Source organism: Leptonychotes weddellii, chromosome 16, assembly GCF_054177405.1.
Source record: "Leptonychotes weddellii isolate Sample4059 chromosome 16, ASM5417740v2, whole genome shotgun sequence".
Lineage (NCBI taxonomy): Eukaryota > Metazoa > Chordata > Mammalia > Carnivora > Phocidae > Leptonychotes > Leptonychotes weddellii.
Window position 1 is genome coordinate 36,094,728 of NC_138384.1, and position 70,367 is coordinate 36,165,094.

The 70,367-nt window shown below is 53.6% G+C and overlaps 1 protein-coding gene and 2 long non-coding RNA genes across 4 annotated transcripts in view; 1 reads left to right on the forward strand and 2 right to left on the reverse strand.

Annotated features, from left to right (window-relative positions):
• Positions 1–9,041: 9,041 nt before the first annotated feature.
• On the reverse strand, positions 9,042–23,369 carry LOC102744648 (uncharacterized). 2 transcript variants are annotated; one of them, XR_014140887.1, is made up of 3 exons: positions 23,036–23,369; positions 17,777–17,883; positions 9,042–14,720 (listed from the first exon to the last, which is right to left on the reverse strand). It is a non-coding gene; the product is annotated as an uncharacterized LOC102744648 (long non-coding RNA). The 2 variants fall into 2 exon arrangements; XR_434423.2 differs by lacking the exon at positions 23,036–23,369 and adding an exon at positions 18,355–18,494.
• A 20,153-nt stretch (positions 23,370–43,522) lies between these two features.
• Positions 43,523–46,113, reverse strand: CEBPA (CCAAT enhancer binding protein alpha). Its single transcript, XM_006747516.3, has one exon. The coding sequence runs from the start codon at positions 45,971–45,973 to the stop codon at positions 44,903–44,905; it is 1,071 nt and encodes a 356-aa protein (XP_006747579.2). The 5' UTR covers positions 45,974–46,113; the 3' UTR covers positions 43,523–44,902.
• Positions 46,114–69,488: 23,375 nt separating this feature from the next.
• LOC145717569 (uncharacterized) overlaps positions 69,489–70,367 on the forward strand; it is a 36,998-nt gene continuing 36,119 nt past the window's right edge. The window contains exon 1 of the long non-coding RNA XR_014140888.1: positions 69,489–69,594. This is a non-coding gene — a long non-coding RNA (uncharacterized LOC145717569). The remainder of the gene's footprint in view (positions 69,595–70,367) is intronic.

The window sequence follows — 70,367 nt, forward strand, 5'->3', positions numbered from 1 at the left end:
TCGTTAAGCGTCTGCCTTCGGCTCAGGTCACGATCCCAGCGTCCTGGGATCTAGCCCCGCATCGGGCTCCCTGCTCAGCGGGAAGCCTGCTTCTCCCTCTCCCACTCCCCCTGCTTGTGTTCCCTCTCTCGCTGTGTCTCTCCCTATCCAATAAATAAATAGAATCTTAAAAAATAAATAAATAAAAGAAGATCTGGCTCCTGTACCCTCATAAACAGACTCCTAGAGCTGAGAGGGCAAAACTTGGCCTGGGGATTTAAAAATATTTGGGGGGAAATGTGTTCAAAAGCCCAATACTTAAAAACAGTGCTCTTTTGAGGAGGAAGATGAGGCAGCATCAACTTCTGGGAGTCCTTGAAGGGACCTGAAGGGATCCCCGGGGGTTCTGGGGAGCATGGATTGAGAACCATAGATATCAACCTCCTGCTCATTGCAGGGGCAGGGGACAACACTGTAGCGAAGGGTGCCCTTTTCCCTGACAAGGGCTTGAGAAGCCAGTCTGCACTACCTGATGTTCCCAGGAAGGGTCACTGCTGGGAGCTCCACACCCCAGGGGGCCACGTGCCTCTGCCTCGGTGCCAGTGACCTCTAGCCCCGGTCTGCTCTGTGCCAGGGGCCACCGCATGCCTTCCCAGTGGACAGAGTTGCCCTCTGGCCACGCAGCCCTCAGCTCTAGGACAGCCGCCAGGGCTGGGGCCACGGGGACGGGTAAGGGTTTCTGGCGAAGCCCAGATCCAGCCATTCCAAGGGACAGCTGGAGTGTCTCTCCAGTCCGCGCCTGGAAGGGGGCCAGCCCAGCCTCGGGCTCAGGCCAAGCACATGTGAGTGCACTCACTCACACACACACAGAATGTGCCCACGTGTGCGCGGAATCCACAGTCCACACAACTGCGTGTTCACACATGTACGTGGTACATACAAACACACACACACAGAATGTGCCCACGTGTGCATGGAATCCACAGTCCACACAACTGCGTGTTCACACACGTACGTGGTACATACAAACACACACACACACAGAATGTGCCCACGTGTGCGCGGAATCCACAGTCCACACGTGCACACAACTGCATGTTCACACACGTACGTGGTGCATATAAACACACACGCACACGTGCAGATCACACACTCACCAGAGCGTGGGTGTGCCCACATGCAGACACACGCCCCGGTGCCTGGGCAATCACTCCCCACTCTCCCTCCCCAGGCGGGCACAGAGGACCACACCTTTGGGGTGAGCTCCATTGGGGGAGGTGGACCTTCTCCCTCTAAGTCGTGGCAGCTTCTCGCCTCCAGGCCAGACTTGTCCCAGCCTGGCCCTCCGGGTGGATGTGTGTGGGAGGAGTGAGGGGCAGCTGGAGCGTCTGGCCCCTTCAGTGACATCTCTCTGGGATTGTGCCTGCCTCCCCTGGAAGTGAGCCGGCCACAGGGCCTGAGGCGGGGGGCAGCCTGACTCTGGGGGGCTATGGTCACTGTCGTGTCGGAAGCATCCAGGCCGATTACCTGGGGCAGGGAAGATGGAGGAGGCTTCGCGGTTCACTGCAGCTGTAACCCCCTCCCTCAGGAAGTCAGCCCAGCCCTCAGCCTGCTGTCCTGTCCAAGGGGAGGCTGGGCTTATTGGCGGTCATCTCAAACCTCTGAGGGCTTTGGGGGCTGGGGCACAAGACCTCCTGGTCCCTTTTGTCCCCTGGCCACACAGGCCCAAGCAGGCTGGGCCATCAGCCCAAGAGTGATAACTGACGTCACCAGTGGTGTGACACCTGGGCCCCCTACCTGTCGAGGGACCTGGAGCCATGAGAGGGGCACCCTTGGAGCCCTGGAGCCTGCTCGGGGGTGGGTTCTGCTGCGTCGAGCTTGTTGACACCAGCCCATGCCCACAGCCCTCTGTCACCAACCCCCACAGGATCAATACCTGGGAGCCTGCTGTCAGCAAATCTTTGACCTCTGACCCGGCCACACACTGTGACCCCTGAACCGAGCTGTCTTTCCACCAATCCTTGCCCTGTTCTCCGGGGTGGCTGAGGCGAAGTGACCCCCAGCGGCAGCACAGGCTGTGAGGGGAAGGGAGTGTGGCTGTCAGCCTCCGTGGCCCAGCCTCTTCTCTTCACTCCACACTCAGGGCTGGAGTCAGCGGCCACCCCTGGGGCCTCCCTGGCAGGGGAACAGGCAGAGCCCTGGAGCTGAATATGCCAAACAGCCAAGGGCTGTGCATGAAGGATTTGGAGTCCCTTCTGGGTCTTTTCTGGGGCCCCGGGGGCCTTGGGAGGTCAGGGAAGGGATTCTGGGGGTCCTGTCACCTACCTGAGGCTGACAAAGGTGTCCCTCCTTATACCCCACAAACTGCTCTGCACCAGGCCAGGGGCTTGAGGCGCAGAACCCCCGCCCTTGGCATGGTCCTAGCTGAGAGGAAGCCCCAGGCTAGGGAGCGTGCAGCCAGGGATGGCATGGAGATCCCGCCGGCCCCACAGCCAGGGCACAAGCCCGTAAGCCTCTGGGGACCCTGTCCTCCTATTCCACGGGCTCCCTCCCTGCAGCCAGTTCCCCGGCCAATCATGGTCTCAGCAGCCCTGACCCAAGAATGAGAAAGAGGCTGCTCAGAGGCCCCCAAAGTGCTCCCGAGCCCCAGCCCCTCCAGCTCAGCCAGAAGGTCACTGCTCGGGCCTCCCTGGCCTGTCCCTCCAGCCTGCTCCAGCCCATCATCCCACTGAAATCCCCTGAACCGCCCTGGAATGCAATGTGCGGAGTCCTGGGCTCCTAGGCAGACACCGGTGTCCCGAGACTCCGGTCCCAGAGGGCCTGGCCAGGACGATAGGACCTGCCGGTCATGCACCATGTCATCCTTACCTGGGGGTCTTTCTTGGTACCTGGAGTATCTCTCCGCAGCCTCCTGCTTCTAAGAGGAGACCCCTCCCCGCCACAGGTGTTCTGAGAGCCATAGGGCCCAGCAGCCCTCTGTCCTGGGTCTGTCTGTCCAGGTCTGCAGGAGGGGGAGAGGCAATGGCCCAGAAGCTCCAGTGATGAGACACCCCGCCCGCCCCCCCTCACAGCCACCAAGGTGAGGAAGAAGGTGGGTGAGGGGAGAAGAACAGAGAAGCACGATGGACAGGGGCTGCCCCCTAAGATGGGAAGGCAGCCGAGGAGCACCTGGAGGTGTGGGGACACACCACAGACAGGAACCTGAGGCTCAGACAGGCACGAAAGGGGAGTAGCCAGGGTTGGGGAGTCCTCACTTCTCTCCTGACTCCATCGGCCTCCCCTTAGACCTCCAGGAGGTGTCCCCAGGGGGAATTCTGACCCCCCGCGGGGACCCTGGGCCATGCTCAGGAGCCAGGAGGGAGGGCCAGGCCTGAGGCGGAAGGCTGGTCGGGCTGGCCCAGGCCGCGTGGGTGTGTGGGCAGCAAGCCCTGAGGTCAGTGGGTGGGGTCAGGGCATCCGGAAGGCCCCAGCACAGCATTCTGAGGCCCTTGGCCAACCTGCTGCCACCCCCTTGACACACACACACCCCAGACAGTTTTCTGGGCTGTCTGGGGGCCTCGTTTCTTCTGTACTTGGGACCTGGGCCGGGCAGGTGGGAATAGCCTGGGGTGCAGGACTCAGGTTGGGAAAAACAAGAGTAGAGGTCCCCTGTGGTGAGCAACCCCTCCTTGCCTGCCTTGGGCTCAGCCTGCTTCCTGGTGACCCCACCCAGGCCCAGGGAATGAAGCCTCTGAGGAAGGAGTGACAGATCCCCGGGGAGATGGAGCTGGACTTGAACCCGAGGCTGGGAGTTGGAAATCCTGCCGAAAGAGCAGACTGAGCCATGAGGGTGGAGGGTCATGGGCTGGGACCTGGGTGTGAGCCATGCTCTTCTCCCTGCTCGGTGCCCAGGACTGGCCTGCGGAGGGGACACGTGTGGCTCGCTGGGCCCCTGGGGCTTTGGACAACATGAGGACAGAAGAAGAGTGGGTGCAGACAGGGCCAAGCCCTGGCCCCTGAGGTGTGCCCGTCCTGCCCTGCACCCCCATGAGGACGTAAGGATGGGGGACTCAGGGGCTGCATGGGGAACCTAAGCTCTTCCTCCTCCTAGCAAACACCCCTGGGGCCCCTGGTGCTCCCTGCGGAGTCCCCGTGTTGGTACAAGACACCCAGGCCAGATGGTCGACCCCGCGCTCTGCTGTGCGCACACACACACACGCACACAGCACATACCACATACACACATAGCATCACTGCCTGGCCCAGAGCCACCGCACAGGCACGCATCACACAGATCCACACAAAACACTGATGTAGTTGGCAGACGCATACAACCCACAGACCCCACGCCACACGTTGACACACTCACCACACACAGATACACACCACACGTTGACACACACACCACACACTGACATGCCCACCGCACACAGACCCCCACACATCACACACTGACGCATCCGACAGACGCCACTCAGCGCCCACATCACACGCACCACATTGACACAGACCACAGACACAGACGCGTGCTGCAATTACCAACATATACACCGCACACACACTCACACAACGCCATCACGACGTTGCCCCCAGACACCACACACGGACGCTCATGCACACACCGACACTCCATACCCTGACGCGGCCCCCAGACACACAGAGCCCAAGCTCTGACTGCCCACGTCCGTCACACAGCCTGAGACAGCCCAGTCACACTGCAGGAGCCCTGGGGCCACGCAGGCCTTCCCTCGGCCCGGAGGTTCCTCAGCCTCCACTTGGCCGAACCTGGAGCTCAGGGAGGACAGGGTGTCCTGAGCCGAAGCCCTGACAGGGGACATTCAGAGGGGAAGTGGGTGCTTCCGGGAAGTGGGTGCTGTCCTGCGGCGTGTGGAGGGGGGTTGTCACGGGCCTAGGGTGCACTTCGGGGGTAGACAGCTGGGTGCTGAGGCCTGGAACGAGGGGCTGTCCCTGTGTCCCCTGCATCCTTCGGAGGGGGGCTGTCACCTCCTTGGGACTGCCTTGAGGGGCCTCTTGCCCCCTCCAGGGCCAAATACCTCTCTCCACCCCACTGGGGGATGGGTAGGCACCAAAAAGGCCCCAATCTTTGATTCTCCACATACTTTCTCATGGCCGATCTGAGGTGGTCTCGAGGGCCACCACCCTGCTGACCTGGAGTGGAACATAGGAGTTCAGATGGAGGAGTCCCCACGTCTTGTGCTCAGAACAAGGGGTCTGGGCAAAGACCCACCCTCTGCTCCAGGACAGCAAGAGGGCCTTTCCCAGACCCCGTGGCCAAGCCAGCCTTGGGTCCCTGACCCTGAGCTGGTGGGGACAGCAGGGCCCCAGGGACCTCTGACCCACTGTCGCTGCCTGACATTCCACCACTGGAGCCAGATTCTTCTGCCTTAATTTACCCGAGGCTCCATTACAATGTGAATGCCTCAAAGGCCATATGTGAATGAGCTGAAGAGGCCGGGGTTGCTGAAGGCAAGTGGGGCTTGCTGTGGGCTGGTTCCCAGGAGCTGGTTTGCATTAGTCCCGTGGGGGTCGTCCCAGAGGTCAGGCATGGTGGGCAGTGGGGTTCTGAAGCATCGAGCCTGCTCTCCCCTCCTTGCCTGGGGCCCAGATTTACAAAGGGTGGAGCGGATGCCGGGCTTCAGCTAATGCCGTGTTTCTCGGGCTGGTCTCCCCGCCCACCTGGCAGAGCAGGGGATAAGCGATAGCAGTGGTGGTAGCCACTAGGTGCTTAGAGGAAGGAGCCGGACACACAAAGGTAGGCCTTCAGGGCTCCTGAGGGGAGCCCCCTGCCAGGTACAGAGTCCAGGAGGGGATGCAGCCCCAAGGGGTGCTGAAGGCGAGGGGCCCCTTCTCTTCGGAAGCCGCCATGCGTGGGTCAGATTGGCGCCAGGCCCCCCTCCTGGGCAGCTGCGAACCCCAAGCTTTGGCCCTTGTGGAGGTCAGCCTGTCTGCGCAGGAGTTACGTTCACAGCCAGGATGGGAGGCAAATAGGAAGTGGTCTCCAGGGCCAGGCGGGTGTGGGGGTGGCTGCTCCTGGAGGGCCTGAGTCACCCGCCAACAGCTGCTGGGAACCTTGCGTCCAGCCTCTGGGCAACACTGTGGGCTCTCTAGCTGGACCCCACAAGGCCCACTCAAAGGTCTGCACTCCAGCCTGGGGTCCCCGTCAGTCTGCAGCTGCCTCCTGACCCTCCCCACTTAAGGGGCCCCCTTAGGAACCTAACTCTGCCGAAGGCATCTGCTCTTTGTTCTAATTAATCTCCCCAGGATCCCTGCCAGGCAGGGCTAGGTTACAGATGAGGGAGCCAAGGCCCAGAGGTCTGCTCAGGGTCCTACAGCCAATCCCTGGCAGTGCCAAGATTTGAACTTAGGACTGTTTTAGCCAAGGAACCAATTGTAAGGAGGGTGAGGCCCAGCCCTGAGAGGTGATACTTGAGCCAAGACTCGAATGAGAGGAAGGAGCTGACCAAGTCCATGTAAGGGGGGGAAGTGCATATCAAGAGAGGGGATAGCCAGTGCAAAGGCCCTATGGCAGGGACACGTTTGCAGTGTCTGAGGACCAGACAGGAGCCAGGTAACAGTGGTTCCAAGATGTAGGCCACACCAACCAGAGGACCTGAGCCATCTGAGTCCCCAGATCTAAGTGGGGTGGGTGTCCGTCCTTAGGCCTATGTTGTCACTTCCAACTCCAGTCAGGAAAGGAGTGCTGGACCTTGCAGTGAATGGACGGTTTCTGCATCCAAGGATTGGTATGTTGTACAACTGGGACTTACCCCCCACATCTTCCCCGAGGACAGGCTGGGGACAATAGGAAGTGATGACAGCTGGCCTAGGCCACAGTGGGTGGCTGACCCATTACTCTCTGTCCTCCAGGGCAACCCAGAGGACCTTCTGACCCCATGTCTCAGGCACTGAGATGGGAGCTTCTCAGAGCGCTCCTGGGGTAGTTGTAGGCATTCTGGTTCTCTGGCTCCACGGAAGCTTTCCTCTGACCAAAGGCAGCTGGAGCGTGGCTGATCCTATGGACAGCCTCTGATACTGAACAGTGAGTGCACACTTCCTGCCGGCCCACCAGGAAAAGGGAGCCAGAGAAGCTTGTGTGGGGAGCACAGGTGAGTTTCCCAGGATCCAGGGTGGCAAAAGAGAACATAGCAAAAGAGAACATAGAAGTCCAGATGGATATTATCTAAGACAGTTCATAGGGGAGTTCACCGGGAGAGACAGTGTATCTGGTGAGGGGAAAACACACCAAAGAGGGTAGCATCTAAGTGGACCCATCTCAAGAATGGGTCACGTGGAGATGAGGGAAGGCGTGGCTATCCCTAGAAGCCAGCATGGCTCCATGCTGAAAAGGGTCACTCGTAGATTTTGACCCTACCCTCATGACCTTGCCAGATCTTGGGCTTCTCTTGCCACTTTATGTTGTTCTTCTCTGGACTAGATCTCAGTCTCTGACCTATCTAAGGAAATCGAAGCCACCCTCCAAAAAACCAGAATGACCCACCTTTCCCACTCTGCACCACCACCCATGACCTACCTGGTTTGAAGACCATCAGTCCTACTCCTGACCTAAGGAATGCAACCTTCTCACCACAGATCCTACCTCAAGCCCACTTCTTTGTATCTAATTCTTTATGCCATTCTAGTTTAGTGGAGTATAGGGTTCTTGGTGGAAAGTGATTTCCTTGAGCACCTGGAAAACATCGCTCTCTGGTTTGCTGACATCCATTATTGTGGATGAGAAGTCTGTTGTTGGTCTAAATGTCGTTCCTTTGGCATAATCCCTCATTTCTTCCTCATCCGCAAGCGTACCTCATTTTATTGTGCTTCACTTTACTGCACTTTGGAGATACTGTGTTGGTTTTTTTTTTTTTTTAATAAATTGAAGGTTTGTGGCAACCCTGTGTTGAGCGAGCCTGTCGGTGCCATTTTTCCAACAGCATTTGCTCACTTTGTGTCTATCTTTATGTCACACTTCGGTGATTTTTGTAATGTTTCAAACTTTTTCATTATTATTATGTTTGTTATGGTGATCAGTGATTACGACTTACTGAAAGCTCAGATGATAGTACACATTTTTTAGCAGTAAATTATTTTCTTAATTAAGATATGTCCATTTTTTTTAAAGATTTTATTTATTTATTTGACAGAGAGAGACACAGTGAGAGAGGGAACACAAGCAGGGGGTAGTGGGAGAGGGAGAAGCCGGCTTCCCGCCGAGCAGGGAGCCCGATGCGGGGCTCGATCCCAAGACCCTGAGAGCATGACCTGAACTGAAGGCAGACACCTAACAACTGAGCCACCCAGGTGCCCCTGAGATATGTACATTTTTAAAGACATAATACTGTTGCACACTTAACAGGCTGTAGTACAGTGTAAACATACTTTTATATGAATTGGGAAACCAAAAAAAGTCATTTGACTCACTCTATTGCAGTATTTGCTTTATTGCAATATACCACAATATCTCTGAGGTATGGCCTCTACTTTTAAGATTACCTTTTTGTTTTTAGTGTTCTGTAGTTTTACTCTGGTGTGAATTTATTTTTACTTCTCCTTCTTAGGGTCCAATGTGAAGATTCATTCCTTAGTTCTGGAAATTTCTCAATCATTACATCTTGAATTTTTCCTGTTTTCACCCTCTGGAATTCCTATTGTATGTATGTTGAACTTTTTTGAACCATTTGACTTTTTCCTCCAAGAGCCTTACAGTCTCATTTTCCTTTGTTTTTATGTCTCTGTGCTGCATTTCATGACATTTCCTCAGACGTACTGTCCCAGTTTTCCAATCCCCTCCCCCACCACAACTAGTTTGTGATGAATCCATCCACTGAGTTTTTATTTTACACTTCGATGACTATTTAATTTCCTTAGAAATCTAGCTGCCCTTTATTTTTAGGTAATACTTTTATTATGTTTCCTACTCCCTCTTCTGTCTCCTTGATAATTTAAAATATATGTATTACGTAGTCTTTTTCAAATTGTACTAATATCTTTAGATCTAAGATCTCCTGCTGACATAGCGATTTGCTTTTTTGGGTCATTCATGACTTCTTTTTATTGTGAGCTCATCTTTATTGGGACTAATTCCCCCCCCACCACCACCATGGTCATTTTCCTGGGCTGTGGAAGTGCCCATACAAAGTCAGTGGAAGTAAGTTTCTTTATGGTCCTACATCATTTTTTATGTTATTTTCTAGATTTGGGGTTCTAGAAGGCCTGGATTGCATGATTTGAATCCCACCTTTATTCATGGCTCTGGCTAGGGTTTTGGTTTCTCAAAAGTGACGACTTTTTCCCACCCCAGAGGATGGAAAGCTTCATTACACTTTCTTGGGTCAGCTTTGCAAGTCCCCTTTGCATGGGACAGTCTTTTCAGCCCTGGGCTTTATGGAAGGGGGTCAGCTCCAGCTCACCACCTCAGGGAGTCCAGGACACGTATCCTATCCTCGTCTCCTGCCCTGATTCTGAAGTCTCTCCCAGTCTTTCTGTCCTACCCTCTAAATGGCCCATGGCCCTGAGGCAACTCAGTTCATACCACCCCCCCCGTAGTACATCTTGACCTCCCCTTCAATGAAACCTCCCAGCTTCACCACCTCCTTTCCAGTCCCAGGGGCTCCCCTTTCCAGCCCCTGTTTCTTTGGCACGATTATGCCCAGAACCCCAGAGGGAGCCCTGAAGCACAGATTCCTCAGACACACCCTCCAGCTTCCAAGAACCCCAGACTCTGACCAGTTACTGTCGCTTCAGCCCATGACCTTCTAGCACAAAACTATAAGACAGGCCAGTTGAGCCCTGACACTTTCTACCCACGGGGCAGCCTGGGCCTTCCATTGTACCTAGATCAGTGGTTCTTGACGTGGGACAATTTTGTCCTCCCAGGGAATATTTGGCAACGTCCGAAGACAATTTTGATTATTGTGACCGGTGTTGGTGGTGGTGGCAGGGGAATATTCCTGCCATTTAGTGAATAGAGGCCGGTGTTGGCACTAAAGATTCTCTAATGCCTGGAGCAACCCTAACCACACCGAATCAGTTATCCAGCCTAGAACGTCAATAGTACTGCTGTTGAAGAAACTTGAAAGCTTCTTCCACCCTTTCTCACAAGTGGATCCCGAATCCTCGGGGGATGAGCCCTGTATTCGCTACGGGATGAAGGGGCAGGGGAGCAGCCTGAGACCCAGGGCCCAAGGTATTCCCAGCTGGGGGGACAGAGGAGCCCTAGGGCCCGCCACAGGCTGAGAATGCATCTGTGGAGGGGGTGGGTCTTATGGGACCTGAAGGGCACCAGAGGCCCAGACTGCTCCCAGCTCACACACAGACCTCCCCTGGACCTGGAGCTGGGGTCCATCACACACTGTGCCCTACCTGCCCCCGAGGCCTCCCGCTTGGCTCCCTCCTCCATGCAGCCTGCACGCGCTGGCCACACTTCCCAGTGTGATGTGGGGAGCAGGCCCCGTGTGATGTGGGGAGCAGGCGTGCGGTCGTTGGAGCAGGCCAGGCCCTCCTGGGGTGGGTAAGGATATATCTCTGGTGCCATCTTTCCTGTTCTGATAAATAACTGATCTGTGGTTGAGGCAAGAAGGTCACCTCTGCCCAGGGAAGCTCAGGAACAAACCACTTGTGACTGGTGGAAAGAGCCCCGGGGTGGGGGCAGCGGGAAGTCTGCCTTCCCTGGCCACCAGGCTGCTGGGGGCAGATTTCAGAAAAGGGAAGTGCTGAGCTGGGGCAGCACTTCCTGTGGTCGCTGCAGTCGGGGCATCAGGGCGGGCACGGCAAATCAGAGGGGTGGCTGCCCTACCCCGGGAGGAGGCGAGGTGAGCCTTCCCTGGGCCGTAGGCCCCGGGCAGGCGAGGAGGACCCGGGCGGGGGCACGGTCTGCTATTGTCCTTCACCCGTCTGGGCTGGGGGTCCTGGGGATGGAGGGACTTCCTGAAACACCATGGGATCGTGGACCCCCTGTTGGGGAGCCTCCCAGAGCTCCTTTCTGCCCACCGGGACTTGGTGATTTGCTCCCTGCCTCTCATTATCTCTAGACGCTGCCCGTCCTGTCCACACACCCATTCTTTCTGCCTGGCTCTAGATGCTGAGGGGAGGCCCACTGCCCCTTCTGCTCTGGGAAGCTGTCCGCCCCCGGTCTGGTGGCTCTGGGGGACCCCATCCTTCCCAGAAGGAAGGCCTGAGCCCAGGAGCCTGCTCTGTGGCCCTCGTGCCCCTCAAGTGGGCACTTGTCTGTACCTTCTGTCCCTTGTTAGGGAGGGGACTAGCACAGGGGCCGAGTTTCGAGAGACATGGCCAGGACTCCACAGTCCCTGGAGGCCACCTTCCTTCCTCTGAGCATTGCAGAGCATGAGCCCAGGTGCTGAGCCCAGAGGAGTGCCTGGTCTGGGAGGGGAACAGAGGGGCGACTGGCTTCCCACCAGGCTCAGCAAGGAGGGCTGCTAGTCCCCTGCTTGCTAGTCCCTGCCATCTTCCTCTGGATTGAGTCCCGTCCACCCCACCTTGACTTTCCAGCTTCACTCCGGACCCACCAGACCCCATCAGGATACAAATAAACGCTGGGCATGGGGGTTACCCTGTCCCTTTCATCCTGGCTGAGCCCCACAGACGGGAGCATAGCTTCATCAACTCCCCAGCTGTGCAGCCTACAGCCCCAGCATGCTCCTCCTCTCTTCCTGAGGGTCTCAGAGGACGGGGCTCCCTGGAAGGTGAGGGAGGGGATGTGGTGGGGTGTAGGGGAGAGAGCTACTGCTCCTGCCTCCCAGGTCCCAGCTGCGGCCTGTGCCTGGCAGGGTCAAGTCAGCAAGACCAGCACCCTGCCCTGCCCCACTGTGCTCAGGCCTGGGTTGTGCTCAGGGAGGGCCAGGTCAGCCCAGCTCTCCCCCCCCCAGCCCCCATGTTCTCGTTCTACCTTTGCCCCCTCCTTTTACTCTCCCCTTCTCTCTGGACCTTGGGTCACCTCTTCCCTGTTTCTCTGTCTCTCACACTGTCTCTTCTGTTTTTCTTTCTCTTCACTAAGTTCCTCCAGCCCCGGGACCCTCAACTCCTCTCTCTATATTTATACATCTGTCCGTCTGGCTGTTGCTGTCCGTGTTTCTCTCCCTCCTTATCTTTCTTCCTCATCACCCTACCCTGACCCCGGCTCTTCTGTATCTGTTTCTGTCTCCCTGTCTCCCTGTCTCTCCGGCTCTCCTGTCCCTCTGCCCTGTCTCCCCCCACGCTCACCCTGTCCCTGATCTTCCTGTCTTTGTGGTTCAGACCCCCCCACCCCCCCCACCCCCCGCAGGCGGCTGGGCTCCACGCTTGGCAGGACCCTGCTGGGGCATTTCTTAGCTGCCCATGGGCCCTCATCCTGTTATCAGTTGGAAATGAATCAGAGATTAGGAAACGGGGGAGTGGGGGTGTTATCACCCAGTACACACAGGGCTCTCAGCTAATCTCTGGTGGCCCTGGGTTCGAGAGGAAATGCAGTTGCAACACCGGGCCCTTCTTACCGTCACTGTCATGTCCGCTCCGCTATAAGGCTGTGGGGACACAGGCATGAGGCGAGGGCCTGGCCCTCAGCCCTCTGCAGGCGTGTGCACACTCACACTTGTGCACACACACTCACAGGCATGCACACACAGGGGAGCCTCTTGGACGCTGGCTCACATACCTCACCCATCACCAAGCTTTGTACCTCATCCTTGCCTTGCCTTTGCAAGCCCATCCCTGGGCACTGGTTGCTGTCACTCCTCACTGGGTGACTGCTCTGCTCGGGCCTCATCCCGGGCACCCTGCAGCCCTGTTCTCAGCAGACCAAGGGTCCCCGTTAAACAGCCACGGAACTGGCCATTTTCCTAACCAAGCCGTCTGGAGGTTCCGAGGACCGGCCCACCGTTGTCACTGTGGCCTCCAGGCCTGTGTGTCTAGCTCCTGCCACCGCCCCTCGGCCCCTCAGCTGTCATTATCCTGTGACCGAGGTCTCCTTACTACCCCTTATCGCTCCAGCTTCTGCACATGCTGTTCCCTCTGCCTGGAAAAATTTCTCCTGCCTCCCACCTGGCTGACACGCACACACCTCTGCTCATCCAGCTTTCATGTTACCTCCTCAGAGCATCGAGGGTCCCCCATCAGGTCCCTTGTCTCCGGGGCCCTGGCCCCTCATGCTCTGCCCTCACCGCTCAGGTTTTCCTGTCCCCGCAGAGACTACACTCTTCCGGGAGGGACTCCGTGCTCCCCGGCCAGCTCCCTCCAGACTGTGGGCAATGAGGCTGAAACCACGGCCTCCGCCACCTGTCCAGTATCTGGCCTGGACCTGGCCACGCTAGACACACTCAGAGACATGGACACCCAGGTGTGCACACAGAAACACACAAACCTATCTGCAGACCATGCACAGAAACTCTCACATAGACGCTCAGGCAGACTCACAGACAGGAAGATGTGCGCACACACACACGCACACACACACACGCACGCACACCTGCTGTCTCCCGGGTACCTCACCAGCTGGTGGGCGCCCACCCCTGGCCCTCAGGTAGGATCCACTGTCAGTGCTGGCCTCCCGGCCTCGGTTGCCCTGGCCTTGGCCTCGGAGAACTAGTCCCAGCTCCCAGGCTCCCGGGCAGGATTCTCCAGCGGGAAGTGGCTTCCGGGCCCAACACCGGGTGCCACGGACAGCAGCAGCTCGCACGAGGCCGGGCACAGCGGTGCCGCGTCCGACACCCCTTGTATGACATTTGAAAGAAACGCGATAGCTCAGGGGACGGGCCGGACGAGCAGGCACCATAAAGCCGGCTGTCTTTCCCAGCAACCTCTGGCTTCTGGAATCGCCGCCAAAGTGAATGTGAGTCAGGGTTTCTGTCCCAGCCACAGAGAGGTTCCGGCTGGGCACAGGCAGCCATGGTGGCTGACGAGGGCGAGGAGCAGGGCCTGGGGAGGGTGAGGACAGCGGGCTCTGGAGAGGACAGGCCCTCAGGCAGAGTGGCTGGTGAGGACGGGAGGCAGGCGGGCGGCGGGGCAGGGCCCACGGGCGGCACACGGAGGGGCCTCACCTGGCTCCATCCGGGGGCAGGTGGACGGGCGTCCGGCCGGGCAAGACAGGCGAGGTGGCCTGCTTTTCTGGCAGCGGGAATGGGGCTCGGAAGCTTTGAGGCAGCTTGTCATCCCAAGCACCTGCCAACAGCTTCTCTTTTTCTAAGATGGTTTTTATTGTCATTACCACCCAGCTGAGAAAAGCAGGGAGTCCCTCCTTGGGGTTCTGTTCATCTCTGGGGGTCCCCTGACCAGTGTTCGCTTGGCAAGAGCCTGCTTTTCTGCTCTCACTGGCCCCCGGACGAGGAGAACCAGGGCCCGGTGCGCCCGCTGTCCGCCAGGCACCAGGGGGAAGACATGAGGGGACGCCTCTGTGACCTTTTTTGAAACTGAAGGGCGTTTGCCCAGTTCCCTGGCTTCTGACCCTCCACCAGCCAGGTACTGTCTTCCCCTGTGAAAGGTGTTCTCGAATATTCCTTCCAAGGCAGCCCTAGCAGCTTCTAGGGTCCCTCTGTCCTGATTTCCAGCTTTTGTGATCAGGCCCACGCCTTGCCCTTTCCCCGGACCCCACGTTTACAGACACCCTGGTGAGCGCCGCGTGCTTCCCGTGAACGTGGGAGGGGTTTCCATGGCGCTCAAGTCTCCTTGCACCATTTTCTTGTCCCCCCACAGGGGGCTGGCGACTGGCCGGGCGTCTCTTGGATGGAAATGCTGAAGAGTCCTCGGCTGATCTGAGAAACGTGAGAACAGGGCTGGGAAAATCGGCCGTTTTTGTGGTTTGGGGGTTTGAAGCAAGTTTCACAACTGATCTCCCAAGAACATGGTCCAGTCAGATGCGCTCCCCGCCTGGGGGCCCAGTTCCCTGCTGGATCTGGTGCTGACCGCCTGCCTGGCCGGGTCCAGAGGGGAGGGCTGAGGCAGAGGCAAGGGGCTTCATCCGCCTGCCCCACCTGCTCCCCACTTTCCTTCTGTGAGGGATGAGCTCAAGGAGCTCGAAGATGAGCCATGTTGGGGGATTCTTGTGGTTTCTGCCTCAGGCTGTGGCATCTGATGAGGTAGCCACTTGGCCTCTCTCACTCCCATTCTGGACATGTTTCTCAGATGCCCCTGGGGCAGCGGTACCCTTAAAGCCTTCCTTTGTGGGGACAAAAAGGCCAAGAAATTCTTCTGCTGCCATACTCTTAGGCTGGAGCTGACTAGCAGCAGTACTCTGGGGGTTCAGGGAGAGAGGAGGGACCCGAGGGGGGCACACCCTGCCCACCAGGGATCCCTAGAACTTCCGATGCCTCCCCGGCAGATAGCACCCAGCTGGGCCGGGGAAGGGGTCCTCAAGCCCAGCCCTGCCTCCGAGTGGCCTGGCCCCCCAGCTTGTCCTTCCACCCTGGGAAGTCCCAAGCGCCCTCAGGCCAGCTGGGGCAGAACTGAAATTGGTGACATCTGCCTCTCTGGCCCCTTGGCTCCGGCCCCCGCCCACTCACCCCCCGAGTCTTCCTGCAGGAGCCTCCAGACCTGGGAGGAACTACATGCCGTGTCCTCTCGGAGTGAGCCCTGCTTTCTTGCCTTCCACACCCCCACCCACCCCAGCCTGGGCCCTGTGTGGGCAGGACACTCCCCATTTCTGGTGGTTGGTGTGATTCTACACCCTGCCGTCCCTCTGTTCAGGACTACGGTGGGCTGGGGCCCCTGCATGTTTCTCAGAGACTCCATTTCCCACCCCACAGAGCACAGAGGAGACATTCTTGCTCCAGGAGGGAGTGCGAGGCAGTGGTGTGTATGGGACAGAGCCCCAGCTTCCTGCCTCTGCTGAGGGGGCTGGGACAGTCCTGCGTGCAGTTACCAAGTGAGGGTAGGGCTGGGGACAGGGCAGCTGGGGAAACAGAGCCGGGGCTAGGAGTCACCCGACTCGCGGCCAGGGAGACAGACAGGCGCGTGCTCAGTCGGGGGAGTGGTCCGGTGATCACACGGACATGGTGGGTGGAGGAGAGTCAGGCCGGCCCTGCAGGGAGTCCTCCAGGCAACACTCAGGGGCCAGGGAGAGGTGCATGGCTAGATACAAATGCTTGGGTGGACAAGGAAGATTCCAGCGGATGCACGGAGCCCTCTCAATAGACCCAGATAGGCACGGACAATTGAACACAGGCAGGTGGACAATTAGCCAGCATCTGAGAAAACCTCAGTGAATCCTCCCTCTGGGTGGATGTCAGCTACGCGCAGACGAGGATGACCGTGCGGGGGTCGGGCAGAGATGCCCAGACACGGCTGCGCATGCCGGGCCCAGGAAGGCTGGGGTGCTCTGGGCACATCTGCTGGGTGCCTGTGTCCCCCCTTCCCGTTCCCTATCCATATGCCCCCTCCCAGCTTCCTGTTTCTGTTTTGGGGCCACAGGAACTTCCTCTTCTCATCATGGTTCAAAATGGCTTGCTGGTCTCAGTTGGAGGCCCAGTGGGGGGGCTGGTCACCCCAGCCCAAGAGATAGCTGGAGAGGGAGGGGAAGAGGGGCTCTGCACACCTGGATGTGGTGCGGCCACTGAAGTGTGAGCTGGCCCTTCCCAGAGTTCTCCCTGAACAAACTTCTCCAGCTCGTTGGATGCAGCCTCTGGTGTGAGTGCTGCTCAAGGCCAAGGTGGGCTGGATCCTGCTGGACTGACCTTGAGCAGCCACTGTATCCCCTTCCTGCCTCAGACAGAGGACCAGGAGGATCTCTTGCCCTCTCCTTCTTCCTACTTCCTCCCGGACGTACTGGAACTTGATACAGGCGCTCATGGGCAGCACCACATTGGTCCATGGTGCACCTGCTCACACAGACGCAGCCGTGGCCCCACCAGGAGCAGAGCGGCAGTGGGGGCCTGGCCTGGGGAGTGCCTGGGTGTGTGCAGACCCTGGGGAGTGTGTGTGGGATCCTGTGGAATATGCACGTGTCTGCGAGTGTGTGGGTCTCTCTGGGTGAGTATGCTTTTGTGCATGTCTAGAGGGACCCGCTCTCTCTCTCCTTCCGACCAGTGCCCTGAGCAGAGTCTGTCCTTTAAATGAAGCTAAGCTGTGTCTTGCCGAGTCCCTGAGTCCATCCTTGGGGGCACAGGGTGAGGGAATGAGCTTACCTGACCCTGGTGACTTCTTAGGGGGTGCCTCAGGTGGGTGTGGGGCCCAGGCTTGCACAGGGCCCAGGGCGTGGGAGGCAGGATAGGCTGGGGTGTGCCAGGGAAGGTACACAGGACAGTCCTCAAACTTGCCAACTAGGACCCACCTTGATCCCCGGGGGACGTAAGGCCTATAAAAAGGACAGCCATATGCAGGCCTCGGCACCTCGTGAACACCCCTGGGTGGTCTGGGGATGGGGCGTGGGGGCAGATGTGGGCAGGGCTGCTGAGAACCTCAACTCACACCACCTCACTGCTCATCCAGCTGGCCTGGGATGGACCTGAGGATCCAGATGCTTCTTCCCAGGGCCTGCGGCCAGGGTCAAAGTCGGGACAGTGCCACCTCCCCAGCACGGCTGTCCGGCATTTCCTGAGCACTTGTCATGTGGCAGACTTCCCCTTTAATGCCAGATGACCATCCTGTTCCCTCTCAGGTGGGCAGCAAGTTGTCAGGAGTCTATGGTGCCAGGACCCCAAACTGGGCAGCCAAACTACGGGGGTGCACACCAAACTCTGGGCCCGACTGCCTTCCTCCCACAGGGGAGACAGCTTAGGGAACCCAAGAATCCGGGGTCACCAAGTCCCACTACTCGGCACCTGGTTTGTGCTCCGCATTAGCACTGAGGGGAGGCAGTCGAATAAACACTCACCGATTGTTTACACCGAGGGCTTGGGGCCATAATTAAGTCTCCACAAATCAGCCCTTTATCAGCCAGGTATCTCGAGCAGCCTCCAAAGGGGAAACGTCCCGGAGCATCTAACAAAAGAAAGTTGGACGGGTTTTAAGACTTTTTTAAACTCTGAAGAATAGGCCTTTGTTGCCAACTCCCCCCCCCCACCCCCGCCCCATGGCAGCCTGCCTGGTCCTTGGACTCCCCTGGGCTGGGGGCAGGACCAGGTGGCCCCAGCCCCGGCAGCCCCCACCCTCCTGGGCCGAGCCCCCACACCTCACCCACCAGCTGCCTCTTCCCGTTGCAGTGGTACCCCCCGGGGGCGGGCAGGGTGCTAAGAGTGAGGTCCTAAGGATGTCCCCTCCTCTGCCCTTGGTGCCCCACCTCTCGTGCCAGATCCTGGCATCCTTCCCTTGGCAGGCACCATTGCCAGCCTGGAGCCAAACCCAGGCTGGGATGAGGTGGGGCTGGTGACGAGGGGTGACCTCTGATTGCCCAAAGCCCCCCATTACCTGGCTCCCCTCTATCCTCACCGGGTCTAGGCCTGTCATTCTCACCTTTGTGAAAGTTGTTCCTTCCACCTTCAATGCTTTTCCCTGCTCCTTTCTTCTCAGCAAATTTCTACTGAAATGTTAAGATGTCGCTGGGGCTTCACTCCTCCCAGAGAGGCTTCTATGCACTCCAGGCCAGGTTTCCTGTCCCTCCTCTGTGCTCTCTGGACTCTGCTCCCCCCACCCCCAATGGTCTCCGTGACCCTGGGTGTGTGGCCCTTGAGAGCAGGTCTTGGGGAATCAGGGCAGCCCCATGCCTGGCACAGAGTAAGTGCTCGGTTCCTACTTATGGGAATTAAGGATGACAAGTGAGCGAGAAGGGGACAGCCATGGCACCCAGTGACAGACTGTAACCGCCCCCCAAATCCTCACCCCCGTTTTCTGAAGGGCTCTTCACCCCACTCTCGGCCACTCGGGCACTGTTGTGACCATCACCTGCCATCACAGAGCACAAGCATCCTGACAAATTTCACATTATTTTCACGTGTCATGAAATATGATCCTTCTTTTGACTTGTTCTCACCATTAAAACAATGTAAAAACCAACGTTACCTCCCCCTGGCTGCACAAAGCCCGGTGGCAAGCCTGCTTCGGTCTGGGACCTGTGGTCCAGGGTGAGAACCGAGGATGCTTTCCCCACCCTGCCTGAGACAGGCCTGGTCAGTCCTCCTTGGGGCCCCCACTTCAAATGCGGTGTATGCTCAACAAATGAAGGGGGCAAACAAAGGAGGGGGCTAACTAACCTGCTATCTAACCAACTCACCAGTTAACTAAGCCTTTAGCTCTTGGGTTTGGAGTTACCCCTTCCCATCTCTGGGCTTCTTTAGACCTGACTGACTCCTTGTCCTCTGACCTGTCTCATTGACCTCTTGCCCAACCCCCACCTTCCTGACTTCTGACCAGGCCCTCATCAACCCCCAAGCAGCCCAAGGTGGTGAGGACCTCCAGAGAAACCCACGGAGTGCCTAGAAGCCACTCACGGGCACTCATTACTGCCAGGCTAAGGGTGTGGCCTGGCTGGAGAGCAGGGTGCCACCTCAGGGTTGTGTGTGGTGTGGGGGCTTTGGGGCTGGTGGGGGGGGGGACTGGCTGTAGCTTAGGGCAATGGAAAGATTGTCAGGGCAGCCAGAAGACAACATTCCAGGCATCAGAATGTTCTAGACAAAGGTGCAGAGGTAGGAGTTGCCAGAGTGTGGGACCACAGTAAGTCCAGGAACTAGAGACAAGGGTCTCCTCTCTGTCCCCGCTGACAGAAGCCAGGGCCAAGCCTAATCTCATGGAGAGCAAAGCGGGGTGAGTCCGAGTCCTAACCCTAGCCCTAACCCACTCAGTGGGGCCTGCCTGGATGATGCGAGTGAACCCATGGGCCCCAGGAGGCCCCAACGTGCCTTGTAGAGGCCTGCCCCCACCTCTGACAGGTGGCCTTCCCTCTCAGTCAGTCATTCACCCAACAAACATTGGTGGACCACCAGCGACCTGCCCGGCAGACCCTGTGCAGGCTGTGGATGGCACGGACATGGTTCCCGACTTGTGGAACTAACAAAGAAGCAGAATGATGGGTACGCGCACGAGGCCAAGAGCAGGGCCATTTTGAAGAGCGTGAGGAACTGGTTACGTAGCAGAGGGCAGTGTGCCTGGGCAGTGCCTGGGGGCTGCTTCCAGAGAGCCTCCCTAGGGAGGTAGCGGTAGGGCCCAGCCACACAGAGGTCCAGAGGGCACGTGGTGCCAGGTCCCAGAACAGGAGCAAGCCGATTGAGCGACAGCCCCGAGAAAGGGGCAGAGTGATGGGCGTGGAGGTGGGGAGGGTGGCCAGGCCACGCGGGACCCCACAGGACGCTCCGGGGAGGGCAGCGGATGGACGGGAGTCTGGGTCCTGCCGGGGAGACAAGGGCTGGGTCTCCTGCCGGAGCAGGCGCGGAAGGCTGGGCAGGCCGTGGGCGGTGGGCAGGCCCTGAGACAGCTGCTCTTGGCCTGACTCTGGCGTTGGCTTGGCGTGCGGCCGCGGGGGAGCCATGTGTGGGCACGTCCCGGGGCTGCCTGCCCACCTCCCGGAGGTTGGAACCACAGGCAGGCTGGCTCACCTGGGCCCGGCTCTCAGCTACGAGAAGGCGAGGCGGGCGCAGGGTGGCAGGGACCTCCCTGGGCCCCGCCAGCCTGGGGACAGAGCGCTTCTCACCCTCACCAGGCCATTGCTCTGTCATCTAACCACTCCGTATTGAGGGCCCACGGTGCGTAGCCCCAGCCCCGGGCCACAGGGTCTGTCTAGCCTTGCAGATCTATAGGAAATGGGCATCTGCCTTGGGTCCAGTGCCCCCAAACCCCCCCCCCGGCAGCAGGGCCCCCCGCACCTCCAACCCCAGCCCTTTACCCCTCCACAGTCAGCTGCTTCCTCTCCTTCTCCTGGCCCCCGTTTTCCAGGGGCCCCAGGCCACCCTGGGCAGCATGTGGCCCCGAAGACAGAACCTTGCATGAGCTTTGAGTACCCACTCCTGGTCTCGGGCTTCTGGGGGTGCCGGGAGTAGGCTCCTGGGCGCGGCTTCGCTGGTGCCGAAGGGGGAGGGCGCCGACAGTGTGCGTGCAGGTGGGTCTGTGTCTGCGAGCCCGGGTGGGGGCTTCAGAGTGGCTCCTGGGGGCAGGAAGGCCTGGGTGTGCATGGGTCCGTGTGGTCGTGTGTGACTCTGAATGCATACGTGTGTGTGTGCGTGCTGACAAGGTGTGTGCTTGTGTGTGTGCGCATCTGTGCCTGAACGTGTGCGTGCGTGTGACCGTGAGCGGCGTGGGGGGGCCGTGAGTATGTGTGTGTGCATCTGCCCGTGTGTGTGCATGTGCGCACACCTGTGTGCATTATCTGTGCTGGTGAGTGTGTGTGCGCGTGTGGCCTGCACTCCTGGAGCAGAGTCCCATGGCCTGTTTTCCTGCTCCCCGCCCCTCCTTCCCCTCCTTCGCAGCAAGTGTTGACTCAGGGAGGGATGGGCAGCCTTCTTTCAGGATTTCCTGGTTGGGTAGAAGTGGTGCCTTGAAAAGGGAACAGTCGGGTCCTAAGTGGACGCTGAAGGGCCTGGGTTGTGCCCCATGGCGTCCAAGGCCACCACGCCACGTACCTGCCTAGGCTGGGCTTCCAGAGGCCAGACAGAAATGCTGTCCCCATGAGCAAACCCACAGGCCATGCCCTGAAGCCCTTCCCACGTAGCTCTCGGCTGGGGGGTGGGGGGCTGGGCCTGGAGCCCCCTTTATAGCTGTGAAGGGGAGGCCAGCACTCCCCGCAGAGATCGAGGCTTAAGCGAAGGTTGTCCTCCAACCTCCCCAGGCACCGGCTGCCCCTCTTCCCCCACCGGACCAGCCCAGGTTATCTGGTCCTTCCTGCCCTTTACCCGTCCACGGGCCCCATCCCCCCAAAGCCTCAACAGATAACGTGAAAATCTTCCGGGCTGACAGTGTCAGTCTAAGAGTGAGTGAAAAGTCCGAGGAGAGCTCCGTCCTGCGGAGGCCATCTGAAGCCCGGGCTCTTCCACGAGGACCCAGCAGGTGCTCGTGAGAAATGCAGAGTCCTGGGCCATGTGGACTGGTGGAGTCCGCACCGGGCCCTCAGCCCCGTCCCCTTGAGGAGCCCCTGAACCCAACACCCCCAGCCTTCCCCCATCCCGGAGGCCCCGGCTCGGGTCAGGCTGAGGGCGAGGCTGCCCCGGGGGCCCGGGATGCTGAGCGGGCGGCACGCAGGAGGCTGGAGAAGGTGGGCAGCCAGCCCGCCTGCGGTGAGAGCCTAATCTGCAGGACAAAGTGGGGATTTGCAGCCCAAGCCTGCTAATGCGCTACAGCCCGTCTGTCAGCACCAGCTCCCGGGACAGGGCCGGAGCTCTCCCCAGGGCACGGGAGCTGGTGGGCCTGCTCTCCTGGGAGGTGGTGGGAACCAGGCCCATGACGCGGAACTCAGCTGTCCCTGAGCAGGGTGCCCACGGGGGTCCCCAGAGAACCTCAAGTCCGGGGCCCCCATGAGCTTGGGCCTAGGGTGCCTGTCCCCAAGGGCACTGCTGCCAAGTCTGTCCCCTGCCAGAAAAACAGGCTTCCCCCTGACTGCTCATGTCCAGTTTGATCCTCCTTCTGAAAGAGGTTTCCTCTGCCCTCCCCCCCACCCCGACCCTGTGGCGCGTGGTAACCCAGAAGCTGGGCTGTGGGAGATGAACAGGAACCTTGGGGGTCCCCACTTTGCCCGCTTCAGGGGGCCCCCAGGATTCGGGCACAGGCCTGCCTTGAGTTGGGGAGGAGGGTACAAGAGTCCCTGGGGGCTGCAGGGAGTCAGTGCTTTGGGAAACCCAGGCCAAGGAAGCGCTCTGGGGCGGCAGCGGCGGGGGGCGGTACCGGGGCTCCGGGCTCTGGCCACACCACGCTGGGCAGCCACAAGGCCGTTAATAATTAACCCTGGGCCTGGGCCTTGACCTCATGGGCCTCTGAGTAAACAGGCCTTTCTGGCCAAGCGTCCTGCAGCCTGCTGGAGCCCGCTGGGCCCCTCATGGCCTCTCTGCCCCTTGACCTTTTCTGGCCTTGTGGTCCAGGCCTCCTCCCCCCTCCTCATTGCGGAGCTGGAGCAATGACCAGTGGTCTGGACGTTTGGGCCTCTCGGAGGCCTGCCCCGGCTCAGCCTATCTCCATTCCCACCCCAGCCCCAAGTCCCTCTGTACGCGTCTCCCACCTCCAGGCTTGGGCGCCAGCACCTCTTCTTGGATGGGGGTTCGCGATGGAGTGTGTCATCTGGGGGCTCAGCGCACCACATGGATGCTGAACCTCTGTGGCTGGAGTGGGACTTGCTGTCACTCTTGTAGACTCTGAAGTCTGGGATATGTGTGATGGGTCAGACTCTGGGGGGCAGGCCAGCTAAGGGGTCAGGATCACCCGTCAAAGGTCCATATTCTAGGGGCGCCTGGATGGCTCAGTCGTTAAGCGTCTTCCTTCGGCTCAGGTCATGATCCCAGGGTCCTGGGATCAAGCCCAGCATCGGGCTCCCTGCTCAGCGGGAGGCCTGCTTCTCCCTCTCCCACTCCCCCTGCTTGTGTTCCCTCTCTCACTGTCTCTCTCTCTGTCAAATAAATAAATCTTTAAAAAAAAAAAAAAAAGTCCATGTTCTAGCTCCACCTCTGCCCTAACTGGCTGTGTGACCCTTAGCCAGTGCCCTGACTCTCTGGGTCTCAGTTTCCCCATCTGTACAATTTAAAAAAATGGTACAGTTATCCAGGGCTTGCTGGCTCCAGGATTCTGGACCCCATTTGGGGTGACCGAGGACAGGAACAACACACGTCCCAGCCCACCCCAGGGACTCATGGACAGTCATCGGGTGGGCCCCCGCGTTCCTGGCTGCCGAGCCTCCACTTCCTTCCTCTGGGGCCGTCCTGGTGTTCCTTTGGGGAACCAGCCCTCTCCCTCTCTGGAAGTGGGTCATGTGCCCCTGGGCACAGCCAATGGATGTCAGCCCTGAGACTTTTGCTGGAAATACCGGGGAAAAATGGTTTTCTTTTTCCTAAGTGGCAATGCAGGGGAATGTGAGCCTTGTGGTTACTTTGTTGGGAGCCTTCAGGGAAGGCAAAGGGACAGAAGGGAAAGCAGAGCTGATACATGAGCATGGATTTCCACAAGTGGGATCGAGCAGTGCTTGAAGCTGGTACCACCCCGGGCTTTTCCATTACAAGAGCTGTTACGTGCCTTTCCTGCTCCAAGCGGCACTCGATGAGTTTTTTCCTTCATTCACACTTTATCACACTGTACTCAGACCACAGAAAGAAGATCACACACACACACACACACACACACAGTAGCAGCAGGTACACACACTGCTCACATGGGCACAGAAAACGGGAATGAAAAATTGAAAAACAGGTCTGGTACGGAAGCCAGCCTGGCTGCAGTGAGGGGCTCAAGGGCGGAGTTAGTGAGTGTGGGGGTGGGGGGGGAAGGGGGGGAAGGGCTGGGCCAGGCCAGGTGGTGTCAGGCAGAGAGCTTGGGCCCTGGGGAGCCACTGAGGGTTTTGGATGAGGAGATGGTAGGTAAATGGTTGAGGCGGACAGGCCAGACCTCACCAACAAGGGGGCGAATGTGAATGTTTGTGCTTGCATGTGCACACACACACACACACACACTGAGTTTTGCATGCAAGAAACATTCTGTGGCCCACTGTGGGAGCCCTTTGAGTGTCTGCCCCCTGCGGAGGCCTGGAGCTGGTTCTGCACACTTGTGAGTCAGGAGTCTCTGTCAGTTGGGCCCTCTGTCTACCTGGGACTGCGTGGTTCCCGGGAGCCCAAGGACCACTGGGCGAGGATGACCCGAGGAGAAGGGGTCGCCTCCTCTGCTCCACCATAGGGTGGGCAGGACACCTGGGCCTCTGGAGGAGCAGAGACTCAGCCCCACTGAAGCTCCCTAGGGCCCCCAAGGAGGGCTGGCCTCATGGGCCTCATGGAGCTGGGCTCGGGGAAGGGCCTCGTCCTGGTGTCCAGCTGCGTCTACAGTGGCAGTCGTGAGTCCCAGAGGCAGGGGGCTTCAGACACGGTATGTACCGTTCTTACACGAGGACACACACGCACATGCTTACACACAGCACAAACATGACACGCTCTCAGATCACTATCTGCTGTGAGCTCTAGGGTGGGGAAGGTAGGGGCCCTCTGTGTGGGCAGGGAGTAGGGGTAATACGTAGGGAACCCCACCTCCAAGGTCCTGCCTGACCCCTGGGCCTCTGCCTTCTACACCAGCAGCGGGACCAGCTGGGTAGGAGCTCTTGCCAGGCGGCTCTTCTGCTGCTCTCTTTCTCTGTTCCTCTTCCTTTCCCTGCCTTGGCCGTGGGTTGTTTCAGCCCCTTCCCCATTTCTGCCTCCCGGCCTCTCCTCTCTCTAATGCTTTCATTTTGTCTCCTGGAAGGGGCACCCGAGAAAGGGGCCAGGCCCTAGAGCTCAAGCCCCGCGGTCATCCACTGGGCCCTCATCTTAAGCTGCTCCCTGCCCTGCTTCCCCACTCTGGCCACAGCCCTCTCGCCCTTTGCCCTGGAACTGCCAGCAACCCAGGGGGGCTGCAGGCCTTGCCTCCTCCCCCAGCTGCCGCAGCCCCTGCTGCTTGGCTGGAGACCGGCCAGACGGCTGGGCCGTGGGGAGGCCACGGAGCCAGGACACGTGTCCTGGCCCCAGGCAGAACCCTTGCCCCAGCCGCAGGGCCACACTGGTCAGGCCCAGCTCTGTTCCCTGAAATCCCTGGAGCCTGGGGCCAGGCTCCTCCTCACCCCCCCTCCCCGGGCAACTGAGCACCACTCAGAGCAGGAGTCAGGGTGAAGCAGGATGTGGAGGGGCCCCCAGGAGAAGCCAGGTCCAGCCAGCAGTGCAGTGGGAAGAGAAACCCCACATCCTGTCATCCCCTCAGTGAGGCCTCAGGGAAGAGCCTGCCCCATAAGGGGGAGCAAGAAACAGGGAGCATTTCATATATGCGGATCTTGCCAGAGTGGAAGCAGACACAAGGGCCTCCATCCAGTGGGATGGGAGAAGCACCTTCCAGCAGGGCAGTCACTGTGCCAGGGGCCCTCGCTGAACTCACTGCTGCCATCCTGGCCAAAGCCTGCTGGCACCTGCCTCCAGGAAGCTCTCCTGGGCTGGACCAGAAGTGAGGGGAGCCCAAAGCCACTGGCCTTCATCCTCCTTAGGTTGGAAGTTGCAGGGACAGGGCTGGACCCTCCACTCTTGGAAGGACCCATTGCCACCCAGCCTGCCTTGGCCGAGGGGCTGGGCTGCACAGTGGGAACTAGGGCTGCAGTGGAGATGCCCCAACCGGGGCCAGGCCCAGCTTCTGATCACTGATGGGCTGGGGTTTGAGCCAGACCCCTAGAAAGAAGTCTTTGGCCCTTGCTGTGTCCAGGGCTGCTGGCTGCTACAGCAGGTAACTCTGGGCAGTGTCAGGAGATGCTGGGAGCTGGAAAGAGGGTGGCGGCAGAGGGGGGAAGGGGGGAGGGCAGACAACGATCCATCTACAGCAGTGACAGGCTGCTTGGGTTCACATCTGGCCAGGCGTCCGATGGGGGCTTTTCCCTCTTGGACTCTCCGCTAATATCTGGAGTGGGCCTCAGCTCCCAGAGCTGTGGGGTAATGTGGGTAAGTGCCCAGCCTGCTGCGTGGCACACACTTAGCCCTCAGTCAGGGCAGTCCATAGCCCTGTTCAGGCCAACAGGCTCAGAGGGCTGGAGAATCCAGGTCATTTCTGCAGACCTGGGCAAGGCCTGCCAACAAAGGGAAATGCTCCGGTAAATCTCCCTCTTCCTGGGCCCCAGAGTCCTCAAGGCACAAATATGCACTTGCTTGCAAACACACACACACACACACACACACACACACACACACACACACACACACACTGGCTTCGCTCCCCAGGACCCAGCCACCTGCTGGAAAACCAAGAGCTGTCTTTTCAAAATAATGATTAAGAATCAGCATTGACTATTCAAATCGAAACTCCCCAAACCCTTCTCTGGGGTACCCAGCTCCTCTGGAGCTTGTGGGTAAAAGCTCTTACCATAGTGGAAAAAGTAGTCTGCCGAAACGGAAATCTTCCTCAATTTAGCTGAGTCATTTTTCTCGCGGTTAAGGAAGTCCAGATCACCTCTGGCCCTTCCCCTGATGCCCATGGCCCAGCCAGCCTGGGGGACCCCAATGTCCATCAACCCCCCCATGTCCGTCCCTAGCTCCCCCCAGGGTCCTCCTGGCAGAGCCCCTGACAGTAAGATGCCCCCGCCCTCCTGCTGTTCTTCCTGCAGCTACTTCCTGCTTCTAGGTGGGAGTCCGGAGCCCTGGGGAGCCAGGAACCTGGGGTGCACCCCAGAGCGGACCGTGGGCAGACCTACGGACTGGACAGCTCCATGGAGGCCCTGCTCTAGAGGCCCACAGGCTCATTGTCATGGGCCTCAGTGGGGCTCACTACAGTCAGGGATAGGGCGTCTGTCTCATCCCGGATCTGAAGAGCCTGAGTCCATGGGCTGGGGTGCCTGGCTCAGGAGTAGCAGGTTCCTGCCTGGCTGGGGCTCCCAGGTCAATGCATGCTGGTGTTGATTGGTGCCCCTGCCTGGCTCCTCCACCTTAGGAGGCTTCCAGAGGCTGTGGTCTGGGAAGGCGGGGGGGGGGGAGGGCGGTGGTGATGCGTGTGGACCACCTGGGCGGAGCGTGGAGGGCCTTGAATGCACCAAGTTGCAGCAGTTGCATAGCGGGGAGGGGAGGCTAGCTCTGAGGCCAGTGTGTCCTCCAGGTGCGTCCATGCCACGTGCCAGAAACCCGGGACCTCCTGGGATGGCCCTGCATGCGAGCCCTGGGCTTCTGACATGGGTGCTCTTCCTGGGCGGTCGGGGAGTCAGCAGGAAGCATGAGGCTTCCCTCCGCTGACACGGGTCATGTGCTGTCTGCCCCGGTTCCCTGCCTGAGAAACGGGGCTGCCGGTACCCATGTTCTAGGATTGTTGGGAAATTAAAGGAATGGCAGAGTCGGGGGCAGCTAGGAGGACAAGCCCCAGTATGTGGCAGGCAATCGAAAATCCTGATGCATCTGGGGGACTGGAGGACCCCTATGCTTCCCTTGTGGGGTTCCAGGGGTAGTGAGACTTGGCGCTACGCCTCACCGACCTGGGGAGGAGCAACGCAGCAGCAGGAGCTGGGGGTACGTCCCAGCTGGGTGTCTGAGGTCACCCGGTGGAACCCCCCTCGCCTAGAGCGTCGGGATGGAGAGCCACGAGCGGACATTACCTGCGTCTTGGAAACTATGGGAAGGGACCCAGGCCTGGAGAGACTACAAGGCTAGGAGTTGGTAGTGGTGCTGTTGGGGCCCAGCTGGGACCCCAAAACTGAAGAATCTGGGGCATGGCAGCAGATGCCAGGGAGGTCTCCCTCCCCAGAGGGCCCCTTGGCCCATCTCAGCGCCCAGCGGGCATCTGCTGGCCCGGCCCTGGGGGTTGTGTTGCCCGGAGTCATCTCACACCCACTTGGACTGGGTCCCCCTCAAGGCTCTGGCAGCCAGTGTTTGGGAAATTAGGTGAGGGGGGCCTGGGACTAGGGTGAGGAAGGGAACTATTTATGGCTAAAAGTCATCTTGAAATTTTCAACATATTTTTTATTTTTCAAAACAAAAGCTCTACACGTGGGGTAGGGTGGGGGGGGTGAACCTAGCTTTGTGGGAAATGAGTCAGACAGCCATAAAATTGTGTTTTTCTGAGCCGAGGGGATTATTTTACATCTTGTGGCATGAAGACACTGAGAGGGAGCCCTCCTCCTGGGCCCTGGCGGGGCTCCCTGCTCACCAGCCTGGGCCGCTGCAGCTCCCTGTCAGCCTCCCAGAAGAGGCCTTGCTGCTCACCTCCTAGGCCTCTCCTTTCTCCTTCCCTAACCTCACCGCCCATTCTTTTAGGCGGGGCCCAGAGTGAGGCTGTGAAGGGTGGTGGCCTCATGGTGGGTCGTGCCCTCGCCCGCCAATGCCATTCACAGTCTGAGAATCTGGGTAAGGGCCAAAGGTCCTCGGAGAGCCTCCCACCCCACATCCGATGGACTGGCTGGTGTGGGACCAGCCGCGGAGCAGCTGACGGGATACAAGGAAAGACTTAAGAGAGCATATGCTTGCCATTGGTGCTCCATGGGAGGCTCTCCTTCCCCACCATCAAGCAGGATCCTTGAGTATAGGTGATGAGGGGCACGAGGGGCAACCTGTTCCTTTGGAAGCCTTCCCCAAGGCCAGAAGGGCAGGAGTCCTCTCCTAACCTCCCCTGTGGCCAGCAAGCCCCACCCCCCACCCAGGACTACTCCCCCCAGCTCTGTCCCAGGGATCAGGAGGCAGAATCCCCACCCCAAGGGCTGGAGGACTCAGAAGGGCTGGGGCCATGGAGGTCCAGGGGCCCACGAGGAGCAGGGCCCTGGCTTCCGAGGGCTTATCTCTTCCCAGGCAGGTGTTGGGTGGGACCAGGAGGGAGAGGCTCTGCCTAGATCCCCTCTGCAGTCTCTTCCGTGTCCCCCGCAGCCCCACCTCCTCGGGCTGGAGTTACAGATCCCGTGGACAGCCTGGGGCCCAGGGGACTGATGTTGCCCGTCGGGAGAGACTGCTGGCCGCCTGGGGCAGGGCAGAAGTCAGGACCAAATGTGGGATCTGAATCACATTGGCCGATTCCAGAAACTTACCACTTTCCTCCACCAGGATCGTGGACTTGCTCTTTCCTTTGGAAGCAATGGTAAAGAAAGTTCACTCTGCATGGGTTCCATGTCTTCCCAGGGCGAGTGGCCAGCACAGTGGACCCTAGCTGCTTTGCCTGCCTCATCTTCTCTCATTCCAGCCACAGCACCCAGATTTTCCTTGGAGAACCTCCCCTCCCCCACTTTCATTCCATGCAGTGTGGGTGGGGCTGACCCTCTTCCAAACTGTTTGTTGGGGATGGGGGCTGGTAAGGACATGACTCAGCATTGGCCAGTTTGCCTCCTCCATCCTCCTGGGTACAGTGGCTAGTTCAGTGAGGAGCCTATGGTCCAACAGAATCCAATTCCAGGACTTTAGATGGAACCGTTCAGAGACTGGAGCTCTGTTCTGGGTTGCTGGGTGTCAGTTTGGAGGCCTTGAGTTACTGGGAACCTCCAAGAGGAGACTGAGCTGGCACGAAGGATGGCAGGGGTGACAGAGGACTCTCGATGACATAGTCTGGCTGATGGATCCAGCCATGCCTGAAGCCACACCCCTTCATGGTTTGTCTTCCCGACTGCACTCAGCTCTATGCCTGAGTCCCGGGCACAGAGGCAGGAGTTTTGGTGAGATGTGCCAGCTTCACGTGCCCCTGTCTGCTCAGGCCATTGGAGCTGGGATTCTACAAGCATGGTGACTGGTTAGCTAGAGCCGAGGCCTAGCCTGGCAGGAGGACCCAGTCAGAGCAGCCAGCACACAGCTGGGTTCACTGACCACCGAAGCCTGCGCATGTGGGTGAGACCCACACTCCATGTGGCTCCCTGAGGAGATCACCCTCGAGGGTGAATTTGGGAGCAGACTTCATGAGAAGTAGCTTATGATGTTCCGATGATTAAATTTAGAAAACGAGCCAGCATGGCATTCTTTTGCCTTCGTCTTTCTCTCTGTCTCACGGGGCACCCTGACCTGTCGAGGGCACCGAGAACGGCAGAGAATCGGTTAATTTTGTTCGGTGTTTGTCGGCATTTTTAGCACTGGAATGTAAGCTCCCGAGGGCAGAGGGGCTGAGTGTGGCTCACTGCTGTGTCCTGGAGCCAAGGAGACACCAGCACTCAGTATTTGCTGAATGAAGGAAAAAGTCTGGTATTCTCACTCCCCTGATTGGAATTCTCCAATGGCTTCCCATTGCAGTTGAAATATATGAAAACTAGATTTCTTCCTGTGCCCTAGAAGTAGGGTAACCGTGTCATTTATTAAGCCATCAGAGACTTTTCTGAGGCTCAAAAGGGATGTTATCAACGATTCTGCTGAAACAGTGGGAGTAAACCAGGACTGTCTCAAGCAAACCAGGAGCTGGTCTCTGCCCCTCCCTCCCCCCAGCCACTCCATCCTTCCCCTGGGACCTTGCTCTGTTTCTCTACCTGGAGAAGCCCTTTGAGTGCCTGGATCTTTCTCGACACCTTGGACTCCACTGAACACTGCCTCCTCGGGGGGCCTTCCCTGACCAACCACCTACCCACCCAGGTAACTTCAGTCATTGGGTCAAGTTCCATTTTCCTCCCTGAACTCAGCTCTGCATCTGAGGCCCCAGCCCAGAGGCAGGCAGGGAGTGAGAGGGAATGAACCCATGGGCTCTGGGAACACAAATCTCTGGCATCTGTCAACCCCCAAGTAGATGCTTGTATTCGCAGCTCACATCTCCAAAGTGAAAGTGAAGGGAAGTGAACTTCCTCTCAGGAGGTGGGGAAGCGAAAGACAGAGGAGAGGGAGGGAATGGAGCTTGGCAGCCAAGCCAAGTTGGGGTCTTTCCCAGCACCATGTGCGGCACCGGGCACCCCAGAGATCAGATGCCCTCGGCCTCAGTCACACGGACACATCTTCTAAGACATGCCTGGAACCAGAATTTGAAGGCGGGTGCTGAGCAGCACCCCAGCAGACACATGCCCAGATTGTGTGGCCGGACAGAAGACACCAGCTATGTTTATAATTTTCCTAATTACCTCTGTCCTTTCTGATACTGGGGCTCTATAAAATCATCACAGCCATGTTTGTCATTTGGCTCTGGCTCGCTGTGCACACACGTGGGTGTTTGTTTACGGAACACAGACGGCAGCGGGGCCTTCATGTGGGCTCTGACACCACCCCTTTGGCTGCCACGAGGGACTGGCCCCCCTCCAGGGTTCTCAGATAGATTTGCCCCGTGGATTCTTTAAAGCAAAAAAAACCAAAAAAAACCCCCTGAGTTTAGTGATCACTCAGGGTCCTGGCAGAAAACCAAACTCACCCCTGATGGTTCCAGTGAAGGGATGTTAACAAAGGAACCATATGTGGGGGTATGATGAGGGTTGAGGGAATCAAGAAGGGATGTTGAGGTCCCCGGAGACTAGCCCCAGCAGCAACTGTCACCACTATGGGGCTCAAGGGGCAAAGCAAGGCACTAGGGTTGTCAGAGCCCCATGAGAACTGGGCCCACGGAAGGCAGAGGACAGGCTAACCAACAGAGACTGTAGCCTTGGGGGTCATGTAGTTGGGGTGCTAAAGCAAGCAGAGAGTAGAGAAGGAACACCCAATCTCTCCCTTCTCCTCCCTCTGGTCTTTGGTGCCTACCATTGGCCAAACCCAACAGGGGGCTAGAGGCACAGGAGGCCCTCGGCGTGGCCCACCCAAGCCAGACTCCTAGGGCAGAGACTAGGTACAGTGTGGATCCAGGGGGCAAATGAAGAATAATCAGCATGGTTGGGTAAGGCATTCTGGGACAATTCTGTGGTCAAGCTTGGTGGTGAATCTTCTTACCCTGTAAACATCTCTTGAATCCATTCACCTCCATGCCACTAAGCCCCCTCACGGGCCTCACAAATGCCCTGTTGCCCACTGTAATCCACTTGCCCCACTTCCCCGCAGTGATCCTAATAAGCAAGCCCAACCCCAACGCCCTTGTGACCACTGTTGCTCTTGGGATGTTGACCAAAGTCTGAAACCCTGCTTGTGAGAGCCTGATAGTCTGACGCACCTGACCTCCAGCCTCACCTCTTGTCCTCCACCCCCTACCCTGCTCCATGCACTGTGACCACATTGGACACTTTTCAGTACCTAGAATGTCATGTTCCTTCCCACTTCCGAGGTTTGTGTTCGTTGCTCCCTCTGCCTGGATTCTCTTGACCCAACACCCAATGACTTTCTTTCTTTTTTTTTTTTTTAAAGATTTTATTTATTTGACAGAAAGAGACAGCAAGAGAGGGAACACAAGAAGGGGGAGTGGGAGAGAGAGAAAAAGGCTTCCCGCAGAGCAGGGAGCCCGATGTGGGACTCGATCCCAGGACCCTGGGATCATGACCTGAGCCGAAGGCAGACGCTTAATGACTGAGCCACCCAGGCGCCCACCCAATGACTTTCAAATCCCCACAGGACCTTCAGATCTCAGCTTAAAAGTCACATTCCCAAGAACAACTTCCCTGAGTCCACAAAGCAGGCAAAGGCTCCTTCTCATCACCCCTGAACTTCCTTACTTCACAGTATGCGTCACAACTGGAATGAACTAATCAATTGAGTAACTGTCTGTTTATAGTCTGTCTCCCCAGAGAGTCTGTGAGTGCCCCAAGAGCCCACTTTGTCTGTCTGGTTTCCTTCTCCACCTCAGCACGTTGCCTGGCACATAGTAGGCACTCCAAAATACTCACTGAGCGACTAAAGGGAGAACTTCCAGCTACCAGTGATGGCAGACTAGGTTATTTGGGCCTACCTTGCACTAAAATCAGCTAAAAAATGCTGCATAAATTTTTTTAAAAAAATATACTCTAAGCACTGAAGCCTTGACAGTATAAAAGGGAATTGCCAGGCCAAAATGGGGTGGGGTGGGGGGACGGAATCCAGACAGGTAGGCAGGAAGAAAAGCCACTTTTTTTTCTTGACGTGTTTTCTGATTCCAGTGAAACTGAATTCTATTTTGACAGTCTCATGGAATGAAAGAGATAGATATCAAACCCCAGGGCACACACAGGTGGGGCATATAATAAGATCCCATCCCACATTGATGTGGGACTCCAAAGGGCTACACCCTCAGGATAAGGGTGAACCAGAAGTAGACCAGCCCTCATATGATCTTGCAATCTAAGTTCTCATCTGGATGGGCCAGGGAAACTCAAGCCTTCAGGTTGATTAAGGTGGTTCTGGACTAGCAGTATTCCTCAGTGTTTGGCAGGAGCAAGTAAAAGTGTTCTCTGGTGGAAGGTGCTTTTGTCCTAAATCTCAAATTTTTCTTTCAAACATTTCCTTTTCTAAAACGATGACCAGCACACAGTCAAAGATGATCAGACACATAAGAAAAATAAGACACTGAGTTCAAAGAAGAAGAAGAACCCACAGAAAACAGAAATAGACCCTTAAGACTTCAAATTATTGACTATAAAAGAACTATGCAAGGGGTGCCTGAGTGGCTCAGTCATTAAGCTTCTGCCTTTGGCTCAGGTCATGGTCCCAGGGTCCTGGGATCGAGCCCCGCATCGGGCTCCCTGCTCCGCAGGAAGCCTGCTTCTCCCTCTCCCACTCCCCCTGCTTGTGTTCCCTCTGTCACTGTATCTCTCCCTGTCAAATAAATAAATAAAATCTTTAAAAATAAAAAAAAAATAAAAAAAAGAACTATGCAAATAATGTTTAAAGAAATAAGACATGCTTAAAAATAACTTGCAGGAGATGGGAATCTGTAAAAAGTGACATCGCAGATCTGAAAACAGAATCAAGCTGAATCTCTAGAAATGAAAACTACAATGACCAAAGTCAAAAACCCAATGGATGGATTTAGCAGCAGAGTTAACACAGCTGAGAAAGGAATTAGGGAATTAGAGAAGTCAGAAGAAATTATCATAAATGTAGCACATAGAGACAAAAGGAGAGTATGGAAGAGACAACATGAGCTAAGGAGGAAGAGAGGGTCTAACATATGTTTAATGTTACCCCTGAGGGAGGCGAGAGAGAGGGGAAATGGAGTAGAGGCAGTGTTTTAAGTGTTAACAGGTAAGAATTTTCTGGAACCAATGAATGAATACATGAAGGGATGCACTGAACCATTTAGTGGTCAGTTATCCTTTGGTGATAGAACTCCATTTTCAGACAACCCAGAGCTCAAAAGATACCAATGGGATATTGTGGACCCAGTCTGTTCTTGGCCAAGGGCCATGCTGCCATACAATACCAAGTTCAGTGTAGCAAAGGACACAAGAAAAGGGTGAAAAAATCAACTCTTGCCTGTCTCTGCCTCTGCAGCTCACCCCCAGCTGCATCCTCCTGTTCCTTCTTTCTCCCACAGGCCTTACTGCCCAGTCACCGGGAGAGAGCAGAATGCCATTCCCCAGGTCCCTCCATAGTCAACTGGCGGTATAGTGGCATGGCTGGGTGGGGTGAGGGAGGCCTCTGTCCTTCCCTGATTCAGTACTGATGGAGACATCCTCTTCCTAGATACTGTGCCTCTTCTCTCCTCTGACCCCAGTCTCCCTGTTCTATGGCTGGTCTCCAGTCTGGGCTCTCAAGGGTACTTGGGGGAGACTCATTGACCAGCTGGCTGATACAGTCTAGTCCTGGCTGGGGTAGGAGGACTTAAGGAGGAGGGGATGTCCTAGAATGTCCCTTTGCCATAGCTGAAGAAGGCGTGATGATGCCCGCACCACCTTGGGGTCCTCCAACATGGGCCAAGGAGCACTAATGTCCCTCACTGTCCAGCCCACCAGCACCACCTATGACTTGGATGGCAAGCATCTAGAAGCTGGGATCCAGAGATAGGAGAGAAATCACCCAAGCCTGGGTCCTACAGTCCTCTGGCTCCCACCCCTAAGCTCTCTTGGGCAGGAGAGTGACCTGGCGGGCAGGCGGGTTACTTTGTTTCTGACTCATGTTCCCCTCTCGGCTTCCAGGAGGCCTGGTCCTGGTCCTCCTCGGTGTGACTCGTCCTGGGATCAGGTTCTTGTGGTTGCTCTGTTCTGAAGGGACACCCATTCATCATCTTGCCTCTGGGGATCCTGGCACACCTCTCAGACATGCTCAAACAGAGAGGCTGCCAAACCTGCGGCTGGTCACACAGCAGGTGTGTGGCGAGGCCAGGACACACACGGTCTCACGCCCCCGGTGGGTGGGAATGCAGGCCAAGCCCTTGTGTAACTAGCATCGGGACCTGAGTTCTGGGAGCAGTTCCACAGTGGAGGCTCACTGAGGCCCCAGTCCCACCCAGGCTCTCTGGCAGGCGCCAGATTCCCCCACGCCCAGCAGCAGGTGCCTCCAAACCATGGTGCTTTGGGGGTACCAGTCGCAGAGGCTTGTCTCATAAGGAAAGCAGCAAGAGACCGCCAATGACAGCCGTCTCCCATCCCCTGATGCGTGAAGATGGGGGGTGGGTCATGTGGGACCCCAAACCTGGCTCTGCAATGTCTCTGACATGCCATTCCAATTTCTGAAAATCTCCAAGATGTTCCAAACAATATGCAGTTGATTTAATTTTAAAAATTAAAAAAAACTAAAGTAAATTAAGTTGAGGAATGCTGGGTGGAGGCGGGGGAGGGGGAGGGTGTCGTGGACTAAAGCCAGAGAAGAGAGTCTTAGGAAAACATGAGTGTTTCACTCCCCTGGGTGGATTTGTGGGTGGAGAGGGTCAAACTATTCCCCCCTGGTCGACATGTGTAGGAGCCCAGGTGCTGATCCCGCCCCTGCCCTGTCTTGTCACGGGTCCTGAGACCCAGGGCTTCTCTCCGAGCCTGGGGTGCAGCCAGGGAGGTAGAAGACCCGGGCACGAGGCTGCTCTCCTTTCTCGTTTGGTTCACACACACCCCGAGCAGCACTGCCCCACATAATTACATAGACTGCGCATCACTCAAGATGCTCATCGTGCTTCTGACACATTTCGGGCTGGGAGCCATCATCCCCACCTCCCCTGGGCTCAGGGGCCTGGCCCGTGACTCACAGGCCTCCACCTCTCCCAGGTGAGACCGCTCCTCAAATAGAGGTCCAGCTTTGGTGAACTTGGGAATTGCTCTTGGGAGGACCCTTCACCCCTCCTGGGCATGGACACTCCTCCAGCCCAAGGCTCCAAATCAGCTCCAGGTTCGAACGCACCCCGCACACCCCTGCACCCATGCCCATGCCCACACGGCACCACTCTCCCCGGGGAGTCGCCCGCATCCCATGGCTGCCCTCCCTCCTGCTGAGGCCCTGCACCCAGCCCGGCCGACCGATGATTTAAGGCCTCCTGGCCTCTCTCCATACCTGCTGCCCTCCCTTGGTTCGGCCAGGGGCATCCAACTGCTGTCTTGTGCTTGAGCAGGGAGACGGGGGTGCCCGAGAGCTGCCTGCCTTCCTTGCCTGAGGAGTTTGCTCATTAACTTGAGTTACTCTCATGTTGGCCTTCCTGGCAGCGAGGGGAAAAGCAAGGCCGGTTTCCAGAGCTCTTTCCAGCTGGTGGCCCCATCTCTAAGGGAGCGTGAGTGTGGCCCAGGCCTCCTCCCACCTGCTTCTGTGGCCCCTCCTCACCCCTCCGGGATCCCAATCAGGCCTCCCCACAGGGTGGAGGGCAGCCTCCCACCTCACTTCCTGGGCTCGAGCTAGCTCGGGCAAACGGGAACCAGCTGTTTGGCCAAGGGTTGAGATGACCCAGTGGGGAACGGAGGGTGGGCAAAGGGGCAGGAGGTGTCTCCCCCCATAGCACATCCTTCTGCTCTCCTGCCACCGGCAAGGGGACGCCAGGGCCACCGCACTCACTGAGGTCCCAGCTTTCCAAATAGAATGGAGTTAACGGGAGGCCTGTAGGGTTGGCAGGTGGGGTGGGGGGTGGTCTTTCAGGATTTGGGGAGGCTGATGCCCCAGTGAGAACGCTCTCAATGACCAGAAGTCGTCACTGAGGATTCTGCCCTTGGATCAAGAATCTTCTCCCATGACACCCTTGCTGGTCCCAGTGCTGTCCGTGAAGGAGAGTTTGACCACCGTGCTCAGGCTGCAGGGTCACCCGCAGGAGGGCTCTGCGCCGGGGAGAATCTCATTAAGCCTTCTAAGCAAATAAATTTATTTGCCTTCTAAGCAAATAAAAGGCATCCCTGGGGGAAAAAAAAAATCGAAGCCAGATCAAAATGACTTCAGGAACTTGGTTACTCCGGGTGCAAGGATTTTGCCCTAATTATTCCGATGACTGTCTCCTTCCACGGGGCTTTTTCAGGGACCAAGGCGTGCCTTCCCCAACGCCCCCTGCCTCCTGCCCTAACACACAGTAATCTCATTACCTTGAGCCAAGTGTCTCACAAGCTTTGCCTGTTTACCTTTCACAACAACTGGATGACTGACGGGGGTGCTCGTTTTGCATACATTTTGCCTAAAAGGAGACCGAAGCTCTGAGAAATCAAGAGCCGCGGTGAGGGCCACACTGTCAGGAGCAGGCAAAGCCAGGACTCAGCTGGTGCGAGAGCTGCAGGGCCCTCCTCCCAGGACCCAACCTGATCACGGGATGGGAGAAAGAGGAAACTTCTAGTAACAAAGGGCTTTCCCCCAGAACCCGACTATGCATTGGTCAGGCACGCACCAGGCCAGGACATCTGGGCTCCATGCATCTGCTCAGCGAGGACTGTTGGCCTACTATGTGCCAGGGTCCTGAAGGAGAGTGGCAGAGGCCCTCAGCCCACACCCACTGTTAGTGGCCCCAGGCCAGTGGCACTTGCCATATGCTGACTTAGACGTACATTTAAGCATCGCCGACACCAGCGTCTTCAAATTGTTCTGGGATAGATCCTTTGTCCTGTGGACTTCTGGGTTAAGGCCAATTAAACTGCTGCCAGGTAGGGCTTATTCCCTATAAATCAGTGGGAATGTGGTCACACGAATTTTAAATATCAGATTAAAATCAAATTAGTGGGAAAATTTGGAACAAATTGCCTTCAAGTACAGTCAATGAGCCTATTTTTAAAATGTTGCCGCACCAGGCAAAATAGTGAAGCGAACACATTTCCTAACAGCGAGTAGACACCGTGCTGGGAGTGATTTGTCATGCTTAGTCACTGTAATTGCTCTAGCAAAACTGAGGAATCAAATAAAACGTGTTTGCAAATTGTAAATCACTCCGGGAGGCTACTTCAGACGGGTCCAAACCTGACATCGAAGGTCACAGCACCTCTCTGGGGGCAGGCAGACACCTCTGATGCCACCTTGCTCTCCGGGCAGGGGTTATGCCGCACGTCCAGTCGAGACCATTGCCCAACGGACCCGAGAGAAGGGCCGCCATAATCAGCCGAGTTTCCTCACCAGCACGATGTCCTGGAGGGCACCGGGAGAGCGCTCCGGTTGGCTCGGGAGGGAGGTGGGGGGTGCTCCCTGAGGCCTCCGTGGCTGGGCAAGAAAGGGACAAAGGCTGCTCAGGGAGGAGAGGCTTTCTTTCTGGTGAGAGGCTGGCGGCTACTGGCCAAGGCGCAGAAATACCATCAGATGTAGAAGGCTTGGGACAGGCTGTGATGGCTTCCTTGAGGCCCTGTCTGGATCACTGGGTGACATGCCCTGGCCCTAGGCCACCGGGTTGGGCCACTGGTGATCCTGTCCTCGGTCCCTCAATATTGACTTTGCCGGTCATCCTGGAGTGGGGACAAGAGGAGAGATACAAAGAAACCGTCTTTGAGGTTTAGACCTTCACAGCAGAAACGCCGTGATCCCGGCTGCCCATATGTCTGAGCAGCTTTGGCAAGCTTGGGGCATCCTGCACTGCCCGTCCCCAGCCCTCTCTTCTCTTCCAGAAAGCCCGCCTCCTCCTGTCCACCCTCCCTATGGAGCTGACCATCTCCTGGGGCCTGGCTAGCCCCTGCTTCTGGTGCTAAACTAATCACACGGAGGTGTTGAGGATTATCTAGAACCAGATAGATTACCTTTCTTAGGCCTTTCGTTGCTCCCATAATGGTGAACCCTGGTCCCTCGAGCCCCTCGGGAGGACCTCAGGCCAACCCAGTGGACCCTTGTGTGGAAAGGAGGGAATGAGGATGTTTCTTAAGCAAGGAGAGAGGGGAGTTGCAGAGAGAGCCATGCATTCAGACACATGTGTTGAAGGCCTGCCGTAGGCCAGACGCAGGCCAAATTCAGCAGGAAGCCAAGAAAGGCAGGATCCCAGGCAAGTTCATGTCATTTGGCTCCAGGAGTTCATGGTGACCTTGGGGAGAACAGTTTCCAGACAGGGTGAGGGTGAAGGTGGAGGGTGGGGACAGGGAAGATGAAGGTCAGAAAGTGGCGCTCTGGGTACATAAAAAGCACAAAGGATGTTTAAAAAAAAACACTTTCTATCCCACCTTGATCGCTATAAGAAAACTATGTATCTTTCAGCTGGCCTCAGGTGGGCCTCCAACCATGGTCTGAAGAATGGGGATAAGGAAGGGTCTAAAATAAAATAAAATAAAATAAAATAAATAAAAAAGTAAAATAAAATAAAGTAAAATAAACAGGACTACTTCCATTCCCTAAAAAAAATAAAAGGGTCCTACTTCTTGGCTCTGCCCAGAGAGGGCTTCAGAGCAATAGCAGATCCTTTTCCTGTAGTCTTTGTCCAGCCCCTGGGGGCCCCTGAGGGTAGCCAGGTAGTGTGAACCCCCGTGCCCTGTTCCCCTAGCAATCATGTCTGCTTCTGAGAGCCCAGCTGGCCTCCTTGCCCTGAGCGCCCACCCACTCTGCAGTCAAAGGGGGACCTCTAGGGTTCAGGCCCCATGGGGTGCCAACACCATCTTCTGCTGTTCCCTGGCAAGGGCGGTGGGCTTGGGCACGGCGAAGGAAGAGAAAGGGGATCTTTGGAAGGTATCGCGTAGGGAGGCCTGTTCCTAGTGGGTGGGGCCAGAAGGCTAGAAAAATAATAAATAAAAACAAAAGTGAAGGGAAGCAAAGCTCTTGGGTGCCAGAATGGGGCTGGCTGAGGCTGTGACTGCATGAGTAATGGGTTCCACATTTGTCTGGCTCCATCTGCAGTGACCGGGATTCAGGATGCACAGTGGGCCCTGCAGGAGGCTGGCGGGGAGAGCCCAGCTGTAGCCAGATCTAGGCATCCCCCTGAGATGGCCCCATCCCCGGCTGGCCACAGCAAGGCTGAAGCATTGGTGCGAGCTCACGCTCCTGCATCGCAGCTTCCCCCCCTGCCCCCGCCTGCAGCTCCTGGGTCCCTGCCGGCCTACACAGATTGTTCGCGTTATTAATGCCGTTTTCCCAGAGATTCCATCTGGCTTTTTAATTGCTCTGGGATGGGGCTAGGATGCTTTGATAGTGAATTGGTATCTTTCCTATGTCTCTGCTTACGTCAAATGCTCCATGCACAGAGAGGGGCTGGGGGAGGGGAGAAGTGGGGGGGAGGCATCAAGAGAAGAGAGATAGTATCATCTTTCACAGAGACAAGAAAGATCTTTCAAAGGTGCTGGTGGTTTAATTCTATTTAAGGAAAAGACGAGAAAGGCCTTCCCCACCCGCCAATATAGGAAATAAACAGATGGGACAGAGCCACCGTCCAGGCAAGGACCCTACCCCGTGTCTGCAGAAGGGCTGTGGGTGCCTGGAAGGACAGGCCTCACGGATGAGCAAGGTCAGGGTTTCTGCTCTCCCTTGACTGGCTTCCCTTTCTCTCCCCACTGCCCTCTCTCCTCCCATGAAATCAGCAGCTTCTGGAGGAGGCCTGGCAGGTTCCTGCCTGGGAAGGAGGGGGCGGGAGACCTGGGAGGGGCAGACACTCCTCACCAGTCCCAGTGGCTCATCACAGGTGTCAGGGCCAAACCCCATGTTCACAAATTCCCAGGAGATCCAGGAGATAAGGGTGACATCGTGACGGTGCTAAACCATCAGGAGGCATCTGGCAGCAAAGGAGAACCTCCCTCTCTCCCTTTTACCTTTGCTTCTTCCCTGGAGGCTGGCTCCTCTGAGCAGCGCTGATCTCAGGGGCCACCAGGCTCAGGTGGCCCACCAAGGGGGCGAGGTCCCTGCTACCTCTCCTGAGAGAGTACAAGGCAGAGGCATCCAGGCATGTTGGACTGGGTCCATGACCAGGTCTTGGACCAGACCGCTGCCTCCAGGAATCCTTCCCTGGTGGCGTCTAGACACACTTTGAGCTTCCCTTTATTGCACTTGTCACCCTTAAAATACATCTTGGGACCACAAGACTGTGAGCTACGGAGAGTAGGAGCCAAGTCTGTTTGTCTCCAGCTGAGTGACCCATCCTTGGCACAGGCCCTGGCACCCAGTAGACTTCCAATAAATACTTGGGGTGTGTTCAGTGCCAGGCTCTTGGAGTGGTTCTTCACAAAGGCTGCAGTCAGGAGGGGAACCATGGGGGCCCTGCAGGAAGCAGTGGGTGGCAAGGAGCAGCTCTTCCCCGGGGGCCCCTCTGGCCAGGCACAGAGCACATGCCGGGTAGGTTCGCCCCACACTGCCCCCTCCCCTTGGCCAATTGCTCTGTCCCCTGGGGGCCCCTGCTGGCCCCATACCTTCCCTAGGGTTGGCTTTGGTTGGATCTGTCTTGTCCCCAACAAAGTCTGCCCTGGACCTCAGGGTCTACAGTAGGAGGGGTGCCCCTTTGTAGGCTGACAGCTTTGAAAGAGGAAACCCGGGAGATGAGGCAGTGGGAGGGGAGAGGGAGGAGGGCAGGCAGGAGGGGTGGCCCTCCCCTGCTCATCCTGGGATCTGTTCTGGGGGCAAAGGGGGAGGCTGAGGTTTGGCCCCCTCAAACAAGAAAAACTGGAATTAGCACTGAACTCAGAGAGGGTTTGCTGGGGCCTAGCAAGCCGTGGCCTGCCCTAGGCCTTAGGCAGGCAGTGGGGCTCTGCCTCTTTGGTTCCCAGGGCGGTGGGGCAGGCAGCTGCCTCCACACTGGGCTCGTGGCCTTTCCTCGGCCAAGAGCGGCCATGGGCAAGGAGGCAGCAAGACACAGGACAGAGAGGGCGGGGGCCGGGGCGGGAAGGGGGCAAGGTACCCCTGTTAACCACACGGGGCAGGAAAAACTAAAGTTTTCAGAGTTGAAAAGGAGTGTGTAATTTCTTGAAACTGTCCCAGCCCACATTGGCATCCGTGGTAAGCTGCTCCAGTGAATCCTCCGGGGGTGAAAATAGAAGGTAAAGAGTGTCTGCCTTTTACCCTCAGCGAGAGTAAACTCTGAAAGCCCAGCCAGCCTCCTGTGCTACTTCCTGCCAGGCCTGATTCTATCAGGCGTGAGTGTGGGCCCCTCTGGTTGGCTATCACTGCTGCTGAGGGGTTGCCGGGGTGCCTGTCCTCCTAGGGCAGTCGTCTGAGTGGGGACGTGGTCCAGGGTGGGCACAGTGGGGAGAGTGCGTACTGGTGATGGCTCCTTGCCAGGTGGTATGGGTCAAGGACCACATACTCAATGCGGGTCCCCTTCCGGGGGGCTGGCTGGGGCAGGGCAGGCATGGAAGGTGGGGCGGAGGGGTGCTCGGCCTTCAGGCTGCCCTTCGGGGCCCTGCTGGGGTAGGCTACAGCCATACAACCCAGAGCAAGTGGGGAGGGGCAGAGAGGCCTCCTGCTTGAGGCCTCCCCCTGCCCTCCCAGGGTCCTGCTGGTGGGGAAGGCAGGACGGGTATGAGCAAGGCTTCTACAGAGCTAGAGCTGTGAGTGATCTAGAAGCAAACGTGGCCGAAGGGCCCCCGGAGCCTGGAGCCACCAGCCAGACCTGTTCAAGTCCCAGAGAGCCCGTGGCAAGGTCAGGCAGAGGGGTCCTTCTCTGAGTGCCTCTGTTCCTCTCAGGGGCCCAGGAGAGGCCACACCAAGGCCCTGTGAACCCCCCTCAAACTCGCCCCCTGGGAGACTCTCGCCTCAGGCTTTGGGCTTTCTCAGCTTGGAGCCTGCCCTCCTTCTGCCGTTTATTTGCCTTGGTTGGGAGAAGTCACCCCCTTAATGTAAAGAGGGGCTCAGGATGGGAGAGCTAATGAAAGTCAGGATCTCAGCCAGAGAATACGCAGTGATTATTTACAAATGTGACCTGGCCCACAGAAAACATTGGAAGTAGCTTTTCTGGTTTTAAAAAGACACCAAAATTTACTTTGATATGTTTATATTATAGATATAATACATAAAACATCTAGCATGAAACTCTACGTTCTCCCCAAAGGAGAGAACCAAGCTGTCCTTCCCTGCTCCCAGCCCCAGCAATCTATGCATGCTGGCTGGAGGCCGCCTCCCTTCCAGACCAGGAGCCAGGGCCTCTGGGGGGACAGGCCTGTGGGCGGCCCAGGCCGGAGGGCACCGAGGCCCACAGCCCCCCCACCCCCCAGGGAAAGAGGAAGCCCACCTCACCTCTTTGGTTCCCCTGGGAGCAAAAGCAATCCCCCAAAACCAAAAGGAAAGAGAGCCGCAGACCCTCCCTGCAGCTGCTGACAAAGAGTCTCATTTTGGCAAGTATCTGAGCAAAACCAAAACAAAACAAAAACCAAATAAAATGGTGGTTTAACATAGACGTGCACATTCACATTGCACAAGGCACCGCTGGGACAGAGAGGCCAGATACAAGTGTTGATATCGGCTGATAAAGCAAAATATTTGGAAAGCTTCTCATAACTTCGGTCCCTCTGGGATGGACAGATTGTGCTTCATGTTTGTAGGGCAATGCTGGCAACATACAGTACAAGGCTGATGGTCCCAGGGTCCCTTCACCCCCCCCCCCCCCACCCTGGACCAGAGCTCTAGGTGTCCCTGCGCCACCAGGCTGCCACTCCCATGAACACATGTCCGGAGAACTAATCCCTGTCCTAGCTTTCTGGTCTGACTGGGGGCAGGGGGCTCCCACCGGTCACCCAGTGACCCCCATCTAAGTGCCTCCCTGTTGCAGGCTGGGAGATTAGAAGCAAGGAACTAGGGACCCTCCACCTTCGTGTAGAACTGGGGGAACAACCTTCCAAGTCCCTGTATTTCCTCCCTTCCAAGGACAGGCGCTGGAGGAGCGGCTAGGGCTGGCTTGTCAGGATCTCTGCTCCCTGAACCTTCCTCCTGCCGTGGGCCTGCACATTGCCTTCTCTCCTGGGGGCCTGCAGCCTCAGAAATGAGGCAGGAACCCTCCAGATAAAATGACAAGGCACATATTTGCTCCCCCTACTCGGTAGGAATCGGAGCGGTGAGTTTGCGTTTCCAAGGCACAAGGTTATTCCTTAATACTAGAGTTGCCGGGGTTCCCGGCTCAGCCCCACAGCACTTCTCCTCTCCTGCAGGGAGAAACCATCGCCTGACCCCTCATCTTAGACGCACCGAATCTGGCGCGGAGGAAGGCAAGGGGCGCGCGCGGTAGGCCAGCCTTTCTGGCCGCACCGGAATCTCCTAGTCCCGGCTTGCGCCGCTGGGCCAGTCTTGAGATCCGGAGACCCGAAACCATTCCCTGGGTCGCAGCCGGCGGCCGGCCCAGGGCGGTCCCGCCGCCCCGCGCCTCACGCGCAGTTGCCCATGGCCTTGACCAGGGAGCTCTCGGGCAGCTGGCGGAAGATACCCCGCAGCGTGTCCAGTTCGCGGCTCAGCTGTTCCACCCGCTTGCGCAGACGGTCATTGTCACTGGTCAGCTCCAGCACCTTCTGCTGTGTCTCCACGTTGCGCTGCTTGGCCTTGTCCCGGCTCTTGCGCACGGCGATGTTGTTGCGCTCGCGCCGCACCCGGTACTCGTTGCTGTTCTTGTCCACCGACTTCTTGACTTTGCCCGCGCCGCCGCCGCCCGCGCGGAGGTCGGGGTGCGCAGCGGCTAGCCCCTTGAGCGCGCCGCCAGGGCCTGGCAAGCCAGCGGGGCCGAGAGCCGGCGCTGGGTGAGGGCTGGGCACGGGCGTGGGCGGCGGCGTGGGGTGGCCGGGCTGCAGGTGCATGGTGGTCTGGCCGCAGTGCGCGATCTGGAACTGCAGGTGCGGGGCGGCCAGGTGCGCGGGCGGCGGGTGCGGGTGCGGGTGCGGCGGGGGCGGCGGCGGCGGCGGCTGGTAGGGGAAGAGGCCGGCCAGCGCCAGCTGCTTCGCCTCGTCCTCCTCGCGCGGCTCCTGCTTGATCACCAGCGGCCGCAGCGCCGGCGCCCCGACGCGCTCGTACAGGGGCTCCAGCCTGCCGTCCAGGTAGCCGGCCGCCGCGCAGCCGTAGCCAGGAGGGGGCCCGTGCGCCCCTCCGGGCATCACGGCGCCGCCGGGGCCCCCGGGGGCGCCCGTGTAGTCAAAGTCGCCGCCGCCGGCTCCTGCGGGGGCCGCGGCCGCCTTGGCCTTCTCCTGCTGCCGGCTGTGCTGGAACAGGTCGGCCAGGAACTCGTCGTTGAAGGCGGCCGGGTCGATGTAGGCGCTGATGTCGATGGACGTCTCGTGTTCGCAGATGCCGCCCAGCGGCTCCGGGGCGGCAGGTGGGGCGGGGGGTTGCGCGGAGCCCGCGCCCCGGGGAAAGCCGAAGGCGGCGCTGCTGGGCGCGTGCGGGGGACTCTGGAGGTGGCTGCTCATCGGGGGCCGCGGCTCCGCCTCGTAGAAGTCGGCCGACTCCATGGGGGAGCTACAGTCCTCCCGGCATGGCGAGCCTCGGCGGCCTCCAGCCTGCGCGGGGTGCCAATGCTGCCACCGCCCACCCGGAGCCCCAACTCCCTCGCGCCCGCGCAGCTCCAGGTCGCGAATGGCCAGGCCCGCGCGGGCCCAGCATTTATACCGGGGGCGTCGCCCTTTAGAGTCCGACGGCGGAGCGGCGCCTCCTGGGTCTTAGCGCCTGCCTTCCGGAGGGGGTGGTGAGTGGGGCCGGAGCGCGGCGCGGGCCGGGAGAGGCCCCGGCGCAACGCCCACTAACCCCCTGCCCCGCCAGCCGGACCCGGACGCGCGCGCGATGCCCCACCCTGGGCCGAGCTGTCGCCCCCGCACACACGTGGTCGGTGACTGGGCCCCCTCCTCTAGCTTCCCCAAGGCACCCACTTCCAGCCAACGGTCGGGGAGTCCGGGAGCACCCAGACGCTGCGCGGGGCGGGGCGGGGCCGGGGAGGACGAGCTGGCGGGGGGCTGGTGGAGGGCCAGTCTTGGTCTCTGAGCTACTGCGGCGCGGACTCGCTTTAAAAGCTAGAACTAGTCCTGTTCGGGAGCCGCGTCTCTGCTAGGCGGTGGCGTGGAGAAGGGGCCGGAGCCGGGGGTGGGAGGCAGGGAACAGTTTGGGACGTGTGGCCCAGTGCACACAGCGGCACGGAGAGGCCGAGGGAAGCGTGCTGGAGCGCGGTGATTTTGCGTCTTTATCTCTGATCTCCAGGCGACCCCACTGATTCCTCGCAGAAGTACCTCTCCCCCGCTCCGCCTCTCACAGTCCTCTGGGGTCCCGCGGGCTCTGCACCGCCGGGCGCTAGGACCCTGCGAGGAGCGGAGGGAATGGGAGGCGGCTGCGGCGGGGGAGCTTGGAGCACCCGGCCGGTCCATCCGCTTGGGCTGGAAAACTTTTTCTTTTTGATTACTTCTCCTAGCCGTAGCGCTAGGGCTGCTAGGCGCGCGGGGCTGGCGCTGCCACCCGGCCCTGGGCCGCCAATTCTTTCCTGCGGGACGGGCCCAGCTGGATTCCAGGGCTGGGGTACCGGGGCGAGGTGGGGCGCATAGAGGGAGGGGGCGAACTTGACTCGGGACGGCGATCCCAAAGCGGGGTTGGCGGTCAACGGGACCAGGATCCACTGTCTCCCCCCACTCCCCGCCCATTCTGGTGGGAACGGGGGTGCCAAGGGAGCCGGGGCGTCCCAGAATCCGAGCACCTACTGGGAGAACCCTGCCGATGGTTCGAAGGGCTCTTGGTTCCCGGGATCTTGGGGAACAAGGTGGCCAGGCCCGGGTGCCCCTTGGCCGCCGCCTCCGCATTCACTGCCGCCGGGGGAAGGGGTTTAAGGCAGCGCGTCTCCCCAGCCACGTGGCGCCTCGCGGTTCTATCCCGGGATCGCGAGTGGGGGCGGGGGGCCGCCGCCGGGCTCCCGTGGGGCCTCCCGGGCCCGCAGGTCGCCCCCACCGCCCCTTACGACTTTGTGCGCTGAAGCCCAACACCGCCTGGGTGCCGGTGGGAGGTGTGCCTGCTTGAGAAAAGCCGGGCTGCACAGGTCAAGACCCCCTCTCGGCCTGCGGCCTTCCCAAGCCTGGCAAGGCGCCAGAGCCCGCCCGGGAGCCCTCGAAGAGGCGCCCCGCATAGGCACAGCCGGCCCCGGGAGGCCAGGCTTCCACTGTGGTCACTGCAAAGAAGCAACTTCGGCTGGGGAACACATACTGTGCTTTAATCAAGTTCCTATTCAAAATATTCTCAATGATTAATGGCCCAACTGCTTCTTCTTCTTCTTCTTTTTTTTTTTTTGGTCCAGAGCTCATACGCGAGATATTTTAAGCTTTTGGCCTGGGAGTAAAAGTAAATATATTAAATAAATAACTTTTGTGTGCCCAGAGCCGCTCTCTGGGCCAGAGGCAGGACTCATTTCTGCACCATGCCCCCGTGGGGACCTGGAGGGAAACCTGTAAACGCTCAGTGGAATTTTCATTTTTTTCCTGCGATGCAAAAACTAACGGCCCCGTCGCAGGGTATTAAGAAAGCAGAGGCTCCTGAAGGTGTCCCGTGCCTGTATGCACACCTGGTCTGCCCCCCAGGGCTGCTGTTGCCAGGACAGGCAGCCAGAATGTCTCCTCTTTGGACAGGAGGATGCTGCAGAGGCTCTGGGGCTGGGGAGGAATAAGGCCTCTGTAATAAGGGAGTGTGGTGGTGGTGGTGGGGGGTGGGCAGAGGCACCAAGTGGGGCCCACACCCAGCACCCCACGGGTCCTCCCACAGTGGAACCAGAATTCTCCACATGAGGCCTGCTCAGTGCCCACAGATGAGTGAGAGGGGGCCCTGCCCTCTCAGAGCTCGGCACAGCTGGGGAGACAGACAGGTCAGCACACAAAGTCTGCTAGGAGACAGTGGCCTTCCCACAGAGGGGGTGACCCCAAAAGAGCAGGGGATGGGACGGGGCAGAGAGCACTTGGTCCTTTAGTTCAGGAGACACAAATGGGGATGAGGAATGGGGGTGCTCTAAGAAAGGGACACCCTCCCCTGGTGAATACGGGGCTCTGAGGGGAGGCAGCAACCACCTTTGTCTGGGGAGGTACCCTGGGCTAAATTGTGCCCCCCCCCCAAATTCATTCATACAGTATGACTGTATTCTGAGATGCGGTTTTTAGGAGGTCGTAAGGTTGGGGTCCTAATCTGATAGGAGTCATGGCCTTATAAGAAGAGGAAAAGAAGGAGATATTTCTCTCTCTCTCTCTCTCTGTCCCCCACTGCCTCCCTTCCTCCCTCTGCCATGTGAGGGCAGGGAGAAGGCAGAGGGTGTAAGCCAAGAAGAGAGCTCCCACCAGAACCTGACCGTGCTGGCACCCTGACCCCAGACTTCCAGCCTCCAGAACCGTGAGAAAATTAATGTCTGTTGTTTAAGTCCTCCTGTGGTATTTGGTGATGGCAGCCTGAGCTAAGACAGGTGGGTTAGAGAGGGCTTCATGCAGGAGTAGACCTTTGAGCTGCACCTTGAAGGATGAGCAGGAATTTGCTGGAAGGATGGGCAGACAGAACGGCAGGTGCAAAGGTGGAGAGGCTGCGAGTGCATGGCATGTTCTGGTAACAAAGGACAAGATGTGTGGCGGGCTGGAGTGCAGGGATTGCTGGGGAGGGGCCTAGATAAGACTGGATCCACAGACAGGGCTGGGTTCACAGCCAAGGCCGCTCCTGGTAAGGACAGAACCTATCTCAAAGGCTTTTGCTGTCCAGCTCTTAGCAGGTGAGCACTGTGATCCAGTTTGGGTTCCTGAAAGGCCACTGTGGTAGGGGCTGGAGAGAGGAGGGTGGACCACATGAAAAACAACGGAGACGGGAGGCCCCAGGGGAGGGTAGAGGACAGGGATGGATTTGAATGTCAAGACTTAGAATCTGGGTGGAGGCTGAAGGCCTGGCTTCTGGCTGGGAGTACCATCCCCCAACATATGTAATGCAGGGAACATAGAGGGTCTGCTCCAAAACCCCTCGGGGTCACAGGGTCTCATCTTCTGCAGGACACCTGCCTGTCTGCTTTGTGGCTCTGGAGAAGGGGCAGTCGCCCAAGAACGGCCTCCAGGATCTACCTGCCATATTCTAGTTTTCCCTTTGAGGTCTAAGAGAACACGTGGGGATAGGAGGAAGCCAGTTGTGGTCTGTGGGACTGAGGTGTGGGAGCGTGCAGGAGCCTGGAGCGGGAGAGTCTTGGAGCTGTCCAAGCCCTGACTCAAGAACTGGCTGCCGCTCCAGGGTGAGACCCCAAGGCTGGCGGAGCCGCTTTGCACGGGAGGTGCCCACGGCTGGCAGGGGTTTGTGGCCTGATAGGACGAGTGCGCAGTCAGCGTTTGGCTGGAATCCCTCGGGAGGGAGATGGCTGCGTGGCTCATGCACAGTGGAGACAGAGCCGCCCCTAAATCCTCTGACCATTCTTTACTATTCTTTTTTGTCTTAATCGATGACACTTGGCAGCTCCTGAGGAGAGACCCGAGGGAGAACTCTCCAGTGTGCTTTGGCCTGGATATGCTCAGCAGGCAGGGCCGGGGGACAGGGACCCAGCCCAAATGGGACCGGCGGCAGGCTCGGCAGGCTCGCCTGGCCTGACTTCTGCCACCGCAGGGGCCAGAGGAGAGAAGAGGCATTCTCTGGCTCTGGCTCTCCTTTTTACAAAGGAGGAAATCAGCAGCAGAGGGGAAAATGCCTTTTTCGTAGGTGTGAATTGTGCTCCCGGCAGGTCAGAAGAGGAGGCTCTGCCCAGCTGGGGGAGGTAGGGCCAGGTGGGAAGAGAGGAGCCCTCCCTCCATGCATAGTGTGGTGCCGAGTTTTGGGTGCTCTGGGATGGAGCCCGAGTCCAGGGTCATTCACAGCGCTGAGCATTCTGAGAAGACAACCAGAGCCCTGGGAAGTTTTTGTTTGACTCCGAGTCAACCTTCCTAATGCAGCACACAAAAAAGAATTCATATGTAAGTGTGAAACTTAATCAAATTCTGAAGAGCAAGACTGGAACCAACCCTTCTGATTACTTTTATCGAAGGCTTTGTGCTCTGACTAGGGGCCATGAGTATCTCATACAATATGTCTAACACAGTGATTCAATAAAATAACCCCAAAGATCTTCCTAAAACGTAGACACGCGCAAAACAAAACCCGAGTAACTCTTTATGACAAACGCACGGGGTTAATGAGTTTTACACTAAGTCGTTTTGTTTTAGATATTGGCAGGTACAGTGTATGAACTCAACGGACAGTCAACCAAGGGTCTAGTGTTTCTTACCAACAGCGTTTGGGCAACTTGGAGAAGGCATCTTTATCCCTCATTAGATTATACATCCTGTCCCCCCTGTCCTTAGTGATATGGGGGATCCTTCAGACCTGTTAAAACCCCTCCTTCATCATTTAGCTGGGTGACCTTGGGCAAGTTGAATGTCTCTGAGCCTCCGTCTTCTTTTCTGTACACGGGGGACAATAATTCATTGTTGTGCATTTCTCAGCTTGTTCTAGGGCAAAGCACACAGAAGTCACACAAGGCAGAATTGACTGTATCAGCATGAGCTAGAAATTATTGAGCTATTAGGAAATGTAACTGTATTATATGTATACCATATGAAATCATAACCATGAGGATTCAGATCCGTAATAGATCCATACTGTCAGGTTTGGAGAATCAACTGGTTTCCAGTTTTCTCTTAATTTTCACCGACTGTGATATGTGTATGGGTTTTTTTTCCCCTTGTTTGTTTATCTCATTTGCTTGCCACTGCTGACTGATACCAAACATTTTAGAAAGAGAAAACTGAGCCGAAATTTAAAATTCAGAGAATTCTATCCATTATCTTAGTGCTGTTTAGCAAATCGGGCAAAGTCTCGCATTCTGTTTTGTTAGAAAACGCCCTTGGTAGATGATGGACCCCAGACCTCCCCATCCAGCATTCGGAGAACACTCCAGAAAGCAAGCAGTGGATGATGTAGGCAGGCCCACTCCACATTTTTGTGGGATTCGGGACAAGAATACAATTGGTAGCCCCCATACCATCTGTTTAAACACTAAAAGTAATCAGTCAGACGAACGAACTGTTTGATCAAATATGTTCTACCTTTTTGGCTTGACAAATAAATCTCTGTCCTGTCCTAGAAGACCAGGATTAAATTTAGAATTTGACCCTGGGACATGATAGTGCCAGGAGAACCAACCACCCCCTTCTCTTCCCACCCCCTGTGCCATCCCCCACTGGAAGGGTCCCTCACTGTGTGGGAGTAGGTTCCCAACACAGGCTCCAACCCTGCCCGTACCCCCTGAAAATCGCTGCCCTCCTGTCACCCCTTGGATGAGGGGCGTGCCCACTGCCAAGTGCCTGGTGAAGCAGCCCAAGTGGGCCCAGGCAGCTGGCTCTCGGCTCAGTGGGCAGAGCATTTCTTGGCCCAGTAGCCTTCTCACCCCGAGGGAAGGGAGCAGCAAGAGGAAGGCATGAGCGGAGCCCTCTTTCCTGAGTCTAAGAGTGGTAGTCCCAGCACCATGGTGAGGCCACACTCCTTCCTTGTGAGCAGGAGGGCAGTGACCCCAGTGCGTGCGGCCTTGTCTGGAGACCCCCGGCCCTGCTTCTGGGGGAAGACATGTCAGCAATAATTCCAAACCCGTGTCCCCAGTTCATCCCTTCCTTCCGTCCTCAGATTATCCTGGTTCCACACTCGTCCCCACCGAGGTAGCCTCTAACTGGTCTCCCTGCTGCCCTCCCTGCTTCCTTGACCCCTAACTCCCCCCACCCAAAGCAGCCTGAATTCCCCATTAGACAGGCACTTGGTTCATGTCACTCACCTTGGTCAACCCCTGTGCCTGCCCACTGCATGTGGGAGAAGACAGGCAATGAATGTCTCAACCTGGCTGCGAGGCCCTGCAGAAATTGGCTCTCACCTCCTCTCCTCATGCCTCAGGCTCCCCCTGGCTCCCCACTGCACTGTTTGCCAAGCTGAGCATCTCCCAGCCTCCGGGCATTGCACTTTGCTCTCCTGGCTCCCTGGAAGCTTCTTCCCAATGTTGGACGACTCCTTTCCCGTCATCCGAGTCTCACCTTCTCCAAGAGATTCCTCTGAGGTATGGAGAGTGACCCACGAGCCAAGCCCTACCCGCCCCCCCCGCCCACGTCCCTCCCAAGGCCACTGTGCATTCTCATTTCCTCCTCGCACTCTCTGGAAAATGGTCTTGTTTACTTATTTTACTTGTTCCCTGTCTGGCTTCCCCCCCACTAGAATGCCAGCTCCACAAAGACAGGACCTTGTCTGTCCTGTTCTGCCTATTTCCAGAGCTAGAACAGGCCTTGGCATATGGGAGAGCCTCAAATATTTGTCGAATGAACACAGAATGGATTCTATTCAAGAAAACTGCTACGCGGCCACCCTCCCAGAAATCGGTTCATTCCCAAGACTAGGAGGGCAGCTCGAGGGTGGCCCCCAAAGATACTTGGGAAGACCCAACCCCCTAAGTCAGGGCTCCCCCAGGACAGACCCATCCAGATCCTCCTGAAGCCGTGCCAGGCAAGACTGCCAGGGCCTGGAGAGTCTGCATAGTGCCTCTGGGCTAACTCAAAAGAAACCCCCTCAGGCAGATGTGGCCCCCAGGGGCTTGGCTGAGCAGAAAGTACCTTTGCCAGGAGGGAAAAGGGCCCGTTTCTCTGGAGAGATGCAGCCCAGCCAGGACACAAGGCTTGGTGCATGGAGGCCTCCTGGATTGGGCTCGTCTGTGTAGTGCAAGCGCTCAGCCCTGCAAGACAGCCCTGGGGCACCCCTCCACCTTGGCTCCAGAGCACTCTCCGTCTGTAGGGCACTGTGGGGTGGGTGACCCAGGAGAGCAAGGCTTCATCCTTGGGCATGACTGGACATCAGATCCACCTGGGAAAACAGGCCCTCCCCCCCGCAGGCTCACATGGAAGGCAAGGGCTACTTCGGCGTGTAGATCTGGCGGAACCGCAATGCTCAGGAGATGGGGTACACTTCCCTCGCACTCCCATGCACCCACCTCTTTGACCCCGCTCCTTCTGCTTGCTGGTTCCAAGGATCAGCTTCAAGGTGCATTTCTAAACACAAACAAACAGGCAAACACTTACATGAAGTGAGACACCAAATCTTTTGAAAATCAAAGCCAGAGATTGTAGGTGCTGGCTCATGAAGGCTTCAATTCTAGTCCTCTTTCCTTATGGTTATTACTCCGCTCCCCCCAAGTCTGAGCCTCTCCACACTGTGGGCAAAACTGACACTGAATTAACAGGAGAAGCAAGTTGCACATGGTGGGGCTACCCAGTGTCTCCAAAGGCCCCATCCATCCTAGCCCACTAGATGATTCCCCAAGGAAGCCATGATCAGGTCCTGCTCACGCTGTGGTAATGTACTGTCAGCTTCCAGAGTTAAAGAAGAAGTTGCAAAGATTACCCTTGTTGACACCCAGGATTAATCCTTACCTGAAAAAAAAGCAAGGTGGGGGACAGCATGCAGCTTCCCCTTCTCTGGGGGAAAAAATTATTTAAATATCCATACGTAGTCAGTGTACAGAAAGAAGGAAGACGTTAGGAGAAATACACACCAAGCTGTTAACAGTGGTGTTGCCTTAGTAGGACACGGGAGAGAACTTGTTCTTTTTCGTTTATACACTTGTGTATATGGGACTTTTTAAACAAAGGAGTATGTATTTATTACTTTTATAGTTTTATAAACTATAAAAATATTTTAAGTCACCTTAATTTTACAGTTTTATAATTTTTATAGTTTTATAAACTATAAAATGTTTTAAAGTCATCTTAATTTGCTCTACAAATATATAATGCCATAATGGATTGCAGAGTTTTGTAAATACCTTCAAAATGCTTTTTAATGGCCCTATTTTCCAAACTGAGAAATCCGGACATGTGCTCTAAGCATAAATTATGGTCTGATCTGTGACTTTGCTCATAGGGAGAACCATACCTAGTCACAGACCCCAAATCACATTTAGTTCTATTTTTCACAAGTCAGCTTTATCTTAAATGAGAAAAGCGCACGTATTTGTATATAAAGAACTTCTATAAATCCATGTGACGAAGAATCCAATCCAAACGAAAATGGGCATATACAGAGAGTTTATAAATAAAAAAACAGCAAATGCATTTTAAATGTGTTTAAAAATACTAATTTTCTGAATAAAAGATATACAAATTAAAGCTACACCAGTCAGTTGGGTAAAGAGAAAAACGCTTGATAATGCGCTGTGCAGATACATGGAGCAAACAGGTAGGATGATCTATTGATCCAACCTCTTTGGAGGACGGTTTAAAAATGCCTATCTAATTTGAAAGTGTCATTTCCTTTCACTTAACAATTCCACTTATAGAAATTTAATCCCATAAACTCTCATATGTACCTACATGGATATTGACCAAAACACTGTTTATAATTGCAAAAGGCTGGAAACAACAGAATGTCTGTCTATTAACAGGAGACTGGTTAGGGGCACCTGGGTGGCTCAGTCGGTTAAGCGTCCGACTCTTGATCTCAGGGTTCTGGGATCCAGCCCCATGTCAGGGCTCTGCACTCAGCGGGAAGTTTGCTTGAGGATTTCTCTCCCTCTCCCCCTCCCCCTGCTCATGCTCGCTCTCTTTCTCTAAAATAAATAAATAAATCTTTAAAAAAAAAATAACAGGAGACTGGTTAAGTAACCACAGACAGCTGGCTAATTATCCTGTGTCTCTGTTAAAAAGGATGAAAATCTATATGAACACATATGGGAAAACGCTGATACATTCATTTATACATACATATAATACATATACATAAAATACATATAGGCATACATAATAGATCCATATAAAATACACATACGCACATATGAATATGAATATATACATTTACATATACAGTGCAGAGAATGGGTATATCTCCATTTGTGTAAAAAGAAGGGGGAGGGTCTACCTACATGCTTATCTCAGCCTAGAACGTCTCAGGAAGGACACGTAAACAGGGAAACTAGAGAAGGACTTGCAAGTGGGTGAGAAATTTTTATTATACATTAAGAAATATAAAAGAATTAAACAATAATTACATAATAAGGAATTGGGATTGCTCTAAAAATTGCAAAACATGATTGCTGAATATTCCCTAAAAACATTAGTTTTGGGATAATAAGAAGGAAGTTTAATTTAGCTTTTACATAATTGAACAGAACTAAACAAGAGCTCTCAAACAAGAGCTTTTTTCCCCCAAGAAAATCTATAAACCAATAAGTTACAGTAAAATTCTTTCATGCAACATGAACTCATTTACCCCAAATATGGGACTGAGCTTCCTGTCCATATTGATTTAAGCAGTTCAGGGACTGCGGGCGGGGCCAGGTTATACCTTCCTATCCCTCCAATTGGTTCTGTCTCTGCCATTTTCAGTCAAAATTCCAAAGGTCACTTAGAAAGCACATAACCCACTAAGCTGTCCGGACACTCCCTTTTGGCTAGATAACCCCCCGCGGCCCAGATCCCAGCGCAGAGTCTTGGGAACCAGGGGAATGCTGTTACCAAGCCTTGTCAGTTGGTCAATAATTGGAGGTGACCCTGAACAAATGGAGAGTTTCAACAAGTATATCTTTAGAACTTGATTTTTTATTATAATTGATCAGAAAATCCAGCTTACATTCCAAATGCAGTCATTTTATCATAGTCAAGGTGCAATAACAGTTAAACAAAAACCAGCATGAGTCATGCTCCTATAAAACTGTCTGCTTACAGAGTTTGGCTTTTCTCTAAACGAGGGAAACTCAAAGTCAGGCAGCATAGAAAGGGGTTGTTCTGGCCTCTTACTGGGAGAAATTATTATAAGAAAAGCAGGTCACACGGGATCTGCCCAATGGCTCACTGACATGGAATGTGCACATTGATTGAATTCTTTGGTTGCTCAGCACCATTTGAACACCCTTCCAACATCCGGGGATGTCCCACCTCCCCACGCAGAGGCTAGAACCGCCCTCTCACAGCTGGGATGAGGCCTGTGAAGAAGAGTTGACAACATACACACTGATGAGAGCCAATGGCATGACTGAGGGGTGTGAAGGAACGGGTGCTGCTGGACCTCACTCTGGGAGGGTGACCAAGAGTGTCTGGGGGGCAATGGGCATGGAAGCTGATCACACAGCTTCTATTCTGGATCCTCTGGTCCTACTAGAGATGTTGCCAACTTCCTAACATTTTCTTGAACTCTTCTTTAATTTCATTCTCTTTAGCTAGTTAGCATGGATTCTGTTGGTTATGCCCAGCTGGGATAAGTCTCTGCCTTGGATGACTAACGAGAACTGGGCCAAGACCAAGTCACAGATGGCTCTTTCCACCTCTCTTCCAGCTATGGCTTGGTCCCGGTACCTTGCCCTCTTTCCAAGCCATGTCTCATAGCCAGATGAAGAAAGACAATGTGGAATAAGTGGCTGGTTTGAATGCCATCCATGCACAGTGACTTTGACAAGCAGCTTAACCTTTATTGCTCAGTTTTATCATCTCTAAAATGGGGTAATAAAGCCATCTTGGCCCGACAGAGGAATTATACAATAAGCCATTAAGAGCGCTTAACTGTTGAGGATCAACTTTCCCAGTAAGGGTACAAAATCAGACTAATGTGGGATGTTAGAAAAGTTCTTATTATAAGTACTAAAAATCAAAATCCCTTTCACAATAAGATCAGGGATTCCTAGCATTTTTTTTTTTTCTGGTCATGGACCTCTTTAGAATCAGTCAACAAAAATAAGAAGATATATCCAACTATAAGCTCTGGACAAAATCTAAAAATCAACTACTGGAGATAAGAAATCAACTACCAGAGATACTAGAGAATGAAAAAAGCAGGCAGATGCTGGAGGAAGGTTGACACTTAGAAGAAAAGAACATCACAGAGAGAGTTTCTTTCTTTTAAGGAAGCTTAAAGGCAGGCCCCAGTCTGTGCATGCAGGGCAGCTAAATTCTGATAGGAAACCTGCAATATTATTGGCTTGATGAACTGAGGACATAGTTTAGGACAACAACAGTCACTGGAAAGTGGGGAAAGGGATCCAAGAAAAGAGGGGTGGTGCCCAAATTCTGTGCATAAACTCTACCCAAATCTCTGATTGACTCCTAAGCTCCACATGCATGGGACAGACACCAAGCAGCCAGCTAAGGCCACACACCACAGGGGAGACAAAATTTAGTGTGAATTTAGTCAAATTTACCACAAGCTAAAATCTAAATCAATTTTTTTCAGAGGAACATAACAGAATCCAGAGATTCTACAATGTGTCATTCGCAATGTCTAAGATATAATCAAAATTCTCTAACATACCAAAAAACAAGAAAACATCACTCATTAAAAAAAAAAAAAGACAACCAATGGAGACCAACTCCAACATGTTTCAGATACTGGAATAGCAGACAAGGATTTTATTTTTATATTTATTATTTATTATTTTTATTTATTTTTTTTAAAATAGGCTCCACTCCCAGCACAGGGCTTGAACTCACGACCCTGAGATCAAGACCTGACTTGAGATCAAGAGGTGGAAGCTTACCCAACTGAACCATCCAGTCACCCCTGGAACAACAGACAAATATTTTAAGGTGGCTATTATAACTATGCCCAAGGATATATAGGAAACATGTTTGCTATAAATAGAATAATAGAAAATTTCAATAGAATATAAATTATAAAGAAGGACCAAATAGAAATTCTAGAAATAAAAAAGCCAATATTAGAAATGAAAATTTCAACATCAGAAATTTTAAAATCCACTTGATGGCTTTAAGAGAAGAAAAGGAATGACAAAGGAAATATTCAGTGAAATTAAAGAAAAATCAATAGAAGTTATCCATCCTGAAGATCACATTTTTTAAAAAGACTGGGAAAAAATGAGCAGCGCCTCAAAGACCTGTGGGACAATACCAGAAGATTTAACATACATGTAACTGGAGTCCTAGAAGGAGAGAAAAAAATGGGACAGAAAATGTTTGAAGAAATAGCTTAAAGAAATGGCGAGATTTGGGGTGCCTGGGTGGCTCAGTCGTTAAGCATCTGCCTTCGACTCAGGTCATGATCCCAGGGTCTTGGGACTGAGCCCCGCATCAGGCTCCCTGTTCCGTGGGAAGCCTGCTTCTCCCTCTCCCACTCCCCCTGCTTGTGTTCCCTCTCTCGCTGTGTCTCTCTCTGTCAAATAAATAAATAAAATCTTTTTAAAAAAAAAAAAAAGAAAAGAAATGGCTAGATTTGATAAAGGCATAAATTTCCAGATTCAAAAAGCTCAGAAAACTCCAAAGCGGGATCTTGAAAACAACAACATACCTAGGACATTGTAGTCAAATTGCTGAAAACTGGATGAAAACAAAATCTTGAAAGTAGTCAGATAAGATGACACATTTCATACAGGGGAGCAAACATTCAATTAACCTGGGACTTCTATCAGAAACGAAGGAGTATGGAAGGCAGTGGAACAATATCTTTAAAGTACTGGTAAGCAAAAAAAGTCAACCCAGAAATCTATATCCGGTGAATATATCCTTCAAGAATAAAGGTGAAATAAAGATATTTTTAGATTAAAGGAAAGCTAAGAGAATTTGTCAGCAGCCGACCTGTACTATAAGAAATGGTAAAGAAAGTTTGTCACACTGAAGGAAAGTGAAACCAGATGGAAACCCAGATCTGTAAGATGAAATGAACATCATTGGAAATGATAAATATGTGGAGAACTATAAAATATAGTTTTTGTCCTCAGTTTCTTTAAAATATAAATAATTGTTTAAAGCAAAAAAAAAAAGTAACATGGTATTATGGAGTTTATAATGTATGTGGATGTAATAATTATAACAATTAGAGCATAAAGTTTAAGGGCTATAAATGGACCTATATGATCGCAAGCTTTCTACATTTTATGTGAAGTGGTGCAAGATAAACTCTTAGCAGACTATGAAAAATTAAGGATATATATTGTAATCCTAGAGCAATAACTAAAAAACAAAGCAAAGAGATATAGCTATGAAACAAGTGAAAATGGAATTCTAAAATATATTCAGTTACTCAAAAGGAAGGAACAGAAACAGGAAAAGAAACAGAAGGGGTGAACAGAAAACAAATAGTAAAATTATAGGCCTAAATCTAACTATATAAATAATTATATTAAATAAAAAGGATTAGTATTCTAATTAAAAGGCAGAGGCTGTCAGAATGGATAAAAATGCAAGGCCCAATTATATGCTGTCTAGAAGCAATGCACTGTAAATATAAAGACTCAAACAGGTTGAAAAATCAATGGACGGGGAAAAGATATATCATGTAAAAACCTTAAACATAAGACGGTTAGAGTGATTATAAAAACATCAATAAAGGGCGCCTGGGTGGCTCAGTTGGTTAAGCGACTGCCTTCGGCTCAGGTCATGATCCTGGAGTCCCGGGATCGAGTCCCGCATCGGGCTCCCTGCTCAGCGAGGAGCCTGCTTCTCCCTCTGACCCTCCTCCCTCTCATGTACTCTCTCATTCTCGCTCTCTCAAATAAATAAATAAATCTTTAAAAAAAAATCAATAAAATAATATTAAAGGCAAAGAGTATGATCAGAAAAGATGTTCCATATGATATAAAGGTCAATACATTATGAAGATATGATTATCATAAATGTGTATGTGCCTGAAAATAGAGCCTCAAAATACATAAAGTAAAACTTGATAGAACAAAAGGATGTGACTGGAGGTTGAGGGTAGGAGATTTTTTTTATTTCAGTTTTATATACTTCTTGTGGTTTAAATTTTAATACCAAATACATGCCTGTTCTAGCATCATCATCACCATCATCATAGATTTCCAGAGAGATGAGAGGGAAAGGCATTCCTGACAAAGGTCATGTATGTGCCAGCGCAGGGAGGTGTAAGAGCGCCTGGTGTATTCTGGGACCATAGATTTTTGGCATGCCTGAAATATAGAGTTGGGTTGGTATTACTGAGGAGGGATAAAAGATAAGCAGCAGATGAGTAGAAGCCAGACTTAGAAGAGCCTTATAAGTATGTTAAGGAATTTGAGCTTTATCTTGATGGCCATGGATTGTCACTGAGGTGTTTTCAAAAAGGAGAGAACCAAGAAAAAAAAAAAAAAGGAGGAAAGAGGATCATGAGGATCACATTTGAGTTTCAGACAGATGATTCTGACTTCACATTGGAGGATGGGTTAGAGGAGACCAGAGTAAGGGCAGAGTGACTTCTGGATGATCCTTCAGTAATGCAGACTAGAAATGCTAGGGGCCTAAACTGGGAGAGCAGAACATAGATGGAGGAGAAAGTATTGTTTTGAAAGGTTCCTTCAGAAGCAATACAGTGAGAATTTGGCAATTCTGGATCCAGATAATGACACACACTGACATCTATTAACTCTCAAAGTTGTGTTATGAAGCCTCTTGGTGAATGCTACTTTATTCCCATTTCCCATAAAATATTAATAACAACATAGTAATTAATATACCATTTAAAGTTTGTTTTATTCAATACAACCCCTATCAGAATCTCAGCTGACTTCTTTGTAGAAGTTGATGCACTGATCCTAAAATTTATCTGAAACTTAAGGAACCGAGAGTAGCCAAAACAATCTTGAAAAGAAAAATAATATTTGGAAGACTTACACTGTCTGATTTCAAAACTTACTATAAAGCAAAAGTAATTGAGACAGTGTGGTCCTGGCATGAGGATTGATAGATCAATAAAATAAAATTGAGAGCCCAGTAAAAAGCCCATGTATCTATGGAAAATTGTTTTGTTTTTTTTTTAAAGATTTTATTTATTTATTTGAGAGAGAGAGAAGGAGAGAGAGCACATGAGAGGGGGGAGGGTCAGAGGGAGAAGCAGGCTCCCTGCTGAGCAGGGAGTCTGATGCGGGACTCGATCCCGGGACTCCAGGATCATGACCTGAGCCGAAGGCAGTCGCTTAACCAACTGAGCCACCCAGGCGCCCGGAAAATTGATTTTTTGACAAGGGTGACAAGACTATTCAGTGGGGGAAAGAATAGTCTCTTCAACAAATGGTGGGACAGTTGGATATCTATATGCAAAAGAATGAAGTTATACCCCAACCTCATACCATATACAAATATTAACTCAGAACAGATCCAACACCTAAATGAAAGAGCAAAAACTATAAAAAATGAAAAAAAAAATCACAGGCGTGACTCTTCATGACCTTGGATTAGGCAATGATTTCTCAGATATGGCACTAAAAGCACAAGCAACAAAATAAAAAATTGATAAATTTGACTTCATCAAAGTTTTAAGAATTGTGCTTTAAATGACACTATTAAGAAAGTTGGGGCGCCTGGGTGGCTCAGTTGGTTAAGCGACTGCCTTCGGCTCAGGTCATGATCCTGGAGTCCCGGGATCGAGTCCTGCGTCGGGCTCCCTGCTCATCAGGGAGTCTGCTTCTCCCTCTGACCCTCCCCCCTCTCATGTGCTCTCTCTCTCTCAAATAAATAAAATCTTAAAAAAAAAAAAAGTGAAAAGAGGGGCGCCTGGGTGGCTCAGTCGTTAAGTGTCTGCCTTTGGCTCGGGTCATGATCCCAGGGTCCTGGGATCAAGCCCCGCATCGGGCTCCCTGCTCAGCGGGAAGCCTGCTTCTCCCTCCCCCACTCCCCCTGCTTGTGTTCCCTCTCTCACTGTGTCTCTCTCTGTCAAATAAATAAATAAAATCTTAAAAAAAAAAAAGTGAAAAGACAACTTACATGATGGAGAAAATATGTGCAGATCATGTATCTGATAAGGGACTTGTATCTAGAATATATAAAAAACCTCTTAGAACTCAATAAATTAATACATTAAAAATGGGCTAGTGAACTGAATAAACATTTCTCTATAAAAGGTATACAAATGGCCAATGTGTACATGAAAAGATGTTCAATATTATTAATTACCAGAGAAATACAAATAAAAACCTAGATGAGAAATCAGATCCTAAAACCATTAGGATGGCTATAATCAAAAAGGCAGATAATAAGTGTTAGCAAGAATATTTTTTTTAAAGATTTTATTTATTTATTTGAGAGACAGAGAGTGCACGAGCAGGGGGAGGGGCAGAGGAAGAGGGAGAAGCAGACTCCCTGCTGAGCACGGAGCCCCGTGTGGGACTTGATCCCAGGACCCTGGGATCATGACCTGAGCCAAAGGCAGACTCTTAACCAACTGAGCCACCCAGGTGCCCCTGTTAGTGAGAATGTTGAAAAGCTGGAATACTCGTACACTGCCGGGGGCGGGGGTGGGTGGTAGTGGTGTAAAATGATGTAGCCACACGAGAAAAGTCTGGCAGTTCTTCATAAAGTTAAACATAGGTCTACCATTTGACCCAGCAACTCCACACTTTGGTATATACTTAAGAGAAATAAAAACATATGCCCTCACAAAAACTTGTACACGAATGTTTATAGTGACATTATCTGTCATAGCCCAAAGGTAGAACCAACCAAAATGCTCACCACCTGCTGAATGGATAAACAAAAGGTGGTCTATCCATACGATGGAATATTATTTGGCCATAAAAAGAATGAAGTATTGCAACATGCTACAGTACAGATGAACTTTGAAAACATTACACTGGGAGCGCCTGAGTGGCTCAGTCGGTTAAGCATCTGCCTTCAGCTCAGGTCCTGATCTCAGGGTCCTGGGATCGAGTCCCGTGTCAGGCTCTCTGCTCTGCGGGGAATCTGCTTCTCCCCCTCACTCTCCCTCTGTGCTCTCTCTCTCAAATAAATAAATAAAATCTTAAAAAAGAGAAAAAGAAAACATTATACTAAGGGAAAGAAGCCAGTTACAAGAGACCACATATTATATGATTGCATTTATACGAAGTGTGCAGAATAGGCAAATCTATGGAGACACAAAATAGATTAGTGGTTACCTAGGACTGGGAAGATGGGAGGATGGGGGTGGGGGTGGTAGCTAAAGGGTATGTGGCTTTTTTTGAGGCTTAAGAAAATGTTCTGTAATCGCGAGGATGGTGGAACAACTCTGCTAATATAAGAATCGTCAAATTGTACATTTTATTTATTTATTTATTTAAAGATTTTATTTATTTGACAGAGACACAGTGAGAGAGGGAACACAAGCAGGGGGAGTGGGAAAGGGAGAAGCAGGCTTCCCAGTTAGCAGGGAGCCCAAAGCGGGGCTCGATTCCAGGACCCCAGGACCATGACCCGAGCCGAAAGCAGATGCCTAATGACTGAGCCACCCAGGCGCCCCAAATTGTACATTTTAAATGGGTGAATTGTATGGTATGCAAATTACATCTCACTAAAGCGGTTACGAATAAAATTACAAAACAAGGAAAAAGTTCATTTTATTTTTAATTTTTAAAATTATACAGCTAATAGGGGCGCCTGGGTGGCTCAGATGGTTGAGCGTCTGCCTTCGGCTCGGGTCATGATCCCAGGGTCCTGGGATTGAGTCCCACATCGGGCTCCCTGCTCCTTGGGAGCCTGCTTCTCCCTTTGCCTCTCTCTCTCTCTCTGTCTCTCATTAATAAATAAATAAAATCTTAAAAAAAAATTATACAGCTAATATATGTATATTTCACACTTAAGACACTCAACATAGAGCAGGATGTAAAGGGACGAAACACTAAATTGCCACCTATCCCCAAATTCTAATCATACTGCAGTCCTGAGAGGAAGTTGCTGTTATCAGCTTAATGAAAATCTTTCTTCACATTTTTCTTTGTACGTGCATATGCATGAACATAAACAAGATGTAGATTCATAACTTAGTTCTGGAATTTAAAAAATAGGAGGACTCATGCTGTATGTATTGTTTTGCTGCTTGCTTTTTTTCATTTAACATTGTGTTTTGGAAATCCTTCCGTGTCATTATGTATAGATCTTCCTTTTATAGAAATACTGCAGAGTATTTACAAAGTATTGCATCAGTAAAGGTGTAGGTAGGCTGAATACGTAATAGGGGAATTGTTGGGTTGAAGGGGATAGGGCCTAAAATTTGGCAGATACTGTCAACTGTCCTCGAAAAAAGCGGTAAAATTTCACCTGTCCACCAGTAGTGAATATATATATATATCCTTCCCTACACCCGTGCAAACCACAGACATTGTTAGTACTTTTAAATTTTATTTGTTTGATATCTCATTGTTTTAACTTCTGTTTTCCTGATTACTTGTAAGGTTAATGAATTTGGATTCCCCAATGTTTTCACTCTGAGTTATTTTTCTTAAGATATCTGGCATATTTTTTTTACAACCCTTTAAAACATTTTTTATCCTTTTTATTTATCCTTGGATTTTGTTTTGTCCATATCTCTTGTAAATAGCAAAGAGTTAGATTTTCTTGATTGTAGTTCTCATCCATTTGCCTGATCTGAGAACCAGAAAAAAGGAAACTTGTAAAACTTCACAAAGAGTTTGTTAATGATAAATCACTAAAACTAATGTTGTTTAAATGTCAGGATGTATAGCTAACTGTATGTTATCTTTGTTTTGCTACAAAATTAAAGTTTTAAAGTTTGTTTATACAAAGGGCACCTGGGTGGCTCAGTTGGTTAAGCATCTGCCTTCGGCTCAGGTCATGATCCCGAGGTCTTGGGATCGAGCCCCTCATCAGGCTCCCTGCTCAGCGGGGAGTCTGCTTCTCCCTCTGCCCTCCACCCCCCTCCCCCGGCTCATGCACATTCTCTCTCTCTCTCTCTAAAAAAATAAATAAATAAAATCTTTTTCAAAAAAATAAAGTTTGTTTATATAAGACATTTAAAATTTTATCATAAAGAATTCCACTTTGAAAAACATGTCCCCAAATTCTTTAACAAAATTCTCTCATGAAAGGTGGAGTCTAATTTTCCTCCCCTGGAATATGAGCTCACCTCAGTGACTCACCAAACCATCCCTCTCCTCTGACGGAAGTGATGCTGGGTCACTTCGAGCTTCCACTTGGCTGTTTTCCTGTTAGGATGCTTCTCTTAGAACTCAGCCCCCATGTTGTGAGGAAGTCCAGGCCACGTGGAGAGGCCCACATGAGGGGCAAGGGGGTGCTCCCAGGCCACAGCCAGCACCAACTGCCAACCCAGCTTTGGAGTCTTCAAACTGAGGCCCGAACATCAGGAGAAAAGACGGGCCACCTCCGCTGTATCCTGTCCCAATGCCTGCTTCATAGAAGTTACGAGCAAAATAAATGGTTGTTTCCCGCCACTAAGTTTTGGAGTAATCTATTATGCAGCCGTAGTAATTGGTATATTTATTAATAAAGAGAGTTTTAGAGGTGTTCCTCAATACCACCCAACTGGGGTGGAAAAGAGAAGGCAACCTGGCTCAGAAATTTTCTTGTTTTTCTAATAAGTCACTCATCCACTTTCCTCAATGAGATATGTTTAGAACTGTTTATACCATCTTCTTTTGGGTTTTCTCTTTCTGTTTCTGAATAGAAATATATATTTTTTAAATCTTTTTTTTCCTTAAAAAAATCTTTCACTTGCTTTGAGTTAATGGAATTTTCTTCATCTCATTCTAGATTCTTTTTTTTTTTAATTTGACAGACAGCGAGAGCGGGAACACAAGCAGGGGGAGTGGGAGAGGGAGAAGCAGGTTTCCCGTGGAGCAGGGAGCCTCATGTGGACCTCGATCCCAGGACCCTGGGACCATGACCTGAGCCGAAGGCAGATGCTTAACGACTGAGCCACCCAGGCGCCCCTCTTCATTTCATTCTTTTCCTTCTGGGAATTAGAAATATATAGAATTTATACGTCATCTCTTCTTCTAGGATTATGATTACATTTTTTAACCCACATTTTCTATCAGTATCTATATCCTCCCCTGAACAAGATGAAGAATTGAGCTTTCACTTCCTTCCTCCCTCTCTTCCCCACCATCTTTCATGTCAACTGATCTGAGCTTGAGTTTCAGACTGTCTTAAAAAAAAAATAGCCAGCAATTATTTATATTTAATTACGGGTGCCTGGGTGCCTCAGTCTGTTAAGAGTCTGCCTTCGGCTCAGGTCATGATCCCTGGGTCGTGGCATCAAGTCCCACATTGGGCTCCCTGCTCAGTGGGGAGTCTGCTTCTCCCCCTTCCTCTACCCCTCCCCACCCCTCTTAATAAATAAATAAATAAATAAAATCTTTTTTAAAAATTAAAAAAAATATTTATATTTAATTATAAGCACCCCCTCTACCTCTGATTCTTTGCTTGACACTGGTTTTAGTATAGCATATCTTTCTCATGGATTCATTTTCTGACTTGCTGGAATTCATCTTTTAGCAAATGTTCAGGACTGTCTGGGAGTAACTTTATGAATCTTTGGATGACTTAAAGATGTCTTTATTTTGTGTCTTCCATTTGGGTGTTACTCAGACTTGGTATAGAGTTCTGGGTTTAAAAACAAATTTTTCCAGAACGATCTATGCGGTGTTCCATTGCGTCATAGTGACCAGTGTACCCAGTGAGACACAAGGCTAACACAATGGTCACTCCAGTGTGGGGACTCCGGTAATCCCTCTCCCCCGGCTCTGTTTTGAAGGATTTTCTCTTTATTTTCGGTATTCTGAATTTCATGAGATGGGCTCTTTCTTCACTCTTCTTAGCAACCTAAGGACCATGTCTTTTCTTCCGCTCTATAAATTCTTCTCATTGAAACCCCCCCATTCCCCTCTTGCTCCCCTTCCTGTGTCTTAACTGTGCCAACACCCCACTCTAGTCCCACCGGATAGGACCCCTTCACCTGCCTGTCTCGCCCTCCTCCCCTCCATTGTGACCAGGCAGGTGGCTTCCTCCTGGCCCAGGTCCAGGCCTTTCTTCCTGCTCTGGACTCATTGCTCCCCGCCACCCACCCAGGGGCCCGTCCATGAGCATTCAACCACGCACTCCTCTCCCCACTTAAGGAAATCAGGTGCCTCTCTCTCGACTCCACACCCTCTCCACCCACCTCCGTATTTCTCAACTCTTTATTCACAGCTGAGTCTCTTGACAGAGTTGTCTCCATGCACCAACTCTACTTCCTCACCTTCATCAGTTTGCCCACGTAGTCCAGTGTACTCCCCACAGCACAGGTGTGTTCCTGAAACTGCTCTGGGCAGGTGCCTTCCAGCCAGACTCTGCAGTTAGCCCTTGGCCCTCACCTGCTTTCCCTTCCCAGCAGCATCTCCACCCTCTCGTGTTGGAACACTTTCTTCTTTCAGCTTCAATCTGCTGCTTCTCCATCTCCTTTATCGGCTCCTCCTCTGACGGAAGTGATGCTGTATCCCTTTGAGCTTCCACTTGGCTGGTTCAGGCAGAGCCACCCCATCTTCTCTCTCTGTGCTCTTGTCCTGGGGGACCTCATCCTCTCCTCTGGCATTAAATACCATCGATTTGCTGTTTTGTTGCAGATCTGTGCCTCCAGCCTGCTGCCAAGTCTGAGCTCCATCCTCTAACATCTCACCTGTCCATGGATCTCAGAGTTGGCCGGTCTAAGACTGGACCTTGTTTTCCCTCTGAATGCCCCACCCGACCTGCTCCTTCTCTCCACTTATTCAAGCCCAAGTCCCAGGAGTCAATCCCTACATCTCCTTTTCTCTTGCTTCTCCATGTCTGTTCTCTTAGCTTAATCTATTGACCGTATTACCCTTCATTATGACTCAACATGAATGTATCAGGCTCTCCTCATGCCCAGGGCCACTACCCTAGTCCAAACCACTGACTCTCACCCGGACCACAACATCCCCCCAGCTGGGCTCCTTGCTTCCGGTCCTGCTTCCTTACAATGCATCTTCCATCCAGCGGCTACAGACATCCTCCCCCAAACACAATCCAGCTCACAGCTTCCCCTTACACCTAAAATAAATCCTACAAGTTCCTGCCTGGTCCAGCTCTTCTCCATCCCTCTAATGGCATGTGATGTCATTCTGCAGCCCCACCCCCACCCTTTCATTCATTCAGGGACCCTGGCTTCTTTACCTCCAGCCTTTCACACCAGCACAGGTACTTACGCATCACTCCATTTGCAGGGAATTTGCCCGGTGAGGAGGAGATGGACAATGGAGCAAGGTGCCCAAGGATGCAGCAAATTGGATGCATCCTCCAGTGACATGATGAGGGGTATTTAGCTTTCTGACTAGGACGAAAAGGGGCACGAGAGATCTATGCTCTAAAAGTCCTTGGAATGCACAAGGTAGATGAAAAGTGAAGATCCACCACATGTGAAGATCCTCAACTTGGGAGGAAAAACACAAAGAATCCAATAGAAAAATGAGCCAGGGATTTAACAGGCTTTTCACAGGAAGAGAAATTCAAAGAGCCAATAAGCATGTGAAGAAACTGAGGTAACCTTCTTTCCTCTAAGCTCATGAGGTAGGGACAAATAAAAGAGTGGCTGGTGAGAATGTATGAAACCAGATTCTCTTGCACATTGTTGGTAGAAACATGAATTGCAGCAATGCTCCGGGGAAATAATCTGGCAATGTCTATTAAAATTAACTTACATGTCCCTTTTGACGCAGAAATGACACTATTAAGAATCTATCTTATAGGTATAAAATTACCAGCCTGGAAGTATATTTACCCCAAGATGGCATTTTAGCAACTGTTTGCAATATCAGAAATCAAAGGGCAGATTAGAATAAAGGTTGTAACAAAATGGAAAATTGTTCACAATGTCACGTTAAGTAAAATAGGAAGATAAAAAATTCTATCAACATGACTACGAATCTGCCAACATGGACTGAGCATATGGACAAGAATGTGTAGAAATATTGATTTAGATCGCTGACGGGATTGTGGGAGATTTTGCCTTGAATGTTTGTTGCTATCAGAATATTGTTTTGCCAATAATGTAACTTTTTAAAAACACGTGTGGTGAGTCGTGGAAGTGGTGGTGGTTTACAGGGTAAAGGTTAATTTCCCTTGACGGCCATCTTAAGGTTTCGAGCTATTCTTTGGGAAGCCGTGAGTGGTGGATGGGTTTGGGGCTTGGGAGTGCTGGAGGTGGGCATGGAGGTGGTGGGGGTGAGGGTGGAGACTAGAGGGAAGTCTTCATGGGAGGGGAAGTCACTGCCACTCTATATAGATCAGGCTTGGTGAGGATCAGATCTGGGGCAGCGGAGAAGGAAGGCAGGAGGCAGATTCGGAAAGCCATTTGGAAGAAACCACCCAACTGGGTAAGTGAGGAGGAGGAGGAGCGGAGGTGACTCTACCCGCCTTACCCGGGCAGGGAAAGCCTTGCAGCCAGCGGAAGTTTTTTTTTGTTTTTTTTAAAGATTTATTTATTTATTTGAGAGAGCGAGAGCACATGAGAGGGGGGAGGGTTAGAGGGAGAAGCAGGCTCCCTGCCGAGCAGGGAGCCCGATGCGGGACTCGATGCCGGGACTCCAGGATCATGACCTGAGCCGAAGGCAGTTGCTTAACCAACTGAGCCACCCAGGCGCCCCACCAGCGGAAGTTTTTAAAGACCTAAGGTGGGAGGGGAGGAAACGTAAGAGCTCAATTTCAGACATGCTGAATTCGGAATTTGAGAGTTTTCTGAACTCAATTTGGAACAGGGAAATGTTTGCTTTGAATGACAAAGTTAATATATATATATATATTAAAAATATCTATTTAAATATATATTTATATACTTTTTAATATTTATATACAAGTATATATATTTATATACTTTAAGTTTATATATATACTTATATATATATAATTTATATATATACATATATATATATAGTACATATATATTCAAGAAGCCAGAGATGGAACATTCTTCAGTGATTTGACTGACCTGTAGAAAGACTGAACTTTCCCTTCAATAAGACAAAGCTACTTTCAGCAGAGGGATTTCCGAAAATAGCACTTCCTCACTTTCTGATATGGCTTTATCTTAGTATTTTTGTCTAATACTGAACCCAGATTCTTCTTTTTTAAGTCTTTGTGATCGTACAAG

Bases quoted from the DNA above. Each gene is read 5' to 3' on its own strand.
- CEBPA (XM_006747516.3), bottom strand. From the start codon at position 45,973: ATGGAGTCGGCCGACTTCTACGAGGCGGAGCCGCGGCCCCCGATGAGC.